The sequence below is a fragment of the Gossypium hirsutum genome, chromosome A10 (genome assembly GCF_007990345.1).
Source record: "Gossypium hirsutum isolate 1008001.06 chromosome A10, Gossypium_hirsutum_v2.1, whole genome shotgun sequence".
In the NCBI taxonomy this organism is placed as follows: domain Eukaryota; kingdom Viridiplantae; phylum Streptophyta; class Magnoliopsida; order Malvales; family Malvaceae; genus Gossypium; species Gossypium hirsutum.
Window position 1 is genome coordinate 17,149,149 of NC_053433.1, and position 60,948 is coordinate 17,210,096.

General features: G+C 33.5%; 2 protein-coding genes and 1 long non-coding RNA gene across 3 annotated transcripts; 1 reads left to right on the plus strand and 2 right to left on the minus strand.

The window, feature by feature from the left end:
- The first annotated feature begins 33,471 nt into the window (after window positions 1-33,471).
- Window positions 33,472-37,024, plus strand: LOC107914355 (AP2-like ethylene-responsive transcription factor AIL6). Its single transcript, XM_016843253.2, has 8 exons — window positions 33,472-33,980; window positions 34,239-34,737; window positions 34,847-34,929; window positions 35,564-35,661; window positions 35,830-35,903; window positions 35,979-36,029; window positions 36,156-36,232; window positions 36,333-37,024. Exons 1-8 carry the CDS (start codon window positions 33,839-33,841, stop codon window positions 36,782-36,784), a joined length of 1,476 nt encoding a protein of 491 aa, XP_016698742.2. The 5' UTR covers window positions 33,472-33,838; the 3' UTR covers window positions 36,785-37,024.
- A 196-nt stretch (window positions 37,025-37,220) lies between these two features.
- Window positions 37,221-54,813, minus strand: LOC107914353 (methylmalonate-semialdehyde dehydrogenase [acylating], mitochondrial). Its single transcript, XM_016843252.2, has 21 exons — window positions 54,541-54,813; window positions 54,254-54,326; window positions 52,876-53,434; window positions 52,418-52,512; window positions 52,214-52,288; window positions 51,970-52,131; window positions 51,794-51,872; window positions 50,781-50,935; window positions 50,402-50,465; window positions 49,830-49,909; window positions 48,726-48,791; window positions 48,487-48,537; window positions 48,225-48,376; window positions 40,917-41,007; window positions 40,615-40,695; window positions 39,955-40,032; window positions 39,758-39,793; window positions 39,620-39,663; window positions 39,172-39,250; window positions 38,515-38,605; window positions 37,221-38,426 (listed from the first exon to the last, which is right to left on the minus strand). Exons 3-21 carry the CDS (start codon window positions 53,408-53,410, stop codon window positions 37,369-37,371), a joined length of 3,072 nt encoding a protein of 1,023 aa, XP_016698741.2. The 5' UTR covers window positions 53,411-53,434; window positions 54,254-54,326; window positions 54,541-54,813; the 3' UTR covers window positions 37,221-37,368.
- A 3,280-nt stretch (window positions 54,814-58,093) lies between these two features.
- On the minus strand, window positions 58,094-60,674 carry LOC121208258 (uncharacterized). Its single transcript, XR_005903227.1, has 4 exons — window positions 60,440-60,674; window positions 60,119-60,183; window positions 58,622-58,704; window positions 58,094-58,543 (listed from the first exon to the last, which is right to left on the minus strand). It is a non-coding gene; the product is annotated as an uncharacterized lncRNA (long non-coding RNA).
- Window positions 60,675-60,948: the final 274 nt, after the last annotated feature.

Genomic DNA, 60,948 nt, shown 5'->3' on the forward strand with positions numbered 1-60,948 from the left:
CACTCTCAATCGACCTCTTAACAACTACAGATAAAGCAACTTTGGGCTCCTCCCCTAAAGTCTCCTCTAACGCACGAGCCTTCTCAACTAACTTGTCGAATACCTCAGTATTCTAACCAACCGAATATATCTTAATCTCACAATTCAGTGCGAACCTAAAACCACTTACAATGGTTTGCCTCAAAAGACACTAACTCAGGAGTATATTGGCTCAACCGAATAAACTCAGCCTCGTACTCGTCCACCGACAAAGTACCCTGAACAAGATACATAAACTCCTATCTCCTAGCCTCGAGCTATTGCTCACCTATAAACTTCCTCCGAAACAATGCTAAGAAGAAGTATCAAGTTAGACGATCTGGCACAGGCCCCTTTCAATAGTTATCCACCATCTATGAGCCTTATCCATTAGTAGCGACATGGCACAACCCAACTTATACTCGTCAGAACAACTCATATGAATAAGAATACGAATGACACCCTCCAACCAATACTCTGCACGTGTTGGATATCCGGCCCTAACACCATGGAACTCCTTACCACCAAGAGCTTGTAAATGCTCCAGTGGCAAACCCTGACGAGCTAGAACAGTGTTGGCACCTACGATACGCTGTAGTGCTCCTACCATCTCAGACATGAAGTCCTCGACGCGGCCCATCTAACCATCATTTCGCAATGGCGCATCGTCATCATATTACCCCGATCACGACGCGGAGCATAACAACTCCCGTATACTAAAGAGAAAGAGTGAAGAAAACATACCAAGAGTGAGTAGCAGCAAGAGATCCAAGATTTCACTAAGTACGGTTCCTATAGGGCATTGTGTTTCCAATCCTACCTCAAGAACAATTTATATCAAAAAGATCATGCATAGGAAAAAATACAAAGTTTTTAATCAACACAAGCAAGAAGACATCATAATCCAATATCATTAATCAAGAAACCTAGACTAACCTAAGGTTTTAAACTTGTCTTTGATACCACCAAATCTGACACCCCAAACCCGATCAGGACGGATCAACCCGAATTCGAAGCATTACATTAGCCACCTAAGTGACTCTCCAACTAATGATCACGAAAGACACACCCTGACTTTAAAAAACCTCAATGTTATATAATTACTAGTTATTTATTAATGCAGAAGCAAATTATGAGCCAATTTAAAACATTTCCTAGGTAATTTAACCTAAGGGCATTTTGGTCATTTTACCACCTATGGTAAAACTAACCCAATTTTAGATCTAAGTGTTTACTAACCTTATTTTAGTCAAATTATGCAAGCCTAAAAATTTCAGCTTAACTTGAGATCGTTTACTATGTCTAATTCAAGTTTTATTATTAAGGACTAAGTTGTAATAAATACAAACTATCAGGACCGATTCTGAATTATAAATTAAGTGTGTTCCTATCAAATTTACCCATTACGAGACATATCCTAAAATTTTACCATATTTCCTTATCATCTAAGGCTCTAATTAGACTAATTAGATTTCAAGACTAAATTGTAACTTAAACAAATTAGAATACCTATTTAAAAAGAAAAAATTCGAACCCCCTCCAAAAACCACATGGTCGTGTCACTTACCCACATGCCCATGTGGATGGGCATATGCCTATGTGAAAACCACTACACCTATTCATGCAAAAAACTCGTTATAAAACCCGATTTTGCATATTTTAATGGTAAATTAAACCTGATTTAACTACGATTAATTAACATACATATACATACACCTTCAATTGAATTTATTGACATCAATTAAGCCTCAACTATATAGAATTACACAATCAATTTCATGCATAACAAACACGGAATAAATCTAACAAGTGGCGTACCTTAGTCGCTAGTAAACCACTCAATGGAAGCTTCACTTAAACAATCATTACTATAAATTTCGTGCCTCACACACCACATTATCAACCACAGTGTTATCAATCAAAAATACACCGTAAATCATTCAATAATTAAACTCAAACAGGCCTCAAAATTATTATAAAACCATCTAAAATAAAATGACCAATGCCCAAAGTCCAATTACAACCAAAATTAAACTAATTCCCAAGAGTTCAAAAATGCCCGATTACAATTTCTAAACTTGTAATAAAGTCTCTACCAAGCCTAAATCTCTTGGAACTCTTTTGCTCGGCTCCTAAGCTCCTTAAGCCCAACGATTATCTGTACAAATTGTGAAGGTGTGAGCTTTAAAAAGCTCATTAAATGTTAATAAAAATGACTAGTAAATCAACAACCAAATCATGCTTAAATTGCATCCAATCAATCACCAATTATCAGCCATAATAATGAAATATGTCAATTTAATTTTCATATGTTTTATCAATATCAAGAATCAATTATTCATGGCTTACAAACATCGAATCATATAACAATAATCACACATAAATATATTGGCATACACTTCTCATGGCTTAATTGGGTGATCATACATCGGATAAATGGATCTCCGAACTCCCACAAATATCAAATACAGTCCACTGAGTTACACAAGATGAACCACTGCAAATCCTTGTGTTCTTTGTTTAATATTTTTCATTGTTTCCACCATAATTTCTAAAATGCCAATTCAACCTCCCTATCGAAGATTTCGAGTTGAACCTTTCGAGCTAACAAATATTCATAAACTCTAAAGTAATAAAGTCATGAAAACATCCTAAATATCATGCCAAAAACTAGCAAAAAGTCTACCACATTGCCTTTATTTTCCCAAAACATAAACGAATAAATAACACCTACGAAATAATGCTAAGTTCTGCTTGGATCACTCCCTTGGAACCACACCGCTCACACCATAACACAACTAATCTGCAATGGTTTAAAAAGGAGTGGGTTGGCTTTACAAGCTTAATGAATGATCAGAATAACTAGCATGCAAACATGTCCTAATGCATTAATGAAACCACCACATAGCAAAATTACAACCTTTCAAATTTTAATGCCACATTACTTATTCAAGGTTTATCCATTGATTCATTTACATAGTAATCACGTACTCATTTAGGCATATAACATATTACACATATTCATATTTTATGATAATTTGGCACTTAAGCTATGAAACATAAAAGTGGGCTCACCACCGCACATCGGATACACTGATCTCCAACACACCAAATGACTCATAAAGTCGAACATATCCTAAAAAGTGTAGCATATAGCTTGCACTCTCCAACACACCAAACATATCCCAGTGAATAGAACTTAGCTTACATTTCTTTATCTCCCCAAAACTGTCTCGGGCCCTATACTCGGCCTGGTCTCCAGGCTCGAATACTGGATGCCACACCACCATCTCATCTCATTTACATTAAATAGGAACCTAGATTCAAGTAAATTGATCGTCTTTTATTAACTGAGTAAGTTTTTAAGTTGTCCAAATGGTTAATTATCATTATTACATGCAAATCATTTGTTAAACAATCATATATTCAATTAGAATTATGCTTAGGGGCTAATTGGAAAAATTCCATAAAAATGTCCGTAGGTATTGATACTGATATCCAAGTATCGATATTTCCCTTTAGTGGTATCGATACCACTTGGAAAGATAATACCAAATGAGAATTTTGTTTCTCAAGTAAAAACTTATCTATCGAAAAATATCAGTACCACAGGATGAAGTATTGATATTTATTCCTCGATTATCGATACTCAAGCAATAGTATCGATACCAAATCTCTATTTTGTTCCCTGTACGTCTTAATTCATAGAGGTATCGATTTTTAAAGCCTAATATCGATACCTCCACTACTGGAGCTAAAAGTACAGCATAAAAAAGTAAATAATTCATCTTAAATAGTTCTTAAACCACATGCATCAAGTACCAAGTTAAATAACCAATCATACTACTTAATCAATAGAACAAAATACCAAAAACGAGTCCAAACAAATATCATCATGCCAACCTTAATGTCAACGATCCTAAGCAATAGTAATAACATGATATTCTTAGAAACCAAGTCAAAAGTTTAGAAATTCAACGTAACTATAATAAGTCTACCACATTGTATATTTCCCCAAAACAAATAATAATAAAGCACCTACGAAGAATAACTAGACTTCCTTGGATCACTCTTATGGAAACCACACCGCCCACACTGTGACAACGCTAATATACAAATGTTTAAATGAGGGGATGAGCTTTTGCAAGCTCAATGAATGCAAGAATGTCCACAACATAAACACATCATCATGCAACAGAACCTGAAATTTATTCACAAGTAGTACATTCTAAAGTCTAGCATGATATAGTACTAAATCATACATATTCTAAAGGTCATTCTCATAGCATGTATACAAAATCATTCAAGCATAGAACATATTCCACACAATTATATAACATAAGATAATATGGCACTTGAATTATGAAACATGTTGTGAACTCTATCATCAAACATAGGATACATGAATCTCTTTACACCACATAGACTCGTAGAGTCAAACATGTCCGAAAAGTGAAACGTATAGCTAACACTCTCATTATTTCCCCTCACATGTCCCGCTGAATGGAGCTTAGCTCACATTCCCTTATCCCTCCAACATGTCCCAGAGCCTCAATATTCAAAACCTCTATACATACAGTGAGTACTCACAATCCTATTGCATGCCAACTATATCCAATGGTTAAAAGATCATAAGGCCAAAATATCCGAAAAATATCACATATTACTTACCGATTAACCATGCATTAACACTACATATTAGCATCTTTTGCAAAACACTAGCATAGTCATCTAGCATATATATTGCACATTTGTTACATTATATATATAATTGCACTTAACACAATAAGCACCATATCCACATATCTTATATCATTGATATTATATAACTACATAACCACAAGACTAGTTCAAGAAAACTAACACTCGGAATTTAGATTAGGGGTTTAGGCTACATCTAAATTCCCAACAACACAAAACTCGTGTTTACGAGTAGCAATTCCATACGCTCACCACTTTATACTTTTGACAAAAATCGAAAGCTCAACTAACATTTCTCTAGCTCTTAACAAGTTCTAGTGAATTCGAAGCTTTACACAAGTAAATCATACAATAACCATAGTCAAATATCAACCAAATATTCACTCAAACCAACTAAAACACAAGCCTTGAGCTAAGTCCTCAGGTGATTTAAACTATTAACATAGAAAACCTTATATACTAATATCACGATCTATACTCAACCTTTTTGCATAAAATTAGTTCCATTCATCTACTTAATCATTCATACCTAATTCGTAACCTTTAAACTAGACAAATCTATTCAATTCATGGTGTCAACATTTTTTTACATCTTTTAAGCAATTTTCACAAAATTCATTAAAACATGAGAAATCATTAAGGAAACTTCTAGATAAGTTTAAAAACCTTCTAATCATGCTAAAATTAGTTGAAAAACACTTTGAAACCAAATTTTTATGCAAAATCTTGAAATCCATTATTAATGGCTCAATTTTCGGCTTTTATTTAAAACATATAATTTGAGGGCTAATAATTCAGGTTTGGAGTCTAAATAACACTAGAAACTTATGGATTCACGAATGATTACCTTTGGCAGAAGAACGAATGAGTTTTGACAAAAATCTGGAAAACCCACATTTGAAGAAGATGATGAAATCTATGGAGTTTTGGGTGCTTTTCTTGAAGATTTATGGTAATAAATGACTTAGGAATGATATGAAATTAATGTATTGTGATTTGGGACCAAAAATTAGTTTAGAAGGCAATGAGAATAACAAGGGGCGGCAACTACAAGTTTGAAGAACAACTATCGTGAGTTTAGGTTAAAATTACGGGTTTTAGGTTCTACTTTAAAAATTGGTTTAATTTCCACATAAATACTCACTGTTTTGACTATGTTACAAATTAGTCCTTTTCAAAATTAAGGGTTTCTAAAACACTTTTTCAAAAATTGATTTGACAGTTAAGATGCCATAATCGAAAACACTATCGAGTACCAACCTTACAAATTTCGAGCTCATATAGGCCAAAATTCCTAAAATATCCCTAAAACTCCTAGGCCCTATTTTGGGGTGTTACAGCACCGAAGTTCTAAGCCCTTAGGCTGCACATCCCTCCAAAACACACTTGGATTTCAATAATAGTAACTTTCATTGTACATCAGTACATTCAGTATCATTTCTTTCACATAACTCGTACAACGCACGAATAACCCTATTGGCATGCCAATTGTATGCTATCATATTGTTCATCTGGGCACAATTTACACAATAGTATCATTTATTGCAATTCAGTCCATTTTTCACCGTTTTGTACCAATTTGTATACTAATTCAAAATATATTCACTTATCACAAATATACAATTCAATCACAAACATCCCAATTATATATATACTACATCATCTGAACTTACCTAGAAAAACGATATTAAACGAGGTGTTAGGGACTAGTCTATAATTTTCCCTTTTCCTCGATTAAGTTCTTGTTGATTCGATTCTTGATCTATGCAGTAATTCATTTCAAAATATCAATGTTAATTACCTTATAATAGTTTACTTAATGCATATGATATCCTATTATCACTTTTCACAATTTTCTTAAAATTTTGTAATTTATTCAATTTAGTCTCTAAAATTGAAACAAGCACATCTTTCACATTTAAGCCCCGATTTTCAATTTGATTTAAATTCCATCCCTATAAAGCTCTCAAGCACCTATATTTACATAAATTTTATGCTATTTTTGAAATAATTACACTTTAGTCTTTGTACTCAAAACTAACAAATTTCTCGTTCAAATTAGTCTGTATTCATATCTAAGCACCAAATTTATTAATTTAACACTAAAAGCTTTAATATTCAACAATGGCAATATTTCAAATCTTTAAAAATTTTAAAAATCAACACACGGGTTAGCTAAATCCAGCTACAATGATCTTAAAAACATAAAATTCATGAAAAAAGAGCTCGAATTAGCTTACATGCAATGGTCAATAATTTGGGAGAGTTTGAAGCTTCTAATCTCCTCTTCAATGGTGTTTGAATTGTGGGAAGAAGAGAATGAAGACATTCTCTTTCCTTCCACTTTAGTTTTCTTTTAATTAAACTTATTATTTCATTAATTTAAAAAAAAATTAATATATTTTCCTAATTAAAACACATGCATTAATCATCCATACATAATGAAAAGGGTCTATTTTCCTTTTAGATCCTTGAGAAATAACCAAATGAGATTTGTACTTAATAAAATTCTATAGCGATTAATTTTTATAATTTTTACGATTTAGTCATTATACCTTAATTACTAACCGATCAATATAATTATCGGACCAAAAATCAATATAACACTATACTAAACTCGTAAAATTAATAAATAATATTTACTAATTCTATCGTCAAAAAATAAGTTTCGACATTATCGTTTTCGGTGCCATTGAAATACGGGTCGTTACAATAAATGCGCATATAAATAATTTATTCTTACAGATGATCTTGAGTTGTTTTGCAAGGCGAATATGGCACAAGTTAATGTTATCAACGTAGATTTTCTTCTCTCATAACGCGAATGAAGAGAAAATGGATTCTACCAATTCCAGTTTTGGCTTTCAAAGGGTTGAGGATTTTAGGTAAATAGGTTAGAGTACCATGTTTTCATAAAAGGGTTACGAATGAAACTTTTCAATTTGTTATTAGAAAATTTTAGAGCTAGACAAAACAGTTGGGATGCTAAATTATTATTGCCCATGACTAAAAAGGTAACTTTTTAGCAAAATTTATCCTTATGGCAATACCTTACTTCTTCATGCAAATTGAGAAATTTGTAAGGAACTCATTTGTGGTACGTTTGGGAACCAATATTTGGACCAAAAGATTTAGATTTGAATTTGGAAGTTTAATTTTTTTTATTTGAATAATTAATAGAAAATTAATTTAGAATTGATGAAATTTAAATTCAATTTCATAATAATTAAATTTTGGATTTTAAAATCCAGATTTTTAAAATCTAATATTAATTGAAAACACATAGAAAAAATTCTCCATTCTTAAGATTATTATCGCCTTAACTGCAATAGTTCTTCTCTAACAACATGTTATGGCATATAATTATGGGGTTAAAAAGTCATTAATTTTTGTTTATTTCTATTTAAATTGTTGATTTAATTATGTTACACAAAATAGCACGTTTTGGGGAGGGGTACTTTAATGAATACACTGCGTTTGCGACGAATGGCTTAGCTAATGAAACAGGGCGTTTTCATGCTCAGCCTTGTAACAGAATGACAGCTATAATGATCATTTTTTTCTTTCTTTTTTTGCACCCTCGTGTGTGCTAGAGTTGGTTATGAAGAATACAGTACTATTTTCTCAACCATTTTCTTCTCTCTCTCTGTTACATCCTTTTCCTCATCCTATTCTTCTGTTCTTCTTCTTCTTATTTTTTACAGCTCGCATCAAGATATCAGAGCCCCCCTTTCCTCATGGCCAATGATGGAGTAACCACCAGGCTTCAATAAGAAATAAGTCAACTGCAACAGGAGTTCACTCAGTTGAAATCAGATATGGATACCAAGATTGATACCAAGTTTCAATCCTTCCATGATATGATCAAAGGGAAGATTCGAACTGAGATTCGCACAGGTCTTCAAGCTTTATTTCAGCAATACATGGGGCAACCGACACAAATCAGTGTTGTTAGTACTAGCAAGGCAATTCCGGTGGAAGTGAGCTTGGACAAAGGAAAAGGCATACTAGTGAGTGTTCCTCTAGAATCTTCAAAGGAGGAGCAGTTGATATTATCATCCTTATGAGATTCAAGGCAAACTAGATCATTGGTACGGAGGTCTTCAAAGGATGTCACCAATAACCTATATAGGCCAGAGTGTCCATGTTTTGATGGCACGGGTTTTTGTGGATGGTGGTTGAAGCTTAAACAATTTTTCTCATCTAAATGTGTCAGAGAAGAGGCTAAGGTAAAGGTAGTCATGCTCCATCTTGAAGGCAAGGCATTGGACTGGCACCAATTTTTTGTCCAGAGGCGTGGTAGGTTGCAACAACTATCCTGTGAGGTCTATGCTCGTGGACTGAGGGATCGGTTTAGTTTAGACACTCTTCTAGACCCTATGTCTAAACTCGTTACCTTGAAACAATAAGGGTCAGTTACTTAATTTCATGATACATTCGTTAGTTTGCTCAACCAAATAGATCTAACTAAATAACATGTGATTAGTGTGTTTGTTAGTAATCTCAAACCAGAAATAGGGCAATACTTTCAGTTGTTTCCACCTTCCACCCTAGTGGATGGATTTCATTTAGCTCGAAGGGTGGAAAGTATTATCTCGGGACCTATGAAAAAACAAACATATAACAGAGGAGCTAAAGGACCAATCAGACCCTTTTTGCCAAATGTTAAACCTATTCAAGCTGTTTCCAGTTTTAGCACCACAGGGGTCCTAAAGGCCCTATGAAGTCCTTATCTCAAATAGAAATGGATGATAGAAAACAAAAAGGGCTTTGTTTTTTGTGTGCTTCTAAATACACTCTAGGACACAAATGCCAAAACTGTATCAATTGGTGATTGAAGTTTTCTCTGATGGTGAGGCTGAGCTAAAGAGCCTTGAAGCCGATGAGTTTCAAGATTGCAAAGAGCAATTGGAACCAGGAGAGTAGGAACCCGAGGTCACTTCGCCTGTCATTTCTTTGCATGCCTTACATGGCTCTCAAGGGCACAACACTATGAGGCTTTTAGCTCACATTGAGCAAACAGACGTCATCATTCTTGTGGGTTCTAGGAGCACACACAATTTCATGGATTCTAAGTTGGTGAAGCGTCTAGACTTACCTACTAAGCAAACTGTTGCATTGCGAGTCATGGTGGCTAATGGAGTTCAGTTGTCTACCAAGGAAGTCTGCAAAAATGTCCAGTGAGAAACTCAATAATCGATATTCACTACTGATTTTTATTTGTTACCTTTGAAGGGGTGTGATCTAGTGTTGGGAATTTAGTAGCTTTTATCCCTAGGATCCATCATATGGAATTTTTCCTCCCTCACTATGCAATTCGAACACTGAGGCAAAAACCATATCCTACAAGGAGTTATTGGTGGCAGTCTTCAACTATTGTCCGACAATTAAGCAGCCAAATGTTTCAAAGTATTCAGCTATGGTCCCCCAGCCTATGCTATTATCTTTTATCCAACAGGCAGTACTCACTCTGCCAAAGTCACCTGACCATCAAATGTTACTCAAATTAGTAGCTACTTTTGATGATGTTTTCCAAGTACCATCACCTCCTACTCAACTCATGACCATCACATTCCCCTACTAGATGAATCATGAATGGTCAATGTAAGACCATACTGGTACCCCACTATTTAGAAGAACGAGATTGAAAAACTAGCACGGAAAATGTTACAGAAAGGGATTATAAGGGACAGCAATAGTCTTTTTACTTTACCTATTGTCATGGCAAAGAAGAAATATAGGAGCTGGCCATTGTCTGTGGATTACAGGTAGCTCAACAACATGACCATCAAAGATAAGTTTCCTATTCCCATTATTGAGGAACTGTTTGATGAGCTTACCAAGCTACTTTCTTTTTTAAACTGGATTTGAGGTCTTGATATCACCAAATCAAGATGTGGGACAAAGATGTTTATAAGATAGCATTCAGAACTCATGAGAGCCACTATGAATTCTTAGTTATGCCATTTGGCCTAACAAATGCCCCATCCAGTTTTTAGGCTTTGATGAACACTGTTTTTAAGTCAGTTCTGAGAAAATTTGTCCTAGTCTTTTTTTATGACATCCTAGTTTATCCAAAGAATTGGACTGACCACCTGAGGCATTTAGAAGTAGTCTTCCAACTGCTAAGGGATAACCAGCTCTATGCTAAGAAAAATAAATGTAGTTTTACAACTACTCAAGTTGAGTATCCAGGCCATATTATAATAGCAGGGACTGTCAATATGGACTCATCAAAGATAGAAAAAGTTTTGTCTTGGCCTATAGCTAAGAATATTAAAGAACTTAGAGGATTCTTGGGCCTATCTGGCTACTACAGGAGGTTCATTCGAGGGTATAGAGCCATGGCTCAACGATTCACTTCACTATTGAAGAAAGATCAGCAGTGGCATTGGACAGAGTTTTTACAAACAGCATTTTTGGCTCTCAAAAAACCTATTTGCAAGCACTAGTACTAGCTCTTTCAGATTTTCGTGAGCCCTTCTGTGTGGACACAGATGCATATGGCAATGGCATTGGAGCTGTGTTACAACAAAAAGGGAAACTAGTGACATTTTTTAGCAAAACTTTAGGATTTAAACACCAAGCCTTATTCATATATGATAAAGAAATGTTGGCTATGTTGCTTGTTGTTAAGAAGTGGCATTCATACCTTGTTGAAGGCCCCTTTTATTATCAAGACAGACCACTAAAGTCTGAAATACCTATCTGAACAACAGGCCATCACCCCATATCAACAGAAATGGGTATCCAAAATGCTGGTGTAACAGCCCGATTTAGAACCTAGTCAAAACAGTGGTTTCGAAACCATAAATTTGAGGAAAAAATTATTTTAATATTATTTTCGGTGTTTACAGCATGATATATGATATAATTGAAATTTCGTGTGAAAATTTTATCATTTGTGTGCTCGATTTTTCAAAAAGGACGCGTAGAAAATGCAAAAGTTGCATTCTATATGTTAAAAGTGCCAAATGGTTATGGCTTATTAAATGGGAGGTCCTTATGTTGTAATTAGACCATTGACAGTGGAATTTGACAAAAATGACCATTAAATGAATGATTTTAAATGGTTATAAATAAGGTTTAAATAGATAATTAATGTTATATTAAATAAAACTAAAGCTAAAATTAATCCATTATCATCTTCTTCACACTGAAAATCAAAAGAAAATAAAGCTATTGAAGCATTTTAGGGTTCGAATCTCATTGTCTTTGATTAAGGTATGTATTGAACTCGGATTTTGATGATTTCTACGTTTTTGTTATTGTTGATTTGAGTACTAGCTAGCCCATGCTTGAATTTTTGAATTTGATGATGAATTTAAGTTATGCTATTGATGAAATTATAAGCTTTATGATGTTAGTTGATGGAAAATGAAAGATATATGTTGGGTTAATAAGTTTTGTATTTGAATTTTTGATGAATTTGAGTATTTTGGACTAATTTGTGAAAATAAGAAACTGAAGGGCTAAAATGTTAAATAAATGAAATATATGGGCTTATATGAACTACATGAAAATTCAGCCTGGCATGTGTAATATGAAATTATGTGTATTTTGTGATTTTATGAATTAGGGACTAAAGAGTTAAAATGTGAAAATGTGAGGGATAATTTGTAAAATACCCTACATATATTTATATGGATTTAATTGAATGATTTGTTGAATAAAAGAGTTAAATTTGAATTTATATAGATCAAGTACCAAAGAAAACGAAATTAGATCGAGGAAAGTCGAAAGTCGTTGATTAGCCGATTTCATTCGTTCGAATAAGTACGATATAAGTTGATATACAAATAAATGTGTTCGAAGTGAATTATTACTGCTTATATGTTAATTAATAGTGATGAATGGCTATTTGAGTTGAATAGGAGAAATCTGAGAAAGTTTCGATAATGTGACGACGTCTGAAAAGTCTCGTACGAACCATAGGAATAGTTAGGATACATAGGATTCCGATATTTGATTTTGTGTAAGACCACGTTTGGGACGTTGGCATCGATTTGAGATTTACATGTAAGACATGTTTGGAACATCGGCATTGTATTTGATTTCGTGTAAGACCCTTTCTGGGATAGTGGCATCGATATTTGATTACATGTAAGACCACATCTTGGACGTTGGCATTGTATGAGCTTTTTGAGCTATCTGCGTATTCTATTTGATTCCATACGATTCAGCGAGCATCTCGAGAAATGAATAACTATGTGAATGTATATCTAATTCAGGTACGTATGAACTGTATATGGAATTTGGCAATGAAAGGTGAGCATGAATATAACCTTTTGATATGTGAGCTACATGGAAATGTGATGTATTTATAAGTAAGTGATTATGAACAATTGAGCTAAATGAGAAATATGAACTTGCTATTGTGTTATGCCATGATTCATATGAATGAATTGGTTTATAAATGTGATATGTGATAAGTTTATTTGTATATGGCTTACTAAGCTTTTGAAAGCTTACTTTGTATGTGTTTGCATTGTTTTATAGATATCGAAGCTACTGGAAGCTCCGGGATCGTCAAGGATCATCACCACACTATCGAATTTTATTTTTGGTACCTTTTGAAAATGTATATAACAAAGTATGGCATGTATAGGCTAGGATTAATGTGGTATGTTTTGAGATTGATATATCATGCTATGAGATACGGCTTGATTATGGTTGAACTCATAGTTTGATTTTAGTTTATAATCTATGATTCAAAAATGGTCTTTTTGGTAAGTTAGTTGTGCGGTTGAAATGGTTGTGTTTAGATGGCATGATATGTGTATGTTTTGGTGAATTTGGCTGCTTATAAGTGTATTGAAATGATGCTATTTTGGTTGCTTTGTGTGCTTGAGATTAGGGTGGCAAATTGGCTTTGCAAATAGCCTATTTTTTCTACACGGGAAGAGACACGGGCGTGTGTCTCAGCCGTGTGCGACACACGGTCATGTTACATAGCTGTGTATCCCCTGGGGTAGTCCTACAATTTAAAGTTAGTCTTGAGCACGGCCTAGACACACGGGCGTGTCTGGTGGCTGTGTGCCAAGTTAGTCTCGAGCACGGCCTAGACACACAGGCGTGTCTGGTGGCTGTGTGCAGCACAAAGCCTTGGCACATGGGGGTGTGTAGCCATTTTGAAGGGTACATAGGCTAGACACATGGGCATATAGTTACCCATGTGACCCAAGTCAATTTCGACCACAGCCAAGGCACAAGGGCATGTCTCCGGCCATGTGGTACAAGTCAATATGTATGCCCCGTTTAGCCACGGCTTGGACACACGGGCGTGTCTAATGCCGTGTGAGGTACACGACCTAAGCACACGGGCATGTGACCTCTGTTTAGTCTCGACCCCTTCCTAAGTCATGTTTTAGGTCTCGATGACCTAAGAAAAGGACTTTGAAATGATGTTTGACTATGATGCTATGATGTGTGGATGATATTTGTGAATTGATTATAAAATGTTCCGATATGTTTGGTAATGCCTCATAACCCTAGCCCGGCGACGGATACAAGTTAGGGGTATCGATTCTAGGACTAACGTAGCGTATGTGAGTCCAGCTATACATGCCATATATATGAACTGTGATAGTGTGATGAATCTTGACAAACAAAATGTGTTTTTCGTATAGTAATGGATCCCGATCGAGCCGTAGCTGACGAAGTTGAAAATAATGCTTCTGCTCCCGCCCAAGGGATAGCACCGTCTGATTCCAAACCTGTTACTAGTAGCCATGAGAGAAAGGCTAAACAAGCCTTCTTCCAAATGATGAATGAGTGGTTCACTCTGTATGTTAGAACAAACCCGGTTACTCCTCAACCTCTACCCTGCAAGTTCTCGTAGCTCCCCAAGTGGTAGATCTTATTTGTCTGAATAAGCCTCCAGTTGATAAGATTAGAAAATATGGGGTTGAAAAATTTCGTGCTTCTACTGATGATGATGCTGAGAGAGCTGAGTTCTGGCTCGATAATACGATTTAGGTATTCGATGAACTATTTTGCACCCCGAAAGAATGTGTTAAATGTGTTGTTTCAATTCTGAGGGATATCGCGTATCAGTGGTGGAAATCTTTGATATCAGTGGTTCCGAGAGAATGAATCACCTGGGATTTCTACCAAATTGAATTCCGAAAGAAATACATCAGTGAAAGATTCATAGATCAAAAAAGCAAAGAGTTTATTGAACTGAAATAGGTCGTATTTCTGTTACGGAGTACAAGTGAGAATTTGTAAAATTGAGCCAGTATGCACGAGAATATGTCTCGACCGAAGTAATAATGTGTAAAAGGTTTGAAGTTGGCTTAAATGAAGATATTCGCTTGTTAGTCGGGATTCTAGAAATAAAAGAGATGGTGGTGCTTGTTGAACGAGTGTATAAAGCTGAAGAATTGAGTAAAGAGAAAAGAAAAACTGATTCAGAAGCTAGAGAGGTGCGAATAAGTCATTTCAGTCCGCATCCAAGAAGTTCTGAGATGATTATAGCCGTTCAAAGGCTACACTGGGTCATTCAAGTGGAGATTGTGCAAGATTACATTCAAGCTTTAGAACTCCACCTACTTTGATTGCTAGTGTCGAAAATGTCAGATTTAATCGACCTGAGTGTAGACATTATGGTAAAAGACATCCCGGTAATTGTAGACTGTACGATCGGGCTTGTTTCAAATGTGGATCTTTAGATCATTTTATCCGTGAATGTCCTGAGCCTGTAGAGCAAAAGATTGTGCAAAATCTGAAGCCGAGTGGCAATACAGCTCAAGGTAGACCATCCAGAAACACAAGTAATATGAGTGGCACTCAGAGAATGACTAAAGACACCGCTATTAGATTTGAGGTTCGAGCACCTGCCAAAGCTTATGCTATTTGCGCTCGCGAGGAAGCTTCGTCTCCAAATGTTATTACTGGTACTTTCACTCTTTATGATACTAGTGTTGTTGCATTGATTGATCCTGGATCAACTCATTCTTATGTATGTGAAAATTTAGTATACAGAAAGACTTTGCCTGTAGAGTCTACTGAATTTGTGATTAGAGTATCGAACCCCTTAGGAAGATGTGTTCTGGTTGATAAAGTGTGCAAGAACTGTCTATTGATGGTTCGAGATTTTTGCTTTCCGGCTAATTTGATGTTATTACCTTTTGATGAATTTGATATAATTCTGGGTATGGATTGGCTAACTTTGCATGATGCTATTTTGAATTAAAAATGGAAAACTATTGATTTGAGATGCAAGAATGATGAAATAGTCCAAATTGAATCTAGTGGCTTAAATGGGTTACCAGTTGTGATATCTACAACGAAAGCTCTAAAATATTGAAAAGGGGTTGTGAAGCCTACTTTGCCTATGTGATTGATACAAAAATGACAGAAAAGAAAATAGAATCAGTGCCTGTTGTTTGTGAGTTTCCTGATGTATTTTCTGAAGAATTACCCGGATTACCTCCGATACGAGAAGTTGAGTTTGGTATTGAGTTAGTTCTGGAAACTACACCGATATCAATGGCTTCGTCTAGACTGGCTCCGACAGAATGGAAAGAATTGAAATCTCAATTATAAGAATTGACCGATAGAGGATTTGCACGACCGAGTTTTTCACCTTGGGGTGCTCCTGTTCTGTTTGTGAAAAAGAAAGACAGCACGATGAGAATGTGCATTGATTATCTTCAGTTGAACAAAGCGACTATCAACAACAAATATCCTCTGCCTAGAATTGACATATTTGTTTGATCAGTTGAAAGGAGCTATCATGTTTTCAAAGATCGATCTGAGATTGAGCTATTATCAATTGAGAGTAAAAGATTCAGACATTCCGAAAACTATTTTCTGAACAAGGCATGGACATTACGAGTTTTTAGCTATGCCTTTTGGATTAACGAATGCACCTGCTGTTTTTATGGATTTGATGAACAGAATTTTCAGACCGTATTTTGATCGATTTGTTGTTGTATTCATTGATGACATTTTGATTTATTCGCATGATGAATCTAAGCATGTCGAGCATTTGAGAGTTGTGCTACAGACTCTATGTGATAAGCAACTATTCACGAAATTCAGTAAATGTGAGTTTTGGTTACGCGAAGTTAGTTTTCTGGGCCATAATGTATCAGCATCTGATATTCGAGTTGATTCAAGCAAGATTTCAGCTATTTTGGATTGGAAGCCTCCGAGAAATGTTTCTGAACTCTGCAGTTTTTTGGGACTTGCTGGTTATTACCGACAGTTCGTAAAAGGCTTTTCTATGATCGCAACTCCGTTGACGAAATTGCTTCAGAAAGATGTGAAATTTGAATGGTCTGAAAAGTGTCAGAAAAGCTTTGATTAGTTGCAAGCCTTATTGACTGAAGCTCCAGTGTTAGTACAGCCAGAATCAGGTAAAGAATTTGTCATTTACAGTGATGCTTCGATGAACTATTTAGGTTGTGTTCTAATGCAAGAAGGCAAAGTTATAGCCTATGTTTCGAGACAATTAAAGTCGCATGAAAAAAAATTATCCGACACGTGACCTTGAATTAGCTGCGTTTGTGTTCACTTTTAAGATTTAGCGTCACTATCTATTTGGTGAGAAATGTCACGTGTTTTCAGATCATAAAAGCCTAAAATATCTTATGACTCAGAAAGATTTGAACATGCGACAGAAAAGATGGCTAGAACTGTTAAAAGACTACGAGCTTATTATTGATTATCATCCAGGAAAAGCAAATGTTGTTGTTGATGCTTGGAGTCAAAAATCATTGTTTGCATTACGTGCGATGAACACTCATTTAGTTCTGTCTGATGATAGTTCGATATTAGCCAAATTGAAAGTGAGACCATTACTTATTCAGCAGATTTGCGAAGCTCAGAAGGTTGATAATGAGATTATAGCAAAATGAGCTCAGTGTGATTTAGATTCTGATTCTGAATATCGAATTGATCATGATGATTGTCTGAGATTCCGAGATCGTATTTGTGTTTAGAGAAATCCAGAGTTGATTCAGATGATTTTGAATGAAGCTCACAACAGTCTTTTATTTGTTCATCCGGGAAGAATGAAAATGCATAATGATTTGAAACAGCTATATTGGTGGCCTGGAAAGAAAAGAGATATTTCTGGCTTTGTTTTGAAATGTTTGATCCATCAGCAAGTTAAAACTGAACATCAGGTGCCATCCGGTTTGTTACAATCGATTATAATTTCAGAGTGGAAATGGGATAAAATAACGATGGATTTTGTTTCGGGCTTACCCCTATCTCCGAGAAAGAATGATGCAATTTGGTTATAGTTGATATATTGACGAACTCAGCTCATTTCGTTCCGGTTCAAACATATTACTCGCTTGATAAATTAGCTGAGTTATACATTTCCGAAATTGTGAGATTGCACAATGTGCCACTGTTTATTGTGTCAGATAGAGATCCGAGATTCACTTCGAGGTTTTGGAAGAAACTGCAAGATGCTTTAGGTACGAAGTTGTATTTCAGTACTTCTTTTCACTCGCAGACGGATGGTCAATCCCAACGAATTATTCAGATACTTGAGGATATGTTGAGATGTTCCATTCTTGAGTTTGAAGGTTCCTGGGAACAGTATTTGTCATTGATTGAATTCGCTTATAATAATAGTTTTCAATCGAGCATTAAAATGGCACCTTTCGAAGCATTGTATAGCCAAAAATGTCGAACACCTTTGTATTGGACTGAGCTCAGCGAGAATAAGATTCACAGGGTTGATTTGATAAAAGAGACTGAACAGAAAGTAAAAATAATCCGAGATAGTCTGAAAGTAGCTTTCAATCGTTAGAAATCATATGTAGATTTGAAATGAAAAGATATTAAATTTGAGATCGGTGACAAAGTGTTTCTGAAAGTATCTCCGTGGAAAAAAGTACTTTCGTTCAATAGAAAAGGTAAATTAAGTTTGAGGTTCATTGGACCGTATGAAATCATAGAGCATGTTGAGTCAGTTGCGTATAAATTGCTATTGCCAACTAAACTAGAAAATATCCATAATGTATTTCATGTACCGATGCTTCAACGATACAGATTCGACCCATCGCATGTAATTACGCCATCCAAAATAGAAATTCAATCTGATATGACTTATGAAGAAGAACCGGCCCGTATCTTAACTCGCGAGGTTAAAGAACTGCAAAATAAAAAAAATTCTGTTAGTAAAAGTAATGTGGCATCGACACAGTGTTAAAGAGGATACGTGAGAGCCCGAAGATGCTATGAGACAGCAATATCTGAATTTGTTCAACGGTAAGATTTTTGGGGACGAAAATCCCTAAGGGGGAAGAGTTGTAACAGCCGGGTTTAGTCCCTAGTCAGAATAGAGATTTCGAAACCACAAATTCGAGGTCATAAAATTATTTTAATATTATTTTCTGTGTTTACAGCATGATATGTGTTAAATGTGAAAATTTCATGTGAAAATTTTATCGTTTGTGTGCTCAATTTTACAAAAAGGACTAAATCGTAGAAAATACAAAAGTTGCATTCTATATATTAAAAGTGTCAAAAGGTTATGGCTTATTAAATGGGAGGTTCTTATGTTGTAATTAGACCATTGATAGTGGAATTTGAGAAAAATGACCATTAAATGAATGATTTGAAATGGTTATAAATAAGGTTAATATGGTAAATAGATTATTAATGTTATATTAAATAAAACTAAAGCCAAAATTAATCCATTATCATCTTCTTCACACCAAAAATCAAAATAAAAGAAAGCTATTGAAGCTTTTTAGGGTTCGGCTCTCATTGTCTTTAATTAAGGTATTTATTGAGCTCGGTTTTTTATGATTTCTACGTTATTGTGATCGTTGCTTTGAGTACTAGCTAGCCCATGCTTGAATTTCTGAACTTGATGATGAATTTGAGTTATGCCATTGATGAAATTGTAATCTTTATGATGTTAGTTGATGGAAAATGAAAGATATATGTTGGGTTAATATGTTTTGTATTTGAATTTTTGATGAATTTGAGTATTTTGGACTAATTTGTGAAAATGAGAAATTGAGGCGCTAAAATTTGAAATAAATAAAATATATGGGCTTATATAAACTACATGAAAATTCAGCCTAGCATGTGTAATATGAAATTTGTGTATTTTGTGATTTTATGAATTAGGGACTAAAGAGTTAAAATGTGAAAATATGAGGGCTAATTTGTAAAATGCCCTAAATATATGTATATGGGTTGAATTGAATGATTTATTGAATAAAAGAGTTAAATTTGAATTTGTATTGATCAAGAACCAAAGAAAACGGAATTAGATCGGGGAAAGTCAAAAGTCGTTGATTAGCCGATTTCATCCGTTTGAATAAGTATGAGGTAAGTCGATATACAAATAAATGTGTTTGAATTGAATTATTACTGCTTAAATGTTAATGAATAGTGATGAATGGCTATTCGAGTTGAATATGAGAAATCCGAGAAAGTTTCGATAATGTGACTACGTCCGAAAAGTCCCGTACGAACCATAGGAATAGTTAGGATACATATATCATGACATAGGATTCCGATATGTGATTTTGTGTAAAACCACGTTTGGGACGTCAGCATCGATTTGAGATTTACGTGTAAGACCATGTCTGGGACATCGACATTGTATTTGATTTCGTGTAAGACCCTGTCTGGGACAATGGCATTAATATTTGATTACATGTAAGACCACGTCTGGGACGTTGGCATTGTACGAGCTTTCTGAGCTATCTGCGTATCCTATTTGATTCTATACAGTTCAACGGGCATCCCGAGAAATGAATAACTATGTTAATGTATATCTAATTCAGGTATGTATGAACTATATATGGAATTTGGCAATGAAAGGTGAGTATGGATATGATCTTTTGATATGTGAGTTACATGGAAATGTGATGTATTTATAAGTAAGTGATTATGAACAATTGAGCTAAATGAGAAATATGAACTTGCTATTATGTTATGCCATGATTCATATGAATGAATTGGTTTATAAATGTGATATGTGATAAGTTTATTTGTATATGGCTTACTAAGCTTTTGAAAGCTTACTTTGTGTATGTTTGCATTGTTTTATAGATATCGAAGCTACTGGAAGCTCGGGGATCGTCAAGGATCATCACCACACTATCAAATTTTATTTTTGGTACCTTTGGAAAATGTATATAACAAAGTATGGCATGTATAGGCTAGGATTAATGTGGTATGTTTTGAGATGGATATATCATGCTATGAGATATGACTTGATTATAGTTGAACTCATGGTTTGATATTAGTTTATAATCTATGATGCAAAAATGGTCTTTTTGGTAAGTTAGTTGTGCGGTTGAAATGGTTCTGTTTAGATGGCATGATATGTGTATGTTTTGGTGAATTTGGCTGCTTATAAGTGTATTGAAATGATGCTATTTTGGTTGCTTTGTGTGCTTGAGATTAGGGTGGCAAATCGGCTTTGCAAATAGCCTATTTTTGTCCACACGGGCAGAGACACATGCGTGTGCCTCAGCTGTGTGGGACACACGGTCATGTTACATGGCCATTTATCCCCTGGGGTAGTCCTACAATTTAAAGTCAGTCTCGAGCACGGCCTAGACATACGGGCGTGTCTAGTGGCCGTGTGCGCCACACAGCCTTGGCACATGGGCATGTGTGGCCATTTCGAAGGGTACATAGGCTAGACACATGGGCGTATGGTTACCCATGTAACCCAAGTCAGTTTCGACCACGGGCATGTCTCCGGCCATGTGGTACAAGTCAGTATGTATGCCCTGTTTAGCCACAGCTTGGACACACGGGCGTGTCTAATGACGTATGAGGTACACGGCCTGATCACACGAGTTTGTGACCTCTGTAACTTTAAAATTAGTTAAGTTTCTGTGAAATTTTGTATGTGCTCGGTTTAGTCTCGACCCCTTCCTAAAGCATGTTTTAGGTCTCGATGACCTAAGAAAGGGACTTTGAAATGATGTTTGACTATGATGCTATGATGTGTGGATGATATTTGTGAATTGATTATTAAATGTTCCGATATGTACGGTAATGCCTCATAACCCTAGTTCGGCGACGGATACAGGTTAGGGGTGTTACAACTGGGGTATAACTATTCCATTGTTTATCAAAAAGGGACTCAGAACATAGTGGCTAATGATTTATCCAAAAGGGCTTATATGCTAGAAGGTCAAATTCACCAGTGCTTGGGGGAGATGTCACTTACATGGTCTGTGCTCTGGGATAAGATTCTACATGCCACGTTGGACGATGTAAAGCTACAGAAGTTTTCCAAGGGCTTACTACAAAATCCTCAATCCCATCCCAAGTACTCATTGGATGGTAGGTTTCTTAAGAGAAAAGGGAAAGTGATGATCAGTCACAACACAAACCTCATGAAGGCAATTTTTTAGTTGTTCCACAATGAGGCCATTGGTCAAGTACTCATTGGATGGCAAGTTTCTTAAGAGAAAAGGGAAAGTGATGATCAGTCACAACACAAACCTCATGAAGGCAATTTTTTAGCTGTTCCACAATGAGTCTATTGGTGGCCACTCAGGAGTACATGCTACTAGGCGTCGCATAGCTACCCTATAGTACTGGAAAAGGTTATCGAAAGATGACAAAAAGTGGGTTTAAAAATATACCACCTGTCGACATACAAGAGTGACAATACTACATACCCTCGATTATTGCAACCTTTGCCAATATCTGATCGAGCATAGGCTACTGTCAGTATGGGCTTTATAGAAGGTCTTCCTTTATCCAAAGATAAAAGCACCATCTTGGTAATATAGATTAACCAAGCATGCTCATTTTTTCACCTTGGCACACACTTTCACTGCTACAAATGTAGCTTAGCTCTACTTGGATCAAGTATACAAGCTCCATGGAATTCCAGAGTTCATCGTATCTGACAGAGACAAAATCTTCCTTAGCAGATTTTGGCAAGAACTCCTCAAACTACTTGGTACTCGACTGTACCTCTCCTCTGCTTACCACCCCCAAACAAATGGACAAACAGAAGTTCTCAATAGGTATCTTGAAGGTTATTTGCATTTTATGACTGGTGAAAAACCTTCAGAATGGGTTCATTGGCTGCCTTTGGCGGAGTGGTGGTACAACACTACACACCATTCAACCATCAACACCACTCCTTACATTGCCCTCTATAGTCAGGAAGTGGACAGAACACTTCAAAGTAGGGAAACTTTAATGAAGCTCCTTAAGTTCCACTTGAAACAAACTCAAGAACGAATGAAGCAGCTAGTAGACAAGAAAAGATCTGATCGGTCGTTTGCAATTGGGGACCTAGTATACCTGAAACTCCAACCTTACAGACAACATTCACTAAGGAAGATGCAGAATTAGAAGCTTTCCCCCAGGTTTTATGGCCCTTATCCTATTGAAGCTAAAATTGGTCAGGTGGCCTATAGACTGAAATTACCTGAAGGAGCAAAAATCCACCTCATATTCCACGTGTCTCAACTGAAGAAACATGTTGGCTCAACTATACACTCACCCACATTGCCACCTATTGAAACAAACGGCTCGATCCTGAAGGAACCAGCACGAATCCTTGACAGATGAATGGTCAAAAAAGGGAATCATGTTGTCACTAAGGTGCTAGTGGAATGGGCAGACACTTTTCCGAAGGACTCTACTTGAGAAGCTTGGACAGAATTTCAAAAACAATATCCTGCTTTCGATCCTTGAGGACAAGGATCTGCTGCAGAGAGGGAGTATTGTTATAGCATATAATTATGGGGTTAAAAAGTCGTTAATTTCTGTTTAAATTGTTGAGTTAATTATGTTACACAAAACGGCACATTTTGAGGAGGGGTACTTTAATGAATACGCAGCGTTTTGGGGTGAAGGGCTTGGTTAATGAAACGGGGCATTTTTATGCTCAGCCTTGTAACAGAATGACAGCTGTAATGATCATTGTTTTCTTTCTTTTTAGCACCCGCGTGTGTGCTAGAGTTAGTTATGAAGAATTCAGTACTATTTTCTCAACCTTTTTCTTCTCTCTCTCTACTACTCCTTTTTCCTCCTCCTATTCTTCTGTTCTTCTTCTTCTTGTTATTTTCTGCAGCTCGCATCACAACACTTTAATTGCAATGATTGACTAATAAATTAAGCAACGGTATATAAACAATATATATAAAATTTTTAGTGATTTAAAGTTAAATATTAAATTAATAATCTTTTTTAAGCTTGAGATTTATTTTATGCATATATTATTGTTATAGTATTTTTCGCTTATATATTATTGTTATATGTAAATAATTAATTTTAAAAAATTATTTTTAAAACTTAAATCAGGTTGAAATCCAAATTTAAAATAAAAATTTTTAAATAATAAATTTAATTAATTCAAAATCTTAAAATTTATAATATTAATTACTAAACAAAGAATTTGAAAATCATATATGTCAAATTTTGACATCTAAATCCAAATTCAATTTTCAATTCGCAAATATTTTGATAATGAGAATTGTAAGTCAACATTAGTTTTCTGGGAAATATGTTGAAAACCTTTAGATTTTTGCTCGAGTTGGGATCCAAAATAATTTCTAATGTTGACTCGTTCTGGGTGAAAATCTTAAGGACCAAATACAAATTGGTGGATGAAGTTCCTAGTAACATTTCTAATTTTATGGAGAATTTGGGAACTCTAAAGAATAATCTTGCATAGGTTATTGGGAATGGAAGTTTGGCTCAATTCTGGCAGGATCCTAAATGTTGGACCCCTCTTGCATTATTGTGTGAAATGGTTCCTAGTTGAACGTTAAACCCCGAAGAATTAAATGTGAATCCAAGTTTCAAACAAAAAAAAAAAGTTCCATTGGGTAGAGCCATTGTTATAGCTTTGTTACAGCTATATATTATTCTCACTGTTCACTTGCTTTGAAGAAACACGACGATGAGGTTTTGGGATTGGATAATTTTAATGATTATTATGTTCCTTTGTTGAAAAGAGTGAGGTCGTATCTATTGAGCAAACGCCAAGTTTTCATTGTCGAAGGAGATTTAAACGGTGTCACTTTGTTGACGAAGTTGTTCGATATTGTGTCGCTCGCCACATGCTTCACTTAGTGGCACAGGTCGGTGTATAGTACTAGACCTGTTCATGGGTCAGGCCACCCGGCCCGGCCCGAAGGCCCGCCCTGAATGTGGGAGGGTTTGAGCAAAAATATAGACCCAAAAAATAGGCTTGGAGAAAAAATTAAGGCCCGTTTAAAAAACAGGTCGGGCCTCCGATAAGGCATTTTTTGCCCGAGCCCGGCCTGAATTCACTAAATGAAAACAAAATTCTATTTTTTAATATTATTTTCTTATTGTTTTCTTCTTATTTTGCTACCATTTTACTATTATGTTGTTATTGTTTGGATATTGTATAAAACTTATTTTATTGTTAACTTTGTTATTATTTTAGAGGCATTTGCTTGTTAAGCTGCATCTATCTTAGAGTTATTTAAGTATACATATTTTTTAAAAATTATTTTCAATTTGTTGAAAAATATTTATTTTGATGTTTTTAGTATTTTTGATGTATTATATATATTTTAAAATTATATAAAAATAATATAAAAATTAATATGAGCGGGCTAGGTCGGGCTTGAGTTTTAACTTTTTATCCGGATCGGGTTTAAGCAAAATTTTAGGCCCATTTTTCGGGTCAAGCCTAACAAATAGACCTAATTTTTTTGTTGAGTCTGGCCTAACCCATGTACACCTCTATATAGTACGCTATGCGAAACCCACAATTGTACGTTATGTCGAACATTGTTGGGTTTGTTAACTTACTCGAAGTAGCCAAAGCAGTGAATCCACAATCGTTGATCATTTGGGCTTCGTTGAGCTACTTTTATGGGCTAAACACCGACAACCCATTTTCTAAATGTGACAGAACCGACCATCAAGTGAGTCTTTATGCCGCCAAGAAGAAAGCCGGTGAGGAATCACTCGTACTTATAATGATATCTACGATCTTTCTTTCAATGGACTCAACTGTCGATCATTTAGGCTTTATTGAGCTCTGTTTATAAACTTAACACTGAAAACCCATTCTCCGAACATGACAGAACCGACCATCCGGCAAGTCTTTACATCACCATGAAGAAAGTCAGTGAGGAAACCGCTTATGCTTATAATCATATTTACAACCTTTCCTTCACTAGACTCAGCATTTGATCATTTAGGCTTCGTTGAGCTCTGTTTATGGACTCAACATCGAAAGCCCATTCTCTGCATGTAATAGAACCGATTATTCGGTGAGTCTTTACGCCGCCACGAAGAAAGTTGGTAAGGAAATTGCTCATACTTATAACCATATCTATGACATTTCCCTCACCAAACTTATATTCTTCATTGTTTACAGTCCAAGGAGAAAACCCGACATGGCTTATTTGCTTTCACTAAAGATATTACGTGACAATATAGTTAGCATTACATGGCGGCACAGTCAACATTCTGTATGTTTTTAACAAATGAGTGACAAAAACAGGAAAAGTTGTTAATCGCAGTGCTAAAATTGACAAAAAATAATTTAGAGTGGCCAAAACAAGAACGCGATAATTATAGAGTGATTATCTGAATAATTTACCCAAAATAAAACATGTACTTGTAAAATTAAATTAAGTCGCAAGTGTAAAGCAGTGATAACACATTAAAAATACTAAGAAGTTACAATATTTACAATATTGTTTTTTTTAGAGATACACAATAATTTTGGTTCAATATGCAATGCTATAAATAAAGTTTGATTTTGTGTAATTTTATACATTAAATATTTATTTGACTTAATTTTAACAAATTAGTAACACAATTATCGGTATAACATCATTTGTGCTAACATATTGCATACACAAATAATTATATTTATTCAATATAAAAATAAATTAATGTCTTTATTTCTTTAAATGTGTATAATTAAATCAAAATCACAGGTTCATTTATACGTTTTAATTGCAATTTAAGTTTCATGTTTTTATTTACATCAAATCAAATTCATACATCGAATTGTAAATGTTAAATATGACTCCTATTTTCAGTCAAATTTGAAAAATAATCTTTCAGTTAAATTCTGTTTACTTGTTTCAATCAAACACTGATTAGTTTAGATTATTTTATTATTATTTGATCTATGAATTTAGCCTATAAATATGCTCTTTTACAACCTTAGAAAATATATCCATTAGAGATTAGAACTCATAACACATTTAGAGAATTTTGTGTTTACGTTTTGTGGGTTCTTTGTTTTCGGGTTTTCGGGGTTTAATTTTCATCTCCATCTTTTGTACTCTTCGTTCTTTTGGCATTACAGTAAAATTATCTTTACTCGTAGTTTTTTATCCTCTTTAGAGCGGTTTTTCCACGTTAAATTTGTGTGTTCAATTTCTCAATTTATTCCGCTATTTTCTTGTTCGTTGCTTAATCGGGTCAAAATCCTAACAGTAAATTAAACCAAAATTCATATATAATTTTGATATTTTATTTTCTAAAAAAAATTTTTTAAAAAATCAGAAAGCCAAATTAATGTTGACAAAGACTGGATTATTAAATGTTAAGAGTTCAAGCTCAAGTTGTATTATTTGCAAATGTCATTTATAGTTCTTTTTTAGATCATTTTAAAATGGAGTCTCCATCACGTATTTTGATTTTTAATTTAATGTGTTTGGTATTGAATTAATTCTATTATAATTAATTGGACATATATTACATGTGATTTATATTATTCTTATAATTCTATTTGTTAATATCTTAAAAAATAAAAATATTTTAATTTATTTTAATTTTTATTAAATTAATTGACTGATTTTTTAATCATTGTAAAATTGAGAAGAATGCTAGTTGTTAAGGTTTCAACGATGATGCTAACAAATAGCAACATAAGCATTACAAGTTGTATTCCTCAAACCCTCCCACAAATTGAGAAGAATGTGATTGTTGCTCAAACTCTCTCACATTTTGAGCGGGCTTTCGGGCCAGGTTGAGTGGCTTGACCCATGCTCACCTCTAATTACAACTATAGCTTTGTTAATAAATTAATTAATTGAATTGAGAAAGTCAATGGCATCAACAAGAAAGGAGTAACCATACAACTAGAATATAGTGAATGTACACACCATTAATAATATATTACAAATATGTAGAATCACGTATTTAAAATATAAGTGTATTTAAAATAATATATAATAAATTATAATATATAATATTTGAAATTAATAATAATAACACATATCGATATGTACGAAATTAAAATAAAAAATAGTTTAATTTGCGAGTTTAAAAAAAATTGAAATAGATAAATATATCAAATTACTAATATTAAATATACTTCAATTGTTCATTATAGTATTTTTATTTTTCTATAGCACATCAAAAAGTTATTAAGTTAGTGAAAATAAAATTCAATATTAAAATAAATTAAATATCGACCAATATAATCAATGACATTATCTATATACACAAATTTGGTGAGAGAAAATATTTTGTGTTAAAAGTTATTTTTTTTAAAAGTGTACTTAAAAATTATTAATGGTGTAAACAAAAGACCATCGTAATCATAGTAATAATCATTATATTTTTTAATTAAATTAATACTTGATTAACTCGTGATATCAATTTAGTCGAAGATTTTATTAATAATATAAATATATACTTTGTACCTTGTGTAAAAATGTACGTGTTTAATGCAATGGTATAACCCTATAAAAAATATAAATATAAATTTTAAAAATAATATTATTAAAAAGAGGAGTTAGGATGTTAAGTATAAAACTAAGAAAAATGATGTTACTTAAAAGAAAGTTAAAAATATAATATGAAATGAAGAAAATATAGTTTTTGTTGTTTAGTAGAAAAAGGTGAATGATAAAAATTAAAATTAAAATAAAAGTAAGTATAGATGTGATTGTGTATGGTTATCATCGGGTACGTGTGATGTCATATGCTGTTAAAGAGTTCATGAACAAAAGTCAGCAAAAGACGCAACTTGTTACAAACCGCAAACATCCCAAAGATAAGATTTTGATCCCAAAGCAAAATGGATGTTGGCACTACATCTATTTATGTATCAAGTTATGCTCTCAATTACTTTCAAATTAAATTTTAAAAGTATATAAAATTGCTTTATTTCTAACATATTTATGAATTTAAAACGAATTTGATATTTTCAACCCATGCATTGTGTTACGTAAGTTGGTGTAAGGTTAGTTTAGGCTACTTTTGGATGCCCGTTTGATCTCATTTTAATGTGTTTGGAGTACTTTTTGACTAAATCGCACCGTACCAATCCGTTTGGATTGTAAAGAACAAAACGATTGGAGCACCACTCAACACACTGGACACCAATTTCTCCACTGGAGCTTTATGCTCCAGTCAAATGTTCCAACATCCCATTAGTGGTCATTTTTTCTTTTACACCCTTACTCTTATTTTTTCTCCATTTTACTCTTCTTTTTTCTCTTTCTTTATTTTACCTTCTACTTCAATAATTTTGTATTTTCATTGTGAGATAATTTTATTAATTTAAAATAATAAACATTTTCCCCATTATTTTATAACAAACTAATATACATTATTGTCAAAAGAAATTTTAATTTACCATTCATTGAATTAACTACTTTTAGATTATTTATTTTAAATTTTAATTATTTTGATTTAAAAATGTTAATTTTTTTACTTTATATAGTAAAATATCGAAAGATACATTTTAATATTTATTAAATGAATTTATAAATTCACATATTTTTAATTATTTTGATTTAAAAATAATTATCATTTTATCTAATAAATAATTTAAATTGATTATATAATTCATTAAAATATTTATAATAAAATATTGGAAGATAAATTTTTAATATTTTATTAAATGAATTTATAAATTCACATATTTTAATAATTTTAAAAAAGTAAAATAATTTAAAAAAAAATTTATTATATATCAATTCTAATCTGATGTCCTTAATAGTAATTTTTTGTTCTCACCTCACCGCTACAGTTATGTTTGAATCCAAACACAAACTCCACCATTGTTTCTAATCTCACCGCTACAGTAACTAATCTCACCGCCACCGCTATTTTTAATCTCACCGGAGGTAAACACACCGCCCATCCAAACTAAGCCTTAGTATTATTTTTTAAAAATGTTTTAAAAGTATTTTTAAAAAGTTTAGTTTAAAATTTAATTGTTTAATATTGTTGTCAAAATGTGTTTTTGAGAAATAAAATGTTCATTTCAGATATGGGGTTATAAAGTAACAAATAAATATTTAAATAATGTTCAAATTAGTTAATATTATAATATTTTAATGAGAATATAGAAAATACTTTATTATAATTTGTTGTTAATATTTTAATATTTGAAAAATAAATTTTAAATTTTTTTAAGCAATTAACTAGAAAATGAAAAGTACCATCTATTGAAGGGGTGAAAACGTAATTAAGCTGTCAAAAGTATTTTTTTTTTGGGAGAAAAGCTAAAATTTTCAACTTCTCCATTTAAGGAAAAGTGCTTTTGAAAAGACAATTTTTTTTTCAAAAGTTATTTGTTTAGCATTCTTTTTGTTTCAAAAGTATTTTTCATATCAAAAGTTCTTCTAAAAAACACTACTAAACACAACCTTAATGGGCGAATCTACTGTCAGTCCCTCTAAAATGTAAAATTACTATTTAGGCCCTTGAGATTTTTAAAAAAAATTAAATTAGTAAAGATAAAATTGCACTTTGGCCCCCTTAAAATTATAAAAATTCAATTAAATCCTTTAAAAATTATAAAGATATAGACTATAAAAAATTAAAATTTCATTCGACCCCCTACAAAATTGTTCTGGTTTTGTCATTGACAACCTTAATGTTGGAAATTGCAATAAATCGATAAATGTATCTCTTGTTGAGGGAAAAAATAAAAAGAAGTGAAAGGAGAGGATGATGGTTCACATGATAGAGATAGAATGATTATGCAGAGAGCTGAACTTACAATCAATAAGCAATTGGGTAAAGTTTTGGCATAAACCGAAAGTCTTACATCTAATGTTGGAGGAGTATTTATAGGCAAGATTAGTCAATAGCTATTCCCAAGGCTCAACATATGTCCATAAGTTTCTTATCTTGGTATATCGTTTAGGGGTAGGATAGTCTTCTAACTGGCCATCGATCATATTGATGGGTCTGGCAACCAAGCAACAATTATACATGAGTAAATTTAGTGAAGTCTTACATGTTCATGCACAAAGAAGGCTTGACACTTGTCCTGATGGGCCTAATAGACGTGTTAGGTACTGTAACCGTCCATTTTCAGTGATATCGAAAATGACAATTTCAGAATTTAATTTTTCAATGATTGAGTATGTAAATATTATTAATTAATATTTACTAATCTAGTATTATAATAATTTTTAATTTAATAATTTTATTAAATAATTAAGGATTTAAATATAAAGATTAAATTGTAAAAACTATAAAAATTGATACTATTAATTTTTATTAGTTAAAAAACTTGAATAGTATTTACTTGAGCATTCAAGCGGAAAATAACTACTTTTTAAGAGTAATGTACGCCTGGGGCGTAAAAATTTGTGAAAAATATGTTAAAATAATGTTAAATTAAATTAAAAATATGTTAAAACAATAATAAAATTGCCACCTTCTTTATTTCTTCTTTTACCACGGTTTTTTACACGAAAAACAAGGTAAGCCATTGTTGAATGCTCTATGTATTCTACTATTCCATGGTAAGCTAATCTGAGCTTTTTTTTTTTTTGTAAATTTTATGTTTTTGATATTTTGGAAGTTTGATTTAGTTAGTTTAGAGATTAATTTATGAAACAGTTAAAGTTTTTAAATGTTGTTATTGTTGAATCTTGAAGCTCTTAATATTAAATTTATAAATTTTGAGCTTAGTTACGAAAAAATGACTAATTTATAAAGTAAAAGTTGTTAGTTTTAAAAATATTACAGTTTGATCCTTTCTTGTTCCCGAGTCAACTTTAGAGCTTACGCATGCTTTAACTATTTTGTTTTAAATTTGTCCAAAGTAAAAATGACTTGGGAAATATTTTAAATTTGTACTAAGGGGTCGATATGATTGAAACCATCGAGTTTTTTACTTGAATTGTCCATTAAATGTTTGTAACTATTCTTTTTTGTATTATAACATTCTACAGCTCAGCCCGATGATTGGGATAGATGAGGGGTATTACACCATCATTCAATTAGAGCATATATGAGTAACGACACAAAAATATATTCTCAATTTAGCTAGCATGCTAGAAATTGACTTGCATTAATTGAGGATTTTTTTTATTTAGATAAATTTATTTTCATATTACTACAAGCGAAGCGAATATTTAGATATATAAGATAGTAGACAATGTAGAAGTGGATTTGTTTTAGTTTTATGTGAAAATCTAACAGGTTGAATTGTCTATTTATAAGTTTTAGAATTAAGGTTTTGCATATCTCTCCTACTTATAAATAGTATAATATTGTGTTTTAGTACACTCGAATCTATATCTTCTTATATTTAGTAATAATACATATATCAACCGAACTAAGACTCAACTCGCTTAAATTACATTTTTATAATTTGAAATTAAAATATTATAAAAAAAAGTGTTGCACAGGTGTCAACGTGCTGCAATCACTCTAAAATAATTACTCTAATTTGAACAAGATATGAAAACCTTAAAAGGTGCAGTAAACCTCCCCACATCCATAATGCGGAGATAACCCTAAAAATGGATTTTAAAATTCATACGGCAATAAATAATATAGAAACACAATTAGAGTAAAAAACGGAAAAATTTTGATTTTCTTTTTCTGTACAAGTTACGTGAATTTTTATTATTACGCTTTTCAATCATAAAAGCTATAATTGGGAATGATTATTTATTAGAAGTAATTTTCATTCCCACACAATTTGAATATGTGTTAAAGTGAAAATTTAACTGTCGTTTCATATAAATTAAGATAATTTTTATTATTTATATTATTTTATATTTAAATAAATATACCTAAGTAAGAAAAGTCTGAAAATTATTCCGAAATGAGGTATTTGGATGGTTTATAAAATATAAATTTTAAAATCATGGTTATCTGAAATCAAACTAAATTCTTTCTTTATTCAATATATAATTAATTTTAATATTTTATGATATAAAAATAAAATTTTATATTTAAAATAATAAAATTTATTTAGAAATTCTTAAAAATTTAAAAATTTAAAATATTTATAATAAAGACTTTAAATTTTTATCAAAAAATATTCAAAAGTCATAAAATAAAATTTATTTTTATTAAAATAAATCCAAAAATTAAAGTAAAAAATTAAGATAAAGAAATTGAGAATTAAACCAAACCGAAATAAATTATAGTGAAAATTTTAAAATTTTAAAAAAAATGGGACCAAAATGAAACAGTATGACCCCTATATGGTAATTTTAATACCATACCATATGTTATTTTAAGTCCATTAATCACGTGTATCATGTATGCATTCTAGATAAAAGAAATAAAAATCCTAAAACTTAAATTCAAATTAATAGTATCATATTTAAAAAGTGAGCATATTTATCATCATGTTTTATTTAATTTTCCAATTGACTTCAATTAATGAAATTTTAATTTTACAGGTTGGAAAGCTGCATGCATGTAGGACAAATGTGCACAATGGAGAAGAACTCACCATTTAAAACAAATCACATTTTACTTTGACAAAATTAACTTAAAATAATAATTTAAAAAAAAATTAACTGCTGGATAGTTTTCTCTTTGTCTTCCTTTTAAACCCCAACTCTCTCCTCTCTTACCAAACTCTTCCTTAAGAAGGACTTATTGGATTCTTCAAAGAAATCCCAGATGGGTTTGCATGCATTAAACTTCTGTTAAGGCTTATAAAATCATTTTCGATTTTTCTTCTTCTTATTTAAGCTTCGTGATTGTCGTAGTTTGTTTGGGGGGAAGTTTTATGTAACGGTTAAAGATTAAAACATACAAGTATCAGTTTTTTTCCTTGGGTGGTATGTTTTGAGGTTTAAAAATTAAAAAGGTTTCTGAGCTAGTTTTTGTTTGTTTCCTCCAGAATTAATAGTTTTGGTTTTTAGTGTTATTCCAGAGAAAAGAAGAGTTTTTGAAGGTTGTATATATATAATATATTATATATAAAATGGCATCAGCGAGTAACTGGCTTTGGTTTTCACTGTCTCCAATGGAGATGTTGAGGTCATCATCTGAGCCTCAGTTCGTGTCATATGAAGGATCTCCTGCTGCTTCTTCTCATCATCTCATCGATAACTTCTATGCTAATGGTATGCTAAACTTTCTTCTTTTTTTCTTTATTCTGTTTGGTTGCCTAGAAAATACGAGAGAAACCCAAGGTTTTAGCGGTTTAAATGAAATAAATTGGTAAAATATCGTTGGAGTTTCGAGTTTATTTTCTTCCTGCTGATTATACTTAGATAAACCGAATTAAAAAGCTCACTGCTTTCAATGCTGAATTTCTTTCATGTTTATGTATAGTAGCTAAAAAGAAAATTTAAAACCCCTTGTTTTCTATGTTTTTGAAGGGTGGACAAATCCAAAACATCAAGCGTTTGTTCAAGGAGAGAAGAACCAAAGCGAAGAAGCTCAAACGGAAGCATCAATGGCGGATGAATCTCCCATTTTTACCAGCTTCCATTACCAAGCACCAAAGCTTGAAGACTTCCTTGGCGATTCTTCATCGATGGTTCGATATTCAGATAGCCAAGCTGAAACCCAAGAAGACTCATCTTTGACCCAAATCTACGATCCCAGTGTCTCCACTTACTTCGATCACCACCAAGATCTCAACCAAATAACTGGGTTTCAAACGTTCTCGACGAACTCGGGATCGGAAGTTGACGAGTCGTCATCAAGGGGTCGAACTCAGTTGACTGGCGTTGAGTTACCTGGTCACTCGATTGAATCATCTGGTAACAATACTACTAATAATAACAAAGCCATTGTTTCGGTTGACTCGGATAACTCAAAGAAGATAGCTGATACATTTGGTCAAAGAACTTCGATTTACAGAGGTGTCACCAGGTTCATACATCCCATCAATCAATTTTCTTTTTGTTTTTTTTTTCCAAATTCATTTTTAAAGTTCTATTGATATGTTAAGGGAAATATAAAATGGGTTTGGGAAGTGCAGACACAGATGGACGGGTAGATATGAAGCTCATCTATGGGATAACAGCTGCAGGAGAGAGGGTCAAGCCAGAAAAGGCCGTCAAGGTCCTCTCTCTCATAGAATATAGTGTATAATACGATGATATAAACAATATGAAATACATACACTACTGAAAAGAAGCATGCATGCAGGGGGGCATTAATAGGTCATTTATGATGATTTGAAAGACCCTGATGTGTATATATGTACCAAACTTTTTTATTTCCTACAAAAAAAACTAGTCTTCTTCTCTTTTGATTTTGATAAGATATGCCGCCATTTTTCTTTCTCTCTCACCTCAGTGAGGCCTGTGTTTTATGGCTCAGGTCATTTTTACACTTGAATCGATGCCTGAACTCTGTAACTGTGTGATTTTGATAGATTGAGTTGCCTTTCGCTATTGTCTGAGAGAGAGAGGATCTAGGTTTGACCAAAGTACTCATATGATTTTTGTTGCCTATAATATTTTTTTAGATTTGTAGTTTCCATCATAGGACTAGTTATAATAAAAAAAAATTCATCGCATTTTCATTGACCGTCAATTCTAAGGAAGCATCAAGAACACAGAGTGTTTAAATTTAAGCAAAATATTGACCCATATATTACATGATATTGACAATCGTTGCTTTGCTTTTTGCATGCAAATCTGGGATGGTGGATGTTCGGCTCTCATTCAATGTTCAAATCTTGTTTATACAGTATACTTAGGTGGTTATGATAAGGAAGAAAAGGCTGCTCGGGCTTACGATCTGGCCGCTTTAAAATACTGGGGTCCTACAGCAACCACCAACTTCCCGGTATTTTATATGCACAGTTCTTTTTCCATGTTATTGGATCTGATGAAGTGTTTAATCGTATCCTGTGCTTATTATTTAAATGTGTCGGTCTGGATTACATAGAGTGACAATCTTTGCTTGTCCTCGAGCATGAACTTATTCACTCTATCATCTTCTTGCTTGGTTTAGATTTCGGATTATTCAAAAGAGTTGGAAGAGATGAAGCATGCGACCAAGCAAGAGTTTATTGCATCCTTGAGGAGGTATACTTTGTACACTTGACTGGTTCCTTTGGATAATTGAAGTAGGGTTAATCATTGTTTGCGGGTGTTTAATAGGAAAAGTAGCGGATTTTCAAGGGGTGCATCGATTTACAGAGGTGTCACAAGGTTTGAACATTTTGTTCAGAATCCAAATTGTTGACGTTTAATTTCTATCTCTATGATGTGTTCAATTATGTAACTAAATTATCTTGCGAACGACTGAAGCATGAGTTTGTTGTCTTACATTTGCAGGCATCATCAACAGGGCCGATGGCAAGCAAGGATAGGTCGGGTTGCTGGAAACAAGGACTTGTACCTTGGGACATTCGGTGAGATTGCAGTAACGGGCTAAAGAACAAACTCTCCCATTTAACTACTGTAAGATTACTGTTTGAAACTGATAATATTCATCTTCTGTATGGTTCACAGCTACTGAAGAGGAGGCAGCAGAGGCATATGATATTGCAGCCATCAAGTTCCGAGGTGTCAATGCGGTGACTAACTTCGAGATGAGTCGGTATGATGTCAAAGCCATTGCCCAGAGTTCTCTTCCCATTGGTGGGGCAGCCAAGCGCTTAAAGCTTTCACTTGAATCAGAGCCAAAACCGATAGTGAACCAGAAGCAACAACCACCACCACCCCGGTGCAGCTCCAACAGCAATCTTATAAGTTTTGCTCCCATGAAGCAGCCGGTTTCCACTATTCCTTGTGGAATCCCTTTCGATGCTGCAGCAGCAACGGCTGCATTTTATCAACAGAATCTCTACCAGCACCTTCAGACTGCCAACACCAGCGTCACTGAACCCCCAGGTTCTTCCTCGACAACGGTGATGCCGCAGCCAGCGGCTGAGTTCTTTTTATGGCCTCACCCATCCTATTAAAGGTTTTAACAACAATTCAGCTAACAGTAAGTGGTGAAGAATTCGTCGAAGCTCTCCCGAGCAGACTCAATGATCTGATCATGGATCGGAACTGGGTCTTTACCTCTTTTTTTTTACCTAGGAAAAGGGGGTTGTAGTTGAGACATTAGGAAGCTGGATTTTATAAAGTAATTAATTTATCTTCAAATGCTAAAATTGAGATCAGAGATGATGAAATGGGCAAATCCTCCATTGCCAATATTTTGCTGCAACTATCTCTGGAATGATTAACCAGAGTTTCCGTTTAGCTGTTTTTAAATTAAATATAATTTGGATTAATAAATCTTAATTTTATTTTTAAAATGTTTTTCTTTTCATTACCCAAGTTGCTTAGGTCTATTAAAAATGGCCGAACAAAAAAAAAACGAAAATATTATTTCAAACACTAAGATGCAACTGGGGAAAAATACTAATTTGTATTGAAACTCATTTTTAGTATGAAATAAAATCATGCATCATCCATGTGATGCATGCAACATCTCACAAACTTTAGTTATTACATTGATTTGTCTGCAAAGTTACCTAAACTGAATCAAAGATAAATCCTATATCCTATGTGAGGTTGGCAAAGTCATAGTTGGTCCTTGGTTAGGATAATCATCCATAGATATTATTGTATTTTGAGCATACATCCTTTGAACGATAGGAGCCATATACATGCTCTCAGAATTTTGAGGCATTGAATCGGGCTGGTGAGAAGCTGAAGCAATGTTATCATTCCTTCGAGATGTTGCCGGCATGTATAAACTCTCAGAGCCTGGTCGTAATGCAACATCATTCCTTTGAGAGGTCGAACCCATGTGGTCGGGCCTGTGAGGGGTTGCAGGTAAATATATGCGCTCAGAAGTTGGGAACATAGGTGCATCAGTTCTCTGAATCCTTTGACCCATGGTGTCATTCAGGTGAGTAGTTGCCATCATGTATATCTGGTCGGAAGCTGGAGAAATGCTTCTGTTCCTGTTTGAAACAGGAACCAGGCCGTCATTTTTATGAGATGTTGGCATATATGCTCGCTCTTGAGTTAAACCTATTGCAGTGTCTGACCTCTGAACAGTTGGAGCTGCATTATTATTCCTATGAGACGTTATGGGTATATAAATCCTCTCGGTGGGTGCCGAAGATTCTTTCCATTGTGATTGCTGTGTATAAACTCTTTCAGATTGATAGGGTGTTATTGATGACACTCCTTGGCTTGATATATCTCTCTTTCTTCCTTGTGACATAGTTCGGGACATGTCTTGGTTTTCCATATCCATCTCAGATGTTGGAGGTAGAACAAGAGATGCTCCATGATTTGGCAACTCACCATCAGCAGTTGGAGGCAGAGAGGTGATTGTTGGGTTCGATAAATCCCTCTCTGAAGTTGAAAGCAACATTGTGTGATTTGGTGAGTTACCCTCAGATTCTTGAGACAGAGCGGGTGAAACTCTATGGTAGAGTGAATCTCTCTCTGATGATGGATGCAATCCAGAAGAAACTCCCCGGCTTGTCATATCTGTCTCAGACGATAGATGCAAACCTGAGGACACTCCTACGCTTGGTAAATCCCTCCACTGCTGTGCCACCATTCTGATCTGGGTGTAAAAATGCACACCTGACTTTCCTGTAATTCATGAACAAGAGAAACAAAGAATCAAATTTCCGAATACAAGTCAACTAACAGTCATGAGGAAGGGAAAAGAAGCTCCAACCAACAAAATTATTATCTCTGGCCAAAAATGATTTTGGTCCATTAAAAGAGGAAAAAGGCATTGGAATAGGAACAGGAACATTGATCCCAACCTGAGCCATACACATTTCGAGTTAGACAACCACAATTAGTTCATAGTCATAATAGATCAGATAAGTGCTTAAATAAGATTTGTCTTTTACTATAATTACAATGCTTCTTGGAGTATCACAGCCTCTATGAGAAAAGTGAAGCACTTTTCATTCAGAACAAGCGCATTACTTGGAAAAATACTAGTAACAAAATAATAGTAAGCTCGGACCAACTGGTGCGCCTCTACACAGATCAACATAGCTTCTTTCTTGAATACCACAAATGAGAAATCAAGAGACTCAACTTTAAGAGAGATGGATTTTAAATCATGACAAGACCATAATTTGAACCGTAAAGTTACATTGTAAAAAGGAGGCATGAACATTTGTGAACCACAAAAAGAGCTCAGCACAACACATCTCTAAGGTTACAAGCATGCAAGCCCACTTCATGCAACTATTTTCCCTAGTAAAGCACTTTAAACAAAAAAATCCTTAGCGAACATCTGAAGGTTAGAACTTTATGGCGTATAGACCAGCAAAAACAGGCCGTTGTTTTGCAATGTCAAACAAAAGGATCTACTAACCAGCCCAGACAAGATTTCATTCTGAAACTTCCTTGCAGCATAGCCAGATGATGTGAATATAGAGGCTCCATTCACAGACCTATGAAAATAGCCAAATGTGAATAAAAAGTTGGAGATGAACGAGTCATGAGAACTTTAGATGTGAATTTCATTATTTATGAGAAAATGCATATATTGCTCCTTAATTAACATCAGCCAGATGTACATGCCTGTCAGTAGGTCGCCAAAAGTGCATGAATGTCTCAAGTTTGTCAAAATTAAAAGGTAATCATAATCTATATACACACATATATATATGTCAATGAATTTACGAAGCCAGTGTAATTTCCACCATATACATACCCCATTGCAACCTGGATTGATCATGCCCTAGTAGAAAGATGCAATGACAGATTGATATAGAAAATTCAAAGGCGTAAACGAGATAAAGAGACTTAGAGTTATGTACTTGTTTCTGTTTACAATGGTTATGGCCTCTTCTAGGCTGTTGGCCTGTTGGTTGTAGAAGAAACGAAAGCTGTTAGCTAAACAGCAACCAATTCCACATATTTAGTACTAAAGTTGAAGTAAAAGCATATGACAATACCTGCATACAAAGGAGAACTGGTCCAAAAATTTCTTCCTGCTCAACACAAGATAGTGTAGTCAAGAACATACCAAGGTCTTTGAGTTAATTCTTCATCCACTGATAATCATAAACAGTTGGAGTTCATTCATCACAAGAATGTAAGGATGGGAAGCACACACACAATAACAAAACCAAAAAAAAAAAAAAAAGAATACCTTGCAGCACTCCATATTGGATGCAACATCACATATTATAGTAGGACCAATAAAATTCCCATTCTCATATCCAGGAACCTGCAACATTAGAGTCAAGAAAATTTCAAGTTAGATTCTAAAGAAGCCAGATCCCTAGAAACAGAGAAAGAAACAAATAACTGTAGAAACCAGTTAAATCAAAGTCCAGGATCTCCATATAAATATATTTCAATTAGAAGAACTATAAGAAAAAATCAGGAAAAATAGAAGCTGGGAACTATCAGATAGGAAAACAAGCACAAAATAACAAAAAACAAGAAGTGGTCTGAAAGCAGTAGCAATATCTAAATAAAGATAAAACTTGAAGTACACTAATTAATCAACAGAAGGGAAGCTGACAAGTCTTAGCTTCATACACAAACTTCTAGCGGTATTGGTTACATAATTGCTACATGGGCCAGGATGGCATATGAGCAGTTATTCTAAGTTGTTTCTAATTATGGATGTTGTATTCAAGTCACTAGTTGATCGGCAACAGCACACTGCAGTTTATTGAGAATCTAACAAAGCAGACCTAACCCTAAAAGCAAGCATATAAAGCAGAATGATGGCATTTGACTAATGTTAGTATTCCAAAAGATAGTATAATTGCCTTAGAAAAGGACTGGAGTGAATGAATACCACAATATTTCTCCCATCAAGAAGCAGCCTAGCACCAGCATCAACACTGCATTGAACTAATCTGTCTATCTTATCCTTTACCTGCAAGATCAACAAGAAAACGGACATAAAAGTAGAGACAAGATCAACAATAATTGTGGCATCTAAAGTATGCATGATACAAGAAAGATGCAAAAGTAATCAGCTGAAGCATGTTCTGACTTCCATATAAATTTTTATTTAAAAGAGAAGTCAGCCAAAAACTTCAGTCCACTCTGAGAATGCAGATTGAATTTGAAAAGTCTTGAAGCTAGGTCTTTTACCTCTTTACTGATCACTGGACCAACATCTGCGCCAGGATCTGATCCTACATTCACTTTAAGTGCTTTGGCACGCAGCTTAAGTTCTTCTTCCCTGAGCATGTCAGGAGAACACTCAAGTTGATATATCTTATTTGCATCAATTAGGTTTTATTTCATTAAAGAAACTATCATACATTTCTACTTATCAACAAAAAATTAATTCCAAGAGTGTTAAACCATAGACTGGAGGAAAAGACAGTTATATTTTAAGGAAAAGTGCTGCATAGAATTGTTCACCTCACAAGAAGATGACTCTGCTTACATACAAGTTTATTTTTCAAAAGATAAATTTTTGGAAGACTTTTAAGATATAACGAACACATACATCTATTGTCCATGTTTATTACCATAGAAGCTCTAGCTAGGTTTCTGAAGAAAAATGTTAAAAGTTTCCTTTGTGGGCAAGACAAGAAGTCAAAGGTGCCAAAAATGGAAAGAAGACAAATAAGTTTATTTTAGTAACACTCCTAATTAGAATAATTTATTTAGCATGTATTTTATTGCAATTAAAAGTCCTAAATTTAGTTTCTTATTCTCCAAGAATAAAACCCTATGTAAACTCAATTTAAGGGGACAATTGCTAGTAATAAAATAAGACAATTTATTACAAGTTATAGAGGTTTAAGACTCTTTTCCTAGCGAGCTTCCTTTGATAAGTTCCATATATTATTAATCCTAGGTTCTTCACGGGGTAGGAATTATTACAAGGGTGAGGCTTTATCAATCGAAGCAAGTTTTCCCGAGAGATGCACGGTCACTCAATCCATAGCCCATGAACATAACAAATTGGTATCAAAGCCAAACACGAAACAACAATGGTAGAAGCTGAATCACAAATGGCAACAAGTGTCACACAAATCAGGGAAAAAAAGGGGAAATCAGTTGCAACTACTGTTGCTACAATTGTAGGAACTTCTTGCTGATTTCAACTAGAATTGCAGGGAGAAAAAAACCGTCCGCTGGAGTATGGGCAGCAGTAACCATTACAGAACATTCAATTGAATGCCAATAGGATCTGGAGTGTTATCACGCTAAATAAAGCTTAATTTTCCAACCTTTGATGGGTAGGAGAATCTGTTAATTTGGCTACACCGATGCAAGAAATTCTTTTCCAATCAGTGGATAGTGGAAATAGAAAAGGTATGTTTGCGACTTTTCACATGTTGGGTGAGGCGCAATTATGGTACCATCAAATGAACCAGGAGGAAACGGATCTCATATGGGAGATATAAGGAATGCTGCACTTTGAGGTTTGGCCCACCACTGCACAGTAACCCTTTAAGTGAACTAGTTAACTTGAAACAAACTAGAACGGTCGAGTATCGACATTAACTTCAAGTGCTGTTGGCACGAGTTAGAATAGTGTGTTGAAATATGTATATATTTTAAATTTATTTAGGTAGATAAATTTTATTCATATTCTAGGAATATTTTTATTTTATCTTTTAGTAGTTTATTAGAATAAGGGAACTATTTTCCCAATTAGGATTATGACTGTTTTCTCTATTTAAGTTCAGTTCTTTAGTTAATAATAATAGAACAATTTTATTAAAATCTCTAGTAACATCATGGTTAAACCTTGGTGCGATCACTGCAAAAAATATTGGCGCACTCGAGAAACGTGTTGGAAGCTCCATGGGAAACCGACAAATGGAAGGAAAAAGAGTGGCAATGGTCGTGGTTCACAATCAGACGATAGCAGAGCTTTCCAAACAACTAATGGAAATTATGAGGGCCAAAGTTCTCTGGAAGGGTCTCCATTCACTAAGGAACAATTAGAGCATCTACACAAGTTTTTTCAATCACCACAATTTCGGATGAATTCTTCTATTCCTAACTCATCCAATAATCCTTCTTCCTTTTTTGCCCAATCAGGTACTGATTTTTCTGTTTTTTTTCAGTGTCAAGCCTTATAAAACAAACACGTGGATCGTTGATTCTGGAGCTAGTGATCACATGACTAGTAGTCATTTTTTTTTTCAACTTACACACATTGCGCGGGAAACAAAAAGATCAAAGTAGCAGATGGGTCCTTCTCGGAAATAGCCAGGAAAGGCACTGTTAAAATTTCGTCTTCCTTGGTTTTACATGATGTTTTACATTTGCCAGTCCTCAAATTGTCATGTTATATTTGACTCCTCTATGTGTAAGTTTCAGGATATGATCTCGGGGAGGATGATTGGCAAAGCTAAAGAATTTGATGAAATTTACTTTCTTGAAGACGATCATCTAAGTCAACCAACAACTACTTTATGTTTAAATTCTATTTATAATTTTAATAAGGTTATGATTTGGCATTATAGGCTTGAACATCCTAATTTTTACTATTTAAGATATTTGTTACCTAATCTATTTAAAAATAAAAGTCCTTCTTCATATCATTGTGAATTGGCTAAACATCATCGGTCATTCTTTCCACCTCAAAAGTATAAAACCTCCAAACATTTTTCGTTAATTCATAGTGATGTTTGGGGACCTTCAAGAGTCTCAACTTTTTCAGGAAAACGCTGGTTTGTCACATTTATTGATGATTATACTCGAATTTGTTGGGTGTTTTTATTAAAAGATAAGTCTGAAGTTAAAAATGTGTTTCAGTCTTTTTATGCTATGGTGGAAACAGAATTTGGTGTGAAAATAGAAGTATTTTGGACTGAGAATGGTGGAGAATTTTTAGCGACCAATTAGGTGTTTTCTTAACCAAACATGGAATAGTCCACCAAAGTTCTTGTACAAATACACCACAACAAAATGGGATTGCAGAAAGAAAAAACTAACATCTTTTGGAGGTAACTAGAGCCTTGATGTTCACTAGTCAGGTACCACATTATTTTTGGGGCGAAGCCTTGTTAATAGCTACATATCTTATTAATAGCTACATATCTTATTAATAGAATGCCCAGTAAAACTCTAAACTATAGAACTCCTTTTCGTCTCTTTAAAGATAACTTTTCTAACTCTAAATTGATCACAGATTTATCCCTCCAAATTTTTGGGTGTAGTGTTTTTGTTCATCTTCACAACCAAGGTAAACTAGATACTAGAGCAAAAAAATGTGTCTTTGTTGGCTATGCTTCTAATAAAAAGGGTTACAAATGTTATGATCCAATTGATAGGAAGATTATTGTTACCATAGATGTCACATTTGTTGAAACATAATCTTATTTTGACTCTAATCTTCAGGGAGGGAATGATTCTAAGGAAGATTCTATAATTGATCAAGAAAAGACTAGGAATATACAACATAGGGATTCTAATAATGAGGAAGGCGAATTTATGATTAACACAGAAATTAATGATGTTAATGTTAATGAAAAGGAGTATGAAGGTGTAGAGTCTGATCATGAAAATAAAGAACAAACAAAGGAGTTACTTGTTTACTCAAAAAGAAATCGAAATCAAGAAAGTGGAATCCACCAGATTCATCACCAAGAACCCGACCCGCAAGATCCTGTAAAAAGTTCAGGTAAAGCTCATAATCCAGCCAACGAATTTTCTGATTTAGATATTCTAATTGCCAAAAGAAAAGGTGTTAGAAATATTGTCAAATATCCTATGTCTAACTTTGTATCTTATAAAACCTTGTCTTAAGACATTCTCAACCTTTGTTTCGTGTCTCGATACTGTAAAAATACCCAAAAATGTGAAAGATGCTTTACAAGTTCCTGAGCAGAAGGAGGCTATTTTAGAGGAGATGCACGCTCTTGAAAAAACAGATATATAGGAAGCAATGGAATTACCTGTAGAAAAAAAAAACAGTGGGCTGTAAATGGGTGTTCACAACCAAATTCAAATCAGATGGATCTTTAGATAGATACAAAGCCTGGTTGGTGGCTAAGGGGTACACTCAAACATACGGGATAGATTATCTTAAAACATTTGCTCCAGTAGCCAAATTAAATTTCGTTAAGAGTTTTTTTATCAATTGCTGTTAATCTTGATTGGCCTTTACAGCAGCTAGATGTGAAGAATGCTTTCCTAAATGGGAAACTTGAAGAAGAAGTTTACATGGATCCTCCTCCAGGTTTTGAAGAAAAATTTAGAACTCGAGAATGTAAAGTCAAGAAATCTTTGTATGGTCTAAAGCAGTCTCCTCAAGCTTGATTTGAACGGTTCACTCAATTTGTTAAAAACAAGGTTACTCACAAGGGCAACTTAATAACACAATGTTCTATGGACATTCACAAAAAGGTAGAATAGCAGATATTATAGTTTATGTCGATGATATCATTCTTACAGGAGATGATATGAATGAAATAAGGCGTCTCAAGGAGCATCTAGCATTGGAGTTTGAGATTAAAGACTTGAGATCAAAGACCTGGGTCCTTTGAAATACTTTCTTGAAATGGAAGTTGCTCGATCAAAGAAGGGTCTTGTGGTCTCTCAGAGAAAATATGTGATTGATCTTTTAAAAGAGGCTGGGATGAGTGGTTGCCACCCAGCTGACACACTAATTGATCCAAATGTAAAATTCGGAAATAAAGAAGGTCGATTAGTTGATAAAGGGCAGTACCAAAGATTAGTTGGTAAGTTAATTTACCTATCACATACAAGGCCAGATATAGCTTTTGTAGTGAGCTTAGTGAGTCAATTTATGCACTCTCCAATGGAGGAACATGAAGAAGCAGTGTTTCAAATTCTAAGATACTTGAAGAGTTCACTTGGAAAGGGCTTATTCTTCAAGGAATCCGAACAAAAAGGAATTGAAGCTTATACAGATGCAGATTGGGCAAGCTCAATAATAGATAGAAGATCTGCATCAGGATACTGTACATTTGTTTGAGGAAACCTTGTGACTTGGCGAAGCAAAAAACAAAGTGTTGTAGCAAGAAGTAGTGCAGAGGCTGAGTTTAGATCAATGGCTCAAAGCATTTGTGAAATGATGTGGTTAAAAAGAATTATGGAAGAGTTGAGGAAACCAATAATTTCACCAATGAAGTTGTACTGTGATAGCAAAGCTGCCATTAGTATTGCTCACAACCCAGTCCAACATGACAAAACTAAACATGTTGAGATTGATAGACACTTTATCAAGGAGAAGGTTGAAGAAGGCCAAGTGTGCATGCCGTTTGTTCCTTTAAAACAACAGATTGCTGACATACTCATCAAAGGACTTTCTAAAACAAGCTTTGATTTTCTTGTAAGCAAGTTGGGCATGATTGATATATATGCACCAACTTGAGGGAGGGCGTTGAAATATGTATATATTTTAAATTTATTTAGGTAGATAAATTTTATTCATATTCTAGGAATATTTTTATTTTATCTTTTAGTTGTTTATTAGAATAAGGGAACTATTTTCCCTTATGTTTTAGTAGTTTGTTAGAATAAGGGAACTATTTTCCAATTAGGATTAGGACTGTTTTCTCTATTTAAGTTCAGTTTTTTAGTTAATAATAATAGAACAGTTTTATTAAAAGCTCTCTTGGAAACTTTCATTGTGGAGTGGACCAACATGTCAACTTGTTTACTGCAGGATTAACGGATTTAGTTAGGCTTGAAGCTAAGATGCAAAATCACCCAAATCTTGTTCAAGCAATGAATTTGGCATAGGCCTTTGAAAAGAAGCAATAGCTAGCAAGTGTGACAAGCATGCTAAAAGAACCCTGACAAACACAGGCTTGAATACTAAAGGCACCAACATGGCTGTGACAATTTCCTCTTCGATCGCTAAAAACAACTTTGGGCATGACAGGTGACAGTAGTAGCTTCAAGTCTGATTAGTGCGAACCCTCCTTTTGTTAAAAAGTTTACTTGTGCAGAGATGGCAGAACGAAAAGTCTAGGGACTTTGCTAAAATTGTACAAACCATACTTATTCAAGCACCAATGTAAAAAATATATATATTTTTTGGTTGAAGATAAAAGATCCTAGCGAAGTGGTACAGAACCAAGACGAGAGTAGGGTACCTAAAATATCCTTACATGTGATAACAGGCCCAAAAAAGCGTGAACTAAACAATCCCGAGCTTGCAGACAAGCTCTTTTCCAGGAGAGGAGTGATGTCATGGTTTCCTTTGAGCAAGATAATAAGTCAAATGCATCAAAATGGAAAGAAGATAAATAAGTTCATTTTAGTAATAATCCTAATTAGAGTAAATTATTTAGCAAGTATTTTATTGCAACTAAAAGTCCTCAATTTTAGTTTCTTATTTTACAAGAATAAAATCCTATATACCCACTATTTGAAGGGACAATTCTTACTGATAAAATAAGACAAAAATAATTCCAGTTTGTAAAGGTTAAAACTCTCTCTTCCTAACGAATCTAAGGTTACGAGCTCCCTTCGATAAGTTCCATATATTATTAATCATAGATTCTTCTTGAGTAAGGAATTGCTACAAAAGTAAGGCTTTATCAATTGAAATAGGTTTCCCAGTGAGTCACCTAATGACTCAATCCATAGCCCATAAACATGACACAAAACCCTTTAAGACATCAATGTAGAAGTTCAATCCTTTCATATTTCCTAAAAATGTAGGGATAATTAGTTACTACAATCTTTTTAATACAGTATGAGAGCATAGGTCTCACATTCAAACCCTAGAACTTCACCCTTTCCATTAATTCTTCACCTGGTGTCTTGCAAATTAAACTGTATATCCACTATTGTTTAATAAGTCTTTAGCTGGCATGGTTCTTCCATGCTTTTGGCCATGTGCAAAGCCGATTAATCAATTGTCTAGCTGGCATGTAGGACTAAAGGAGTGTACAAGAACTTAAATATAGAAAAAGAAAAAAAGGGGTCACTTATATCAACTTAATCATCTGCTATAATCAATCAACCAACTCTTTCTTTACCAAGACCTATAAAAGTGTTGCCAACAACCTCTTGGCCTAGTGGCAAGAGTATTACGTTGTAGGGATAAGAGCTTGGGTTCAATCCCAAGCAACCCTATCCCCACCCCCAACTATCAAAAAAAAAAAAAAACCATAAAAGTGTTCAATAAACTTAAAAGAGGAATTCTTGAAGCAACAAAATGGATAATATCAAGCAAATTGTATTCACATCCATTGTAGGTTGTGACTCCTGTATGTCCATAAAAAGAAAAACTTCAGATGAGAATTTCTAAGGGATCTCGCACAACATTGATCTACTAAAACAACTTAAGGACAAACTTAAGCAATCGAAATTGACAACTGAGCTGCAATTAGGCATCCAAATAATAAGAAGTACAAACTTAATGCAACCAGATCTCAAGCTAATCAGTCAAGCTATACTCAATTTAGTAGCTTGGAAAAGCAAATGTTCCAGGTAAAGAAATCATAATACCATGGCATTGAACCTCCAACAAAAACAGCTGTACTTAGACCCATGCATCTCTGCCCGGCAGCACCAAATCCCTCAGCAACTAGAGCATTCAAAGTAGCATCTATGCTTGCATCAGACATTATAATCGCATGATTCTTACCACCTATAGAGGACTAGAAAGTCAAAAGAAGAACCAGTTAACTGCTAACTTCATGCAAATTTTATCCTTTCAATAAAGTCTAGCAAAAATAGGAACATAGAGGGCAAGATGGAGAGAATCTACCTGAATATGTTTCCCTGCAGCAGCAGCCCTAGCATATATATGTATGCCAGCCTAGACATAGAAGAAAAATGAAGTATAATAAATCAATAAACAGATTGAAGCCACAGTAATTGAATTTTTCTTTCATCTTTCGTTTGGGGGTGAGCATAGAGATTGGAAGTTGTACCATAAGTTAAACCCTAAAGTGTTTCACCTCAAAATAATTGTTTAGATGGCTCTGTATTGCTTATATAACTTACCGTGTTAGAACCAACAACTGATATAGCTTTTATATCCTCATCATCACAGATATAATTGACAATATCCTGCGTATATACAGAAACCAGAAATCCAGTCAGAGAAAAATTAAAAACATAACTGGAAGTTTCACCAGTAGAGTAAGAAAAAAGGATGATAGAAGCTAGGGAAAATAGAATGAAAAGATTATGTTAACAAAGTTTCTCAGGTAGAGATGGAACTGGGTCTTGCACTCTACTCTGATCTCTTTCAAGAAAATCCCATTTGAGGTAGGAGAGGCTGCCGGGAACTCTTGGGATATATGATTTGAAATCGTAACCAGTTGCCATACTTGACTTATGTTTAACAGAGATAATGATGCACTTAAACTTGCACACGCAACATGACAAAGCTAAAGCATATCAGCTTAAAAGGATAACACTACCTAGGGAATGAGGTTGATGAGAGTTAAGTGACAACCAAAGTTAAACCTGGCAACTTCCTGCAAGCCTATGGCACACAGAAAGGGCAATGAATGATTACCACCTACTAGACCTACAGAAAAGCCCCTTCCACAAGCTACCTACACTCAAATAAGTGATGCAACTTAGATCAATATAGATCAAAAACTAAATGACTTGAACACAAAGTTTAACTTCTCATTCTTCATCCAATTATTGGCTTGCGCTTCAAAAGATACAGGAGCTGCTTGTTAGCTGAAAACAGGATAAGGAAAAATGCTAAGTAGACAGAAATAAAGCACAGGATAGTGGCCCATCATAAGTACTGGAACCAGTAAGGTATTTAGAAGATGAATATGAAGGAAATCTTTTCTACTACTTTTTCTCTTAAAAGTACCCAACTCAGCACTATCTCCTGAAATAGAACTACAAATCTCTGTATGTGTAATTGCCATCCAGAAGAGTACACATGTAAATGCCATACACTTGGCCTTATCGCAAAGCCTAATTCAAGTATTCAACCAGAATGACTACCCAAGGAAGCTAAACTATCTCTTGCAACATATATGTAATAATAATTAAATGTCCAATTCACTTCTCTCAAATGTTTACAATGGTAAGTTTTAACAACCAAAAAATAGAAGGCTCCTAGGAAGGAAAGCATACATCGGTTCCATGAACAATATTTAGGACACCATCAGGTAAACCAGCCTCCTTTACTAGTGCTGCCAGGATTGTTGAAGCCCCTGGAGGAGGAAAAGAAAATGGTTTTGACATCATTAACACACTTAAGAAAAGCAAGAAAGATTGATGTCCATGGTAAATGTATTTGACAAGATTAGAGGTGATTATACATGGTCCAATCATTACTATATGTACACAATTCTTTCTTCTCTGTTTTCCATTTTTAAGGAGTACATCTTGTCAATATTTCATTGACATTCTGCTTGAATGTTAATATCTGATAAAATGAAAAAATAAAAAGGGTAAGAATGCAGATTTTACTTGTTCACTTGATATGTAAATACTTGAAGAAACCTTCAACCTTAACAAAAGATGGAACCCTAAGATATTACTCTGATCACAGAACTTAACTACCTGATTAACTTAAATCTAGTTTTGGCCAACACAAAGGGATGGTTGCTTCATTTGTTCAGTACTGTGTCAGAAAATTAAGTTTCAACAGCCACGGCCCCATTTAAAATAAAAATAAAACAGACTAGATAGAAAAGGTTCACCTGGATTTTTCTCACATGGCTTAAGAACAAATGTATTCCCACAAGTAACTGCAATAGGAAACATCTACAAAAGATATAAAAATGTCATAACAAGGAAACAATGAGAGGCACAAAGCAAGTTACATGATGGGAATACAAAGAGCTTAAGTAGACAAGCTACACTGCACATAAAGAAGAGGCCAGTGGAGAACCATCAAATCAGCCCCATCTCAGACTCTGAATCACTCTATCATGGAATGCTAAAGAACAATGAAATGCTTAACATAACCAAGCAAATATGAACACAAAAAGAGGAAGCATGTCAATGTTCAGAAGCAGATATCTAGACAGGATGAAGGACCAAAGCTCAAAAAAGGAAACAAGAAGCAACCAAACATACCCACAAAGGGATCATTGCAGGAAAGTTAGAAGGACATATCCCAGCACAAACACCAAGTGGTTCTCTAATGCAGAATGTATCAATTCCATTAGAAGCATTTGGCACAAATTCTCCCATTTGCAGAGTTGCCACTCCACAAGCATGTTCAACAATCTCTACAATCAAAAGAAAAAAGAATGAAATAAAATCTACTGGCTATTTAAGTAAGGGAGGTTTATGAAATGGCTCCACTTAATTTATTAATAGAAACCTCTATTTATAAAGGAAAAGATAGATGATTACATTTAAATAGAAATAAGATAAAACAACAAATTAAAACTAGGATAAAAGATAATAACAAATGTGTTTGAATCTTTCAAATCCTAAGATTACATTATTATACTCCCACAAGATTGATGGTCGGTAGAGCAGCAATCTTACCAGCCATCAATTTTTGATTAATAATGACAAAAAAAATGCAAAAACTTATGGGAAAAAGATTGAGTTTCCACTGAGAACACTATGAAGCTGGGCTCTTATGAGTTATGGCAGCAAAGAACTAAATTGGGAATATTGTGATTTTGGACATTATGCAAATTGTGATGTATTGTGAGCATGAAACTCGCCATTTAGAGCTAGTAGATATGAGCCAATAATTGGCTGGTAACTAAGAAAGCCAATTGGTTGGATTTGGTGAGCAAGAGTTGGCATTGTTTCAACCGAAAAAGTAAATAGTTGGAGCTATATGAAAATCCAAGGATATGCGCTTAGATACCATATTGAAGTAAAAGGAGACTTATGAAATGGCTCCACTTGATTTATTAATAGAAACATTTATTTACAGAGGTAAAGATAGATGATTACAATTAAAATAAAAATAATATAAAACCATAATTCAAAACCAGGATAAAAGATAATAAAAAATCTATTTGAATCTTTAAAATCCTAATATTACGTCATTAATGGCCTAATACTGGTTGTAACAATCTCTTAAAATGATGGGACAAAGTCAATAGAGTATCAGCAATGACTACCTAAACCGCGCAGCACATCACCATGGGCACACTTTAATGTCCTGCCCTGTTCCGTTGTAATATTCATTGCGAGCTTATCCTGTGGATGGAAGAGAATAACCAAAGATTTTGAATATGAAAATAAACTAAGTTCAAAAAATAAATTAATGAATAACAACAGATTCAGTAATCCCTACAATATTTCTATGGATGAGCTCCTGGAGCTTGAACATGATGCGCTGGCGAGCTGTAACTGGAGTATTCTTCCAAGAGGGAAAAGCTTGCTTGGCTGCATTAACTGCATCTTTAAACTCTTCATAGGTAGTTGAAGGAACTTGACAAATAACCTCTTGTGTTGCCTAATTAAAACGTCTTTGATATAAAAAAATGCATCAAAAAGGGTGAGAAAGAGCAAATAACAAAGTTAGCTCATCCACTTACAGGGTTTATTACGTCAATGACCATGGACCCTAGTGAATCCACAAATTTCCCTCCAATAAAATTAGGAACTTTTACCTGTAGACAGATAGCAGAATGATCATAGAGGACAGATATGAGCACATCACCACAAACATAGAAACACAAATGTACACATGCTAAAATATACAGAGAACAAGAAATCAAAAAAGTCACATCAAAACTCACCAGTTGGTTGTTTTGCTTTAACAACTCTCCAGTGGAACTGCCATTAGAGTTTACAGGAACAGATCTGTTAGGCCTCCATGATTTAAAATTTTTCTCTGCAAGAAAACACTCATACTATGAAGAAAATCTCAAGAAATGAAATGTACACTCATTTCAGAAGTATATTCTCTGAGAGGGGAGCAGAAATAGATTTATCATTTAAAACCTTACTAGTCCCTATGGAATGAAATTTATGATAGGACATGCTCCCACCTAGGGTAAACTGCAGTTTATAATAGATTTATTATAGCTGGGTCAATATTGATTGCAAACCTGCCTAGTAATATCTGACAATTGGATGATAAATTGCAAAGTAATCAATACCAACCAGCTATGAACAAACAGAATTTGAGAGGCCAGGTTAAAGTAAAATCTCTACTTTAAATACAAAAAAGTAAAAATAACAATGGGAGACTAACCTGATAAATTTCCTTGACGAATCTTGGCTTTAAGGTTGTACAAATGCCTTGGAGTTGACTGCAACTCTGGATTAGTTTGTTTCAGAGCCTTGAGCACTTGGCGTGGTTTTATACCAGCTTCAGTCATTAATTTGATTTGCCTAATTTCTTCCTCGGTAAAACGATGACTATAAGGATGCTCTGACATATCTTTTAAAGGCTCATGGTTATGCTCCCCATTTTTAATGGTGAGAACCCAGGAATCATCTTCCTTTTTTCCTATAGCCTCAAAAGGACAGTTTATAAGTCTTGAGCATGCTTTCCTTTTGCGTTTACTTTCATCAATCTTACGCCTATTGCGATAAATGCCTCCTCTGTCACATCCAAGGATGACTCTTCTGTCTTTCCTTGACTTCTTAATAGTCACTACATATCCTTGGCTAGCCCCAAAGTCCCGCACATGTTTAATGAGCTCCTCACGATCTTGAAATATTCCAGGAGGTGGAGGAAGCATATTTTTCTGTCCACTAAAAGCCACCTGACTTTGAGCGTCCATGCCCAGTGGCAGGAAGGAAAACCCCTGAAAAACAGTTAAAAGCAAAAGGTCAAGAATTTAGGTGGCAAGTAGTGCACGAAAACACAGAAGCTATCAAGACTCTTTAAATTTCTTTTTATGAAAGATAAGAATACAGAGTTCCTTTTCCCTTCTTTCTTCAACTATGTGGTAACAGGAAAAACTCAGGTATCCACTTTTCTGTCCAATCTTACCTCCTGGTTAAGACTTTTGGCCAATCTATTCATATTGAATCCAATATTACATATAAGTACTTCGAAACATGCATAATACAGTAAGATGTTCATTTGACGTAGCGGCAACAACAAAGTCCAACCTTTAAAAATTTATGTTCCAGACATCAGAGCTAGCACGAAACTTTAGGAGGGAGGGAAATTCTTTTGAAAAGCCAATTTTATACGTTTTCAGCTCAAATATTTGGCAATGAAATATCACAAGGTGAAATGAGTTCTGCCATTTCACTTGTCCAATACACTATGCCCCATAACTCAGTGTATAGAGTATATTTCCACTGATGGAAACATGTATCAAGATTATTCTTTTTCTCTGACAGGGAGCTAAAACAATATTGTAGCAGAACAATCATATCACACTTGACAGATTTTCCTTTGTGTTGTAAAATCTAAATTCGTAAACCTTTCACAAACTCTACCAATAAGAAAAGTAACAGTCCAAAATATTCACTCTAAATCACACATTAACATGGGGGAAAACAAAGACCAAAATGTTTAAATTAACAACACAGGAAGCAAATATCTTAATCCAAGATGGGAATTCAATTAACAAAAAGAAATAGAAACAAATTTACAATGCAAAGTAACTTACTTGTCGAGAATATCACTGTGGGAATTTGTATTCACGGAAGTAAAAGATTGCACCCTGTAAACCCTCTCAAAATCTAGAACAAGTAAATTGAGTAGGTTATATTTAAAAAAAGAAGAAGAAGAAGCAAAATTAAAGAATTATAAGAGAAGTATGAGGAGAATGATCTGATTAATAAAGAAAAGTAATATAAACACACACAAACAATAAAAAAAAAGGAGATGAACAATAAAAAAAATGCAGCAACCCAGTGACTGGAGAAGTTATTAGAACACTAAAAATGAGCTTACATTTTTATTTGTTCTATTTTCTGAAAGAGGATAATAAGGAAACCCAATAATCTGAGAGAAAGTGGGAAAGTGGGAAAATTTGAAGGTTTCGGCCTTTTAGATTGGGGCGGTGAGAGAGGTAAATATGGGGAACGCCTGTCCTCCTATACTAGCCTACTAGCTCCCCCAAGTCCGAACCAGTGTTCTTGGACTTTCACGAATTTGCTTTTCACGCGCACTTTCAGCGTCAGGGGTTTGAACGGTTCTGATCTTAGCAGATTATGAATTATCATTAAACGCTCCTTGGGTCGGACCGGGTATAAAAAGCTCGGGCCAAGCTTAAGCACTGTATTAAAAGGTTTTGGTAAAAGTACAAGGAAAGCCCCTGTAAGAAATGGGTAAATTAGCCCTTATACATTTCAAAAAATGTAAATTAGTCCCTCCAGTAAATTCTAAGTTAAATGATTACGTGGAATGTTAATTTAAATGGTCAATTAATAATTTAGCCCTTGAAATATAGCTAAAATATCATTTTGATTTTTTAAATTTTTTCTTCACAATAATTTTAATTTTTTTTAAATCTTAAAAATAAATATAAATTATTAAAAATCATGTTCAAATATTTTTGAAAAATAAAAATTATAAATAAACTTTTCTAAAATTTCAAAATATAAGTAAAAAAAATCTAAATTTTTTCTTCAAAATATTTAAAAATTTTATCAAACTTTTGAGACAAAACCTAGAATCCATCAGTTTTTTTACAAGACTTTCTTTCCTATATTAAAAAACCCAGAAAATTGAAAAGTTTTAATTATGCATTTTCAAATTCCTCATACTTTCGTTAATGTTTAGTTTCATTTTCGTCGCTCATGCTTCCAACTAAAAAGTACATAAAAAGATTTAATGTTTATTTTCTTTTACTTTAGTGAATACTCATTTTCGCATCTTCTATGCCTTCGTATCTTTTGATAGTATGTAATCACCGTTATAAAATTTTGATTACTCATTTTCGCATCCCTTTAGCTATTATAAACTTTTCCATTTAAAGATCTTATCATTTAATACCCTAAAAAGTTTAATTTTTAAGTTATTGGGTTTAACAATTTTTTAGTTTTAAATTTTTAATATAAATTTATAAATTCTAAACAAAGACTCCATGGGTTTAAAATTTTAGAAAATAATATTTTAAATTTTTGGGAAGAAATAAAAGATAAAAAATGAAATTTTAATTTAAAATAAAACCCTAAAACCATTAACACACCTCCAAAGCTGGAGGAGCAATGAAAAGAGCTCCTTGTTTATCACCAAAGAGAGATGCAAAATCAAAATATTTTATTTATTGTAGATGTATTGTTTTTTTAATTTGATTGTATTTCAATAATAATAATAAAACTATAATTTTTATTGAAATGAGTGATTTTAGAATTGCACTTGAAAACATCTTCAACAGGAAATGTTAGTTTCTCATTGCATTAAATAGATTTAATCAAATTGAGAATTTTATTGAAAATGAAAATGTTTCCCCATTATTGAAAAAGATCTCAATTTTTCAAAAATAAAAACACCATGATTCCCCCCAAAAGAGCTTCTTTGAATGTAAATTTTGGTTTGATTTTGTTTTAACATGATTTCAAATATATTTTTAATAATTTTGATAGTTTATATTTATTTTTAAGATTTTTTAAAAAAAATAAGAATTATTGTTAAGAAAAAATTTAAAAATCAAAATGATGTTTTAGCTATAGTTTAAGGACCAAATTCATTTAAATTAACATTCCACATCATCATTTAACAGATAAAATTTAACAAAATAGCTAATTTGCACGTTTCAAAATGTTTAAAGCTAATTTGCCTATTTTTTCAATAGAGGGACCGAAATGCAATATGTCCCTAAGTACATGGGCTTCCTTGATACTTTTACCAAAAGGTTTTGAAAATAAAAAATATGGTATAATGATAAATTTAATCCTTGATTTTTTTACATAAATTTAATCCTTAATTTTTACATCATTTTATCAATTTGACTTTTATTCTCTTCTATTTTTTAAGTTAAATTTGACCCGTAGCCTTTTAAAAGCTGTCAAATTTGACCATCAACATTCCAAAAAGAGTCAAAGCTATTAACTTTTTTAATTGAAATAATGATTAAAACATTACTTTTTTAAACATGGTAGCTTACATGACAATCCAGATATACTTTATACTAATTCTTTTTTAAATTTTGAAATTTGAAATTTGAAATTTAAATTTTTTATAAATTTTAAATTATTTATTGACGTGACATATAATACCAATAATATCATGTTATCATAAAGTACATGTAAACTGCCACATAGTAAGTCATACCAACATTATTAAAAATTAATATTTAGTTAATATTTTAATTAAAAAAAAGTGATTTGACCATTTTTAAAAAGTTAATGGTCAAATTTAGTTTAAAAAGGAATAGAGGCCAAATTGATAAAAATTATAAACATTGAGGCAGAAAATTAACATTATGCTTAAAAATATTAGAGCACGTTTGGTTCGCTGTATTTGATTAGAGGTGTATTGGATTAGAGGTGTATTGGATTAGAGGTGTAATGGAATAGAGGTGTAATAGCAAATCAACTGTTTGGTTGAATGTAATGGAATAGAGGCGTAATAGTAAAACTGTGTTTGGTTGAATGTAATAGAGGTGTAATAGCATAATGGAGAAAACTAAAATGACCAGAATACCCTTAGCATAAATTTGTTTTGGTAAATGATTATTGTTATTGTTATTTAAATTTTAATAAGATTATTTATTATCAAAAATAAATAATTTAATCATATTTAAACATAATTATTATTTAATATATTTTAATTAAAATATATAATTTAATAAAATTCTTAATAATTAGCAGAAATTTGTTTTGGTAAATTATTTTATTTAAATTTTAATAAGATTATTAATATCAATAATAAATAATTTAATCATATTTAAACATAATTATTATTAAATATATTTTAATTAAAATATATAATTTAATAAAATTCTTAATAATTAATATTCTTATATGAATTTACTCAAACCATAATATATGATACTGTAAAATATAAAATAACATAATTATTATTAAATATAATATAATTAAAATATATAATTTAATAAAATTCTTAATAATTAATATTCTTATATGAATTTACTCAAATCATAATATATGATACTATAAAATAAAATTTTAAATAATTAATATTAAATATATTTTAATTTAAATATATGATTTAATAAAATTTAAAATAATTATAACTAATAAATTATATTTTATGAATTTGTATAATTTAAAATAATAATTATTACATATAATTTAATAATAATATAAATTTTCATAAAATTCTTGATAATAAATTTTCTTATATGAATTTATACAATTTAAAATAATGCCAATGCCAACACTACCACATTTGGGTTCAAATTATACTCATAGTAAGCTCAAACTTTTATTGATGCCAATGCCAACACTATCAAAACCTTTTGGACAATTATTTCGAAGATTTAAACCAACAAAAAGAAAATCAACAAGTAATAAAACCATAGAAAATAAAAGAAAAATTTGCCTTTGAAGCACATTCAATTGTGCACTTGGTTCTCTTTGATATCTCCATGATTTCTTCATCTTTATTCATAATATCAAACATAGGCAAACAAAACGATAATTGTAACCCCCTACCCCTACCAACATTTTATTGTAAGTATAACTAACACAGGATAACTAGTTGGCCTCTTAAAACAGTCAAAGACCAGACCCCAAACCAAACCAAACTGCTAAACAACAAAGCAGACATCATTAAAAAGACCCCATCCCCAGATTGCATCATTTTCAATTCTTAGAAATGAGGAGCATAGAGCTGGAGAACCTTCTGCTAGGACGGTCTGCTGCTAATATCATCCCACCAAGCACTCACATGCTTCCTGCTGGTTGTCATGTATTAGGGATCACTTCCAGAACCCTGTTTTCCCCTAGCAACATTTGCAAACTCACAAGCTCCAGACAACAAGGGACTGGAGATGTTACCGTTAGCATACTACACGCGTGATTGCAAATTTATGAACATTCAACTACAAAAGTCCAGAACCTACCAAAATTTCTAAGCCAATACCTCAGAATCGATTTGCTGAATATTGGGGAAAATTTGTTTCAGGGTAGCATTGTAGTTAGGAGACTGCGCTTGCAATAAAACAGTACAGTTGATCACATATGAGAAAGGTTAGGAGAGAAGAATGACTACTAGGCCAGTATAGAAGATTGAGAAATGTCAAACGATAATCACCAATTATGCAAATAACTCTATAGCTAAAATGAATGCAATATGCCAAGGGGAGGATGATGATATAGACTTAACTGAACTTAGCCCAGGAAGGTAGAAAACTACTTTAGATGGATGCCACTACTTTGGTGATCATATATTTAATCACCTATAGCTAGATTCAGATCATCCATAATTTCAACTATCAAACCATCACATTATGCGCAGATGAAAGTGACACAGCTTAATACTAGCTTGAGAAGCTGGTTCATTCATTATTTGCAAATTACTCAGAAGTGGTTCAATAGTTTAGTTTATATATAGATACGAGTCTCCACAGCATAAACAAGAATAATACCTAAAGTTGAAATGCAAATCTTAGCACAAACTCTTGGCCAACAGATCAAGAAAACATTTAACAAAAAAGTACCTGCTTTATTAGGCAAACAAAGACGAGAAAAACACATTGCAATGTTGGAATTGAAAGGAGAAATGAAACAAACATTGAGATTTCGAAAAAGTACTTTACTCCAGAGGTGTCAAGTAAATATACCAAAAAAATATAAGCCAGAAAGTTTAGAAGATAATACTCAAGAGGTTTATATAAAAGTTAACAAGTGGAAAAAAACAGAAGGATTAAAATCATACCTGATGCCCCTACTACTACCTCCCCAATCACAATAGCTTACAATTAGCTTTTTAAGTTGCTAAACTCCTCGTAACTTAGCATTTCAACTACACAAATTCACAATGTAACCTACTAATTACAATGTAACCTACTAATTACAACTTCGACCTACTACAAATACTCAACACCTCCTACAACTTAGCATTTCAACTACACAAATACTCAACACCTCCTACAACTTAGCATTTCAACTACACAAATTCACAATGTAACCTACTAATTACAACTTCGACCTACAAATTTATATTCTACAACAAACAAAAATCCCGCTTCTAATCAACTATCCTTAATGTAACATATAATGAGAAAAAAGAAAACAATATTTCAAAGATTCTATCACAGGAAAAAAATCAAATCAAAACAGAAAATTTGAACAGCATACATATAAATGGTCTTCTAAAATTGACCAAGAAAAAAGAAAACAACAACATTTTCAAACCCAATAACTTGAACCCAAAATCACCCCCCAAACAATAGTTTGCATGCAAAGAGATTATAAATAACAGCAGAAAAACATAGATCTAGTAAAAAGAGACTCGAATTAGAAAAAAATTATAAAGAAAGAAAAATAGAACAGAGAAATCAACAGGCAAGAATGCAAATAAAGGGGAAAAAATAATAGGCAAAATATGGGAATTTTACCTGACAAATGAAATCGATTCTCAGAGAAGACGATGAGTGTCTAGACACGAATGAAAAGCATCCAACTTATATGATATTCCCGATTAGAAGTGTTTCGAAATTCGTAAATAAAATCAAAATCAAAATCGATTCTACAGAAAAGAAAAGAAAAGAAAAACAGGGAAAAATTTGGAAGAAGAAGCAGAAATATGGAGAAAAGAAAATGGAGAAAAGAAAAGAAATGTGAGAAGAAAAGAAGCGTACCGTACCAGAAGAAGAAGTAGAAATCTGGAAAGGAAAAAATTGAGAAACGTCGGAAGAGGATGAGGGAAAAGAAATTACCTGTGCAAGGAAGCGTGGGAGAATCGGAGCGTTGAGGACGAGGGCAGAAAACGGAAGAGAAAAAAGGGAAAGACGCGGAATGGGTAATCGGCGCTGAGGGAGCGTAATGCCTATTACCCGCAGTCAATGTAATGGGGGAGTAACTGATTCGGCGCGGAATGAGAAAACAACGAACCAAACGCCGGAATAGGTCGGTAATGTAATAGGCGCGTAATCGGGGAGTAATGGTATACCTATTACAGCGAACCAAACACGCTGTGGGTTAACTACACCGCAAGTCACCCAACTATGGACCATTTTCTTTTTTGGTAACCCAACTATGATTTTATTTAAATTGGTCACCAACTATGGATTTGTTTCTTTTTTGGTCACCCAACTATGAACTTTTTAAAATTGGTCACCAACTAATTGAGATTGTTTTTTTGGTGACATGGAAGTTGAAAAATTGGTATAGTAATAAATTTAGCCCTCAACTTTTACATATTATATTGATTTAGTCATAATTTTAA

What these genes read in the sequence shown, in the direction of transcription:
- LOC107914353 (XM_016843252.2), bottom strand. Translation starts at nt 53,410, where the DNA reads ATGGACGCTCAAAGTCAGGTGGCTTTTAGTGGACAGAAAAATATGCTT. An exon ending in TCGTCAAGGAAATTTATCAG is followed by an intron (nt 52,513 to 52,875) that starts GTTAGTCTCCCA and finishes GTTTTCTTGCAG; the next exon opens with AGAAAAATTTTAAATCATGG. An exon ending in TAAAGCAAAACAACCAACTG is followed by an intron (nt 52,289 to 52,417) that starts GTGAGTTTTGAT and finishes ATCTGTCTACAG; the next exon opens with GTAAAAGTTCCTAATTTTAT.
- LOC107914355 (XM_016843253.2), top strand. Translation starts at nt 33,839, where the DNA reads ATGGCATCAGCGAGTAACTGGCTTTGGTTTTCACTGTCTCCAATGGAG. An exon ending in ATTTACAGAGGTGTCACCAG is followed by an intron (nt 34,738 to 34,846) that starts GTTCATACATCC and finishes TGGGAAGTGCAG; the next exon opens with ACACAGATGGACGGGTAGAT. An exon ending in ATTTACAGAGGTGTCACAAG is followed by an intron (nt 36,030 to 36,155) that starts GTTTGAACATTT and finishes TTACATTTGCAG; the next exon opens with GCATCATCAACAGGGCCGAT.